Source organism: Saccoglossus kowalevskii, chromosome 6, assembly GCF_978046115.1.
Source record: "Saccoglossus kowalevskii chromosome 6, keSacKowa6.1, whole genome shotgun sequence".
In the NCBI taxonomy this organism is placed as follows: Eukaryota; Metazoa; Hemichordata; class Enteropneusta; family Harrimaniidae; genus Saccoglossus; species Saccoglossus kowalevskii.
In genome coordinates, this window is record NC_140646.1 from 41,560,300 (window position 1) to 41,632,388 (window position 72,089).

The window sequence follows — 72,089 nt, forward strand, 5'->3', positions numbered from 1 at the left end:
AACAAGGCCGCCAGTTAGTTAAATATTATCAAAATGCAAAGGAATGTCTTCAGAATATGCAAACCATTATGCCTTGTACAAAATTTAAAACAAATCAGTGAAAGCCTATCTGAGAAACAAGTAGAACACAAGAAAAAATAATGCTAAAAGCTGGCCAATTTAACATGCGAGAATGACAAGAACTTTGTAATCAGGATTTGAATATACTTGTCATAATTTCTACTGCAGTTTGAACAGTGCCCTCTATCATCATTAGTGAAACGGTTGAACTTGTACTGGCAGTATTCAGACTAGTTGGGGGGGTTGTCTCTTGAGATTTGTTAACATAGGGTGAACTTTCAACTGCTAGAAATATATTATCGTACTTATCCGGGTAAGAGCCCATGCCTGGGCAAACACCCACCCCCCACTTTTGACACAATAAAGGAGTTGAGGTCATATCCGGGCACACGCCCAGGGGGTCTTTTTCTACACACACAAACAAACTATTTTCTATTCGTTGACTGTGATTGTATTAACAGTTGACTTTTTTGAAGACTGTCGTGATACTTATAAAAATTGTTAATTGCGTAAAACAAGGGGTGAACGCAAAATAGCTGTGACAGCTTTCTGCCTTCAGGGCAGCGCGTTCTGAATCATAACAGTCAGCAAGTCTATAAAAATATATATTAAAGCAGAAACGGTAGTTCTCTTTTTGAAATATGTCATGGCCCTAAAAATGGCCGGCCGTTTGGGTTGTGCTTCCTTAGGAACGATTCAGGCAAATCGTATAAGGAGCCGCAAGTGTCGCACTCGTTCGGCTTTAGCGTCGTCGACAATGAAACCAATGTTGCAATATAGTAGCAACCCGTACCTGGGAGAGTGGTTGAAATCACGTTATTTTGGCTTTATAAAATATTTTGTAGCAGCTTGCGAATCCATAACTGGGGTCAGCAATTTTGCAATGTCACGCCGAAGACTGACAACTTTTTTAACATCTTTCATCACCGTCATGAAAATATTCTTCTGTCGTTGGATAAAAAAAAAAAACTTCCTATTTCAAGTCCACCACGATATCCATATAGTGAGACACTCCAACCGCCGGAACTTGCTGAATGATAACTTTCACCGTGATTAATAAGCGTCGAGTCTGATAAAAAAGCAATGTCACGATTTGACCTTTATGATGAAATACTAGTAGTGATGTCATTCTTAGCCAATCAGTAAAGCATATGCATAAAGGTCAAAGATGATTGCTAGACTCACAGTCCCTCTATGATAGAGGGACTGTGCTAGACTGTAAACAAAAGCATCGTGTGCCATCGCAGCAGAGCGACCCCATTTTTCTTGTCTCTTTATTATGATTAGACATGAATGAAAAGTGCCAAGCTGACAGACTGCGAAATCCGTGGATTAAAAGTGCTAAGTCCAAATTGTGTGGGACGATATCGACGAACTTCAGGAATAAGTTGTAGGGATTTTGTTCGACGGCTACAGTGACGCCGACTTGGACTTTGAGGGTTTTGAGTTTGACGAAGATGGCAATGAACGTACAAATAAAGATCTGAGAAGTTTTTTTTTCAAACAGCTATGAATTTTTATAATTTTTACTGTGTAAATTTGTAAATTATTATTGATCTTGTATGACGGTTGATTCGTAATTTGTCGAGACCGGAAATCATTTCACGCAGTTTAACCCCTGACATTTTAATTCGTTATGAGTTCACGCGTATTGGGCGTGTTTGTCGGCGGGAAAATCCTAATTCAAATGATTCCTCACTGTCGATTTTTATTATTTCTGGTTTATTTGTCACATTATAAGCAATACATTATTTTTGTTCTACTTCTAGTGTTGCATATTGTTCATTTATTTCCGTTGCATGTTTTCATTTGCCGTTCTATTCCCTGTCGCAGTTCGATCGAACTGCGTGTTGTCAATTTTCGTGAATTTTCGTTTTTTTGCCGGGGATCTCCTGGCAAACGCCCACCCCTTCTTTTTGGCAATTTTCCATGTTCAAGACCCTGGGCTTATACCCGGATAAATACGGTAGAAATATATTAATATATGCAGCATTTGTACATCTCTACATTAGAAGTGCATTAATTCTAGCTATATATATGTAGCATATCTGAAAAACTAGTAGACACACCTGACATGACTTGCAGAACAAGCTCCCCTAACCATGAAAAATGACATCACCCATGTCAAAATTCACCAAATCGTCAAATATCTTATTAACATCCACTATTTCAACAGCTTAGTCGAGCAACAGATTTTGTCTGTCTTGTTTGATCATGATTGTTCAACAGTCACTAATTCATGACAACCATGGTACAAACCAATGGAGCTTTGTGCTTGTGGTCATATGCTTTAACTATACCATGAACATGGGTTATCTATTATATAGCTTACTGTTTTGATAACAAAGTGGCAATATTGATATCACCTTACCATTACAAACTGTTACATTTGAACTATCAATATTGCTACTGTGTTAGCAAAGCAGTAAGTGATATTGCAATAGTGCTTGTTCCTTCACAGTAATATTAATATTTTCACAGAGACAAGCCAATAGAATCAATTTACATGCAAATGGTAACATTGCCATTTCAAACGTGTGCCGTGTATATATACGTTACTGGTATGTAATGTATTTTGGGAAATGGCCACTAATCAAATGTTAGGATTAATAATATCGTAGTTGTGAACCACCTTTCACCATAATTTTTAAAATAAACAGTCTGATTTAATTAGTATATGCAGAATAAGTAAAGAAAAATAATTGAAAAAAATCATTACCATTTTTTTCATTCATTGGAGTAAATTATTACAGGGAGCCTGAACACAATTTATTTTGATTAATAAAGTACAATAAAAATAAAAAAAATAAAACACATAAGCAACAGGTACAGTAAATATTACAAAATTTAATAAAATAAAGCAGAAAACAAATACTCTAGAAGAGACAAAGACTGCAAAATATGGTAAAATGTTGGAAAATTTAATTTTAAATATTGAATTCTATGCATCAGCAACAAAACAATGCTTGATTCTAGACATGATCTGAAATCACCTTGACCTGTCAGGGTTACACTAAAATAAAAATCGAGTTTCTTGTTTGTCTGTCTGCCTGTGGAAACCTAAAAGTCATAGGGAGTTCAATGTATTTGAGTGTGCTGGAAAATGATGAGATATTGCCCTGTGCATGAACCTGACAAACAGCTTTCACATTATAATTTCCTCAGAGTATGTAAAGTTGAATCAAGACATTTTAATCGAATAACAAATAATTTAATACCTGTGGGTATTTAATAAAATAGAAATATTTCACTTAATGAAGTAAAATAAAAAATAATTTATATTTTAAAAAGTGACTTTGAATTTATTCGATAGCAGTGTGTGGGTAAGCCAGACAGTGTATAAACCGGCCTTTATAAATAACAGTGTATTGTTAGAGCAAGTTGACCAGAATTTGACCCCACATTGACTATCAGCTGATGAGTACTATGTATATTATAATATGATATTACTCTTGCAAAAATAATATATAACATACATTCCTTGATTTATCTTCTAATTTTTTCTAAAGACAGCTACTCAAACATTTTTTTCCTTGTGTGGTGAAATGCAATCAAGATCAAAATGTCTGACAAGTTTATAATATGTTTGAATGCTAGACAGAATATACAACTATCACTAATTTTAAGCTAATTTTATCTGGAAAAAGTCATTACCAATCAGCATGAAAATCAGTGGGGGGAAACCTACATGACAAATAGAAAATCTTATCAATATTTACAAATGCTGCAGAGAGTCTGAGGAAAATCTCCTACAACGTGGATATTACAATCAGCATGAAACTGGGAGGGAATAACAATTTAACACTCCTGTGTTGACACTACTTCACCTCCTTTGACAGGTTTTCTAATAAAAATGTTGAGACCAAAATCTATAAATACTGTCTACTGACCTTCAAGAACTGGTTTCTCAGGATCCTTTCACCACCACACTAGAATTTTGACTTGATGGGGTCAATGACCTTTGAAAGTCATGGGTGACTGCCAAGTTAGTTCTCAGAGAATCAAAGAAAGGAATTGGAATAGCTTGACCAATAATCTGCAGCCTCAAAATCAGCAAAAACGTCTTTCCTGGGTACGTGTGTGTGTGTGTGCGCGCTCTGTGGTCGGACTTCAGTGGAGAGCCAGACAGTATCTATATAGACGAGACAACAACAGCAGACGGATGGGAAAGGTCAAACACTGGTGGCATGATACATTTACATACAGGGGTGGGAAGGTTTAAGCTGAAGGGACTGACAATTTTATAACAAGCATTGTATTTTAAATGTCAAATTTGGATGTTATATAGTACAAACATAAGCAGCTTCAGTCAGCATAAAAGCCAGTTCTCTTTAAAATATATATAAACATAGACTGTCATTATTTTAAGAAATACTATGTTCCATGATATTAAAGCTAAACAGTGTAATTACCCTACTTAAATTGTATATACAGACTACAGTATAATCAAAACAACTAATTGTCTACCACAACATGTCTGACTGCTTGCTAATACAATTGAAACTTCAGTCAGGTACACCATTTATCATAACATCAAAGAAACTATTTTTTCAACTGACACTGCACTTGTATATGTTTCATAAAAAGTTGCATAATAATAATAATACTTATGTAAGATCATTTTGGTGGTTAGACTGAGCAGGGGGAAAAATGTTTTGCGTATAATAATAAGTCTGAAAACAGAATGAAGTTAAAAGAACAACACTGGTGCCATGTTTTACTGTACACTATGTTCTTTTTAAATGTCTGGTTCAAGTAATATTACAGTATTATATACCCATATACAATGTCAATGTTACAGTTTGCTTCTGATCATTGCGTGCATCTGTCAGAAATCTATGCCTCACACATTTTTGCGAGCAGTAAAGTGCGCCACAAACAGTGGAATGGGGAAATGTTTTGCTTTTGTTCCAGAGAAAATTTTATTGCTTAAAATCAACCTTCAATGGATATATTAAAAAGCAATATTTAATAAAAGTTAAAATGTTGAACTATTATCTTGTTGTTGTATCAAATACTCAAATATTCATAACAAATAATAAATTGCGTAAATGCATAATTTTTCAATTTTACCTAGGACGAGAAGAGAAACATTTTTCTTATACCCGATACATAAATACACTGGCTAAACACAAACCATAAGCCCTCACTAGACTTTCTCCTCAGAGATGAAAATGTTGAGAACTATATTCACTGTAAAGTGATTGACACCAATGGGTAGTGATCATACTGGACTTGCATCATACTTGAGACAAATTAATCCTAGTCAAAATGGTGGATTACCTCACAGGATTTACTTGTAGTACAAATTAAACCTGGAGTGAATACATGGAAACACTTCTATTGCAGCTATGGCTTATCAAGTATTGATGAAAATACTTTGTTTGCTAAAGTGTGTGTTCCACCTTAACAAATTCAGCAACATATGCTAACCCAGATGCAAGCACAGTGTAAACTAAAATAATTTAAAGAAAATGATTTAAAAATCAATATTATCATGATTATAATAGAAAAATGTTTTGGAATTCATGCAAAAAATAATAATGATGTAATATTTCTTTACCAGACAGAGTATTTGTCTCTAACTGGCTTAGAAGTCAACTATTTGTTGAGCTGTATTGATTGGCCAACAGTGACTGGCACCAGTGAAGTCAACAAATCTGAAATTGTAAGAAGTTTGAACTTGAGACAGTCTGAGTCAATATTTTGGGATGGTAGGATGTATGTTGATAATATTAGACTGCATTGCGTGTCAAAATGCTGATTTGCATCAATTTCTATCTCGTGTTTGATATCAGTATTTTTGTGCTTGTGGACATGTTTAGAGATGTTGTCATATTGTCTGCACTGATCAAGATTTAGATCTAAAAATGGATGTTGATGGCTGTGGAAACTATTTTTACTGCTAAACCAGCAAATAATATAATAAATGTTGTCCAACATGATTGTTAAGCTAAGGACACATAAAAAGCAACAAATTTGTGGCTGCCAAGAGACACAGATATAGCTGCACTGTTAGAAATTCACATTTCAATTAAAGAAATCATCACAAAATGAGCAAATCTGAGAAAGGTCTAACTGAGATACCTATAGTATAGTATCAAAGCAATCCAGAAAGTCGGAAATATCACTTTTTTACCAAAAATGACAAAAATATTCAACAAAATTAGAGAATTGAAGATATCATCACAAAATGAACAAATCTGAGTGAGGTCTACCCAAGGTACTGGGTACGTATACACCAAGTATCAAAGCATTCAGGCTTGTAGTTTTCAAGAAGTTGAAAAAGTAAAAAGTTGACATGGACGACGGACGCCAACGGATAATCACTCGTATGATAAGCTCCGCTTTGTCGACAGCGGAGCTAAAAATGTATCCCAGTTTAATTAGCTGGTATGTGTATACACAAAATTAATTATTTTGAAGTTTCATTAATATATCAACAATAATTGGCATGATGGTCGATATATGACCACAGTGTGATACAGTGTGTACAATGAATATGTGGCATGGTGCCCTGCTAACATTTTCAACTAACCCAGTCATTGTGTTTTTTCGTGTTTTGTGTTTTTAAGCACAGAAATTTTAAATTTGGGTAACAATTTCAAATGGTTTGGAAAGATTTAAAATTTCATGAAAATTGCTTACTCCCAAGTTGACATATTACATATTTTTCCCAGACTGAAATTCATAGAAATATGTCTTTGGGGAAAATTAAATCGGTATTCTAGCATAACAATAACTGCCATTGTTTTCATTTCAGTACCACCATGCTCGAAATGTATTGTGACCTATGTTTTCAGTTGACATGTACATTACATATTTTGTACACAATATAGTGAAACCTGTCACAACTGAACAATGGGGACTGGGAAAATTCTCATTTTAAGTGTTAGTTTTGTAGTTTACAGACGGCTTAGAAATATAAAAAAAACTCAATAGACCGAACACATATGTAAACCAAACAATTTTCTTAGTCCCTTTTTATTGAGTAGAATCGACAGATTTCACTGTGTTAATAATGTGATGTATCCAGCTCACATTAGATTAGATTTTAATCAAATATTAAAAAGACATTTGTCTGTCTAATCCTGGCTTAATTTCAATGGGATCTTCAATGAATATAGCCTCAAGTTAGATTTATTTTTTTTAGCAAATTCACCTTTGTATGAACTCATTAATTTGTCGTCAGTAGTTCTATACACTGTCTGGTTTCTGAATATGGGCGATCAAGCTTACTTTAGCACCAAGCCTATTCTGACTAATGACACCTGTAGGAGTAGTCTAGTCTCTCACAACCTCCAATTTGTCACCACTATACAAAATAATATATCATTATCACCAAAGTTACATCAATAGAGACAAATTCACCATTTTTATATTCATGTTTCTGCTTAAAAATGTGGACATCATACCTTCTATAGAGTTTTTTTTTCTCCAAATATGAGGGGCAAATGAACAAACAAAAATATTAAATTAAAGCACACAATGTAAAAACATTCATTGCATTTTGCTGTTGCTTCAGTCTCAAAACATGAGAAACTGTTATGTTTGCAATAATGAGATGCAACCAAATGACATCATTTTCAAGACTGTCTACACGTATAATCCACATTATGATAAATGTGGGACATTAGATCATAGCTTTGGTGAGTCATATTTTAACACAGGACTCCTAGTCTCCAGCGGTTCACAAGTACATACACATGTAGCAGAATTATAAATGTAGTTAATTAAACTGATTTTTGGCAAGGCAAACAAGGATGGTAAAACAAGTCATTGAAAATGACAGTTTCCGGTTTAAGACATAGTGAAAAAAAAATAGATCACATATGAAAGCATGTCCAAGTTATCACATTTTAAACAAACAAGATGGCCGCCAGTCGGCCATATTTGATCAAATTGCAAATGGAATTGACATGTACATGTATCCATTTATGACATGCTAAATATCAATGAAAATGATACATAGGTGACATCTTTGATGTGATTATGAAACAAACTGACATGTATGTGCCAAATATAAATGAAAATCAAAGAAAGCTTAAAGAACTCCTGTGTGCTGAGAGTATTGAAGACACATTAAAAATTAATTCAAAATTACTTGTACATGAGATATTGATGGAAAAGCTGAAAACTAATTATGTAACTAATATGAATAGAGCGTAACAAAAAAATTATGAATTATTATGCTAATTAGAGAATTAATATTAATCAAAATTAATCAGGCCTGTCTATTGTCCTAGAGCATTTATGTACCAAATTTTATTCAAATGTGATGATCAGTAATTGAGATATCAGTGTTAATTAATTATGTTAATTAGGTGATTAATAAGCATAAATATTTACCAAAAACTAATTGGGTTTCTGCATAGTTCTCTTTAAAAGTTTCATTAAAATCCAATTTGTGGTTTTTAATATATCAGTGGAACATTATGCAAATTAGGTAATTAATATCCAATTAAAATTAATATATACTGATATTACCCTAAAAACTATCAGGTCTGTGCAGTGTCCTATGACATCTATGTACCAAATTTCATTGAAATGTGATGATTACTACTTGAAATATTAAAAGCTGAAAATTAATTAATTATGCAAATTAGCTAATTAGTATGCACTCATATTACCCTAACAACTATCAGGTCTGTGCAGTGTCCTATGACATCTATGTACCAAATTTCATTGAAATGTGATTACTACTTGAAATATCAAAAGCTGAAAATTTATTAATTATGCAAATTAGCTAATTAGTATGCACTCATATTACCCTAACAACTATCAGGTCTGTGAAGTGTCCTATCACATCTATGTACCAAGTTTTATTGAAATGTGATGATTACTACTTGAAATATCAAAAGCTGAAAATTAATTAATTATACAAATTAGCTAATTAATATATACTGATATTACCCTAAAAACTACCAGGTCTGTGCAGTGTCCTATGAATTTTTCCCTGGGATCAAAACATGTCAATTTCAACATGAAACAATGTCTCAAGTTAGGGGTGCGGCTTCTATTAAAGATGCGGCCTCAAAAAGGAATTTTACGGTATGTACCAAGTTTTATTGAAATGTGATGATTAGTACTTGAGATATCAGTGGAAAAGCCGAAAATTGATTAATCATTATGCAAATTAGGTAATTAATATTGCGCAGATTTTTACCCAAAACTAATCAAATCTGCGCATTAGTTTTGGGACTAAAAACAAACAAGATGCCTGCCAGTCGGCCATCTTTGATCCAATTGCAAAAGAAATTGCCATGGTCATGTATCCCAACATGTTAATTTATGTACCAAATTTGAAAAAGCATGACCAAAATACGACAAGTAAAAAAAAAACAAGATGGCTGCCAGTCGGCCATTTTGAAACAAAACGCTAAACCACTGCATGTGCATATGTCCCACATAAAGTACTAAGCACATGCAAAGAATGAACGAAATCGGTCCAAAGGATTATAAGTCCCCGTTTTCGGGCTTCGTCCGAATGGGGACTAATAAAAGACACTATCAAAGCTACAAGTTGACAATTTTTGGTCTAAGTTAAACCATTTCAGTTAAAATGTTGAGATTAAAACAGTTTGTTGGAAAATACATATACGTCAATATGCTACAAGGAAATTTAGCCATTAGTTGAAATATAATTTTGTTGAAACACCTGTCTGTCTGAATAACAAGAAACTGAACTACTGGTGAATAATCTCGATATTCTAAAGTTTCTAAAATTTTTGTAAAAATGAATAAAAGATGTTAATTTTTAAACTATTAGATTAATTTGAATGCTGCTTAATCAAAATATTATCACCATGCTTGTTTTAATAGTTTTTTGTCTATAATATAAAAATTTGTCATTTTTTTGTTACCTTGTAAAGGTGATAAAGATCATTGTATATACGGCAGATGTAGCACCGTGCTTGTACTTTGATTATCACATTTACTCTATTAGTACATGCAACTTTAGCATTTATTGTGTACAGAATTATTGAAACCTATCACTTATTATCACTTAAGACATACCTCATTTATGAAAGTGCATATGTTACTAATAGAGCAAATAATTTTCCTGAAGTGTTCGCTGAACATTGTACCATGTGTATGTCCTGTGCATGAACCCGTGCGATAATTCACTTTTCAGTGTTTTCAAGAGTACAATCAAATATTGTGTTTGGCAATTGTTTTTAGTCCAGTGATTCACAATGCTGTTGGTCTCAGTTCAGCTGGGGGTTAGTATTGCATTAATGAACGCAAAGCTCAGGAAGTAGTGAAACATACCAGTACCTAATATTTAGGAATATTTACTGAACTATATGAACAATATCAACAAATTTATAACACACTCTACCCACTTGTACATTTTGCAATACCACCTGATTTTACAAGCTACTGTACAAACCATGTGCAGCTTGTAGACTATTACAGGTTGTGTTAACTCACAGAGATCAAGATGACAAGTTTACCGACTTTAATAATCTTGAATAATCTAATCATGTCATGTTTTCTAGTTTACAGTACACCTGAAGGTTGAACTTACCAATGAAACCCAATTTCATTGCCTCTATTCCATGGTATACAATTCATTTTTCCTTGTGTTTAAGAATTCATGTGAACATAACAGTAACGTATCATTCCAATTGATATAAAATGCAGGGTTAACTACTGGGGAAGTTTGGTAATTTTTAACTGCATTGTGAAGAACCCAGGTAACAAGATTGTGTAAGGCTGGTAACGTCTGTAATAAGAAGTACGTATTATTTGTATCTATATTGTACAAGAACTTTGTCATTCTGATACTGTTAAGGTAGAAACAGTACATAAATGTAAAAAAAAAAAATCAAGAAAATACAAAAAAAATAGCTTTGTCTGTTTTAGGGCATTTTACCATTGTTTCCGATGGGCAAAGTACTTTCTGATGCCTAATTTTTTTAGTGGGCTTTTACCAAGAAATGTGTTTTCATTGTGGTTTAAACTACTGCTAAATGACATTTTATATCAGTCACCAACCACCAATAGTTACAAGAAATATGAAATTGCGATAAATATAAATTATATTATATTATATTAAATTATATTATATTAAAGAAGTGTGTGTTATCGAGCAGATTTAAATTTACCTCAAATCAGATAAAATATTATTTTTTAGCATCTGAAAAGAGACTATACAGATTAGTATCAAGCATGAAAAACAATGTAGCATTAGCCATAATGGTTAATACTATTTTACACTGAGCTGAAGCCAGACACATGATTAATAATTACATGTAGGTACAAGCAATAATAACAGTCATTCATAGATTTGCAAAATATTCCATTATGCACGTAGTATATTATTATAATAATGGATACATTTGATCATAATGATTAATTATTGCAGTTCTAATCAATGTAAGAGCTTACACAAAATGCTTCTCAAAAGAGGAACAATTTAACATGAACCAATTTCATTCATGGGAGAACAAAAGACAACATTGGATTGTCAAGTAATTATAGTATGTAATAATGTATGTGATTAATCTGAGTGTTGGGGACCAGTATTATCAATACCATCCCAGAAGACATCTAATTAACAGCTGCAATTCAGAGAAATTTTCAGTTGCCCAAAAGCACAATTAATCAATATTTCTAGATTGACCAATCAAATCAAATACACAATTTACCTTCAGGAAGATGTCAATACTATGCCACATGGAGAGAAAGATTCTAATACATCTAGCACACAACACAATATTAAAAGTGTTGAAAGAGTACATGCATTTAGGGAGGCATAACATAGAAAGTACAAGTTAAATAATGGTACATGCAGCTCAAATGACATTGCAGGTTGGAAAGAAATATTGATGCAGAAAAAAGAAGGCGGGAGTAGTATAAGCAGTATATTCAGATACGATAACAACAAAGCATTCAGAAATAGCACTTCACTGACTATTTTTGTAGAAATCTACTTGTTTTGCTGACCTAAACAAATGGTACAATAATGCCCAGGAATGGTGGAACATAACGTTTCAATGCAATTGCAGACCTAAACAAATGGTACAATAATGCCCAGGAATGGTGGAACATAACGTTTCAATGCAATTGCAGACCTAAACAAATGGTACAATAATGCCCAGGAATGGTGGAACATAACGTTTCAATGCAATTGCAGACCTAAACAAATGGTACAATAATGCCCAGAAATGGTGGAACATAACGTTTCAATGCAATTGCAGACCTAAACAAATGGTACAATAATGCCCAGGAATGGTGGAACATAACGTTTCAATGCAATTGCAGACCTAAACAAATGGTACAATAATGCCCAGAAATGGTGGAACATAACGTTTCAATGCAATTGCAGACCTAAACAAATGGTACAATAATGCCCAGGAATGGTGGAACATAACGTTTCAATGCAATTGCAGACCTAAACAAATGGTACAATAATGCCCAGAAATGGTGGAACATAACGTTTCAATGCAATTGCAGACCTAAACAAATGGTACAATAATGCCCAGGAATGGTGGAACATAACGTTTCAATGCAATTGCAGACCTAAACAAATGGTACAATAATGCCCAGGAATGGTGGAACATAACGTTTCAATGCAATTGCAAAACATCAATTTCTCACTGAAGAGCATTTTCAAGCAAGACAGATTTTGAGGTAGAATCCTTGAATGATCCCAGGTTTTTTAATCTTGGTACTACTGGTATTAAGAATTCATTACCATCAATTTGTTTCAGAAAATATACACATGTAGAGACCAGTTTCCTACATACTTTATGCATTCCATCAGCCATATCTCATGCAGGGCAGACAAATTGCTTCTGAATGATCGTTAATTGGTTTTTCTTTCCTTGATTTCAAAAATCAATTTTTTCTTCTTCAAACAGTTGAAAGGTGGCAACTGCTTTGATTTTAAAGCAACAGGGAGGAAAGTATCTGAATTACTTCTCATGTATTTATTCCAATACTTGATACCTATATAGTTTTCAATTTTTTGATTTGGTAATTCTTATATTCCTTGAATTGTCCCAACCATGTTTGTGAATAAAAGTGACCCAGTAAAATGTCATCTATTGACAGCAAAATTCAAACAAGCTGGAAATTAGGTAATGTTTTTTTCCATCTGTCATTGTGGTATTGTTTTCAAAGTAGATCAAAATCAAGAACCCAAATGCAGCAATTCAAATAAGCCTATTTAACCAGTTATGATTGAGTGACAGGTATTAGAGGTTGACCATTACAACCTTCAAGAGGGTAGATGGTACAAAAAACTGTAAGTAATTGTTTTCCTTCACTTAGTTTTGGAACTACAGGTAGATATTTTCCAAGATGATATTGACATATATTTTGATATCCTCTATAAAATGCATAGTTTATTTTTCTGTGTAAGATTTTTTTTTTTTCACAACTGTCTATTCTTCATAAATGTTAAAATTTAAGAAGAAATTTTCTGTAGCAATTACAATGAATGCCTTTACATGATATTTAAAGGTTCTATCAGTTGTTGATGTGATGAAACATTATTCAAATCGCTAATCATCCATTCCTTTGATCTTACCACCAGGACAACCTTAACAAAAGTTGGCCATTAGCTTTAATATGTGGTAATAACATCTTATGCAATTGCAATTGCAATTTGAAACAAGCACTGTAGTAGTGCAATTGAATGACATAATTTCACTCAATATTTTATTGCAATTACTTAGTGAAATCATCTCAGTGCATTCAAGTGCAACCTAATTTTTGTCAAAGAGGAGTGTTTCATCCACAGTCGCACATTTAAAGGAAAGCAAAATTAAATCCACTTTTAGCCTTACTGATTACACAATGTGAGTGTTAAAAACAAAACTTCAAAGCTATGTACACATACTTGTGTGGGGACCACAAAACTTTCTCACCGGGCAAATTTACATGTTCATATTGCAATACATAGCTTTTTCAATAATAAATTATTGTTTGGAATGTGTTTCCAATTGAAAAGTATTGTTATAAATGACAGCATCATCTGCACATCATATTATTTTAACATAACAATGTTTGATTGCAATCAGCGCAGAACCAAATGGACAGATTTTAAAGATTCAACGATTTTATTCCTAAATGGCCACCAGTCACCATAGCTCTTCTTGTGTCGGTCTTTAGTGCTACTGATGGTATTTTAGTCATTTCTGACATATTTGTGGTCATTAAATCTGTTATTTTCAGATATTAGGATTTTTATCAACACAGAAGAGCTATAGTTTCTACCATAGAAAAAATAATTCTAATTAAAATAAAATATTTTACAGTATGTAATAGGGACTGCATGCCATTGACAAAACATGCATCCACAATCTAGGCATGCATGGTTTCACATCACACAATACTTGAAATTCAAAATATTAAGGTTCACCAGTCACAACTGACACAGTCCCTGTCAGGCAATAGTTAAATACTAACACATGTTTGTGAGGGTAATATCACGATTTGTTGCCTGCCCGAAGGGATGGTGGTCTTGACCAACAGCCTGAGGGCAGACAACAAATTGTGATATTGCTCGAATCACCATGTGTTATTTATTTTATCACATCGAACATATATCCATCATGCAAAATTACACTTATGACCAATCACAGAATTATGCTTTCTTTTGATTCTCCAAAATCCCCAAAACTTATTTAGACTTATTTTTCATGTACTAAATTAGAACAAAGAATGTTGAGGGATAGAATTAATGATGAAGGAAGCAAAATATCACTTGTTGAAAAAAAGAATTCAACAGCAGTGTCAGCCTTTTATTGGGTTTTATTATGGAGGCTTTCTTTTTCCACCACCCCCCCCCCACCATGAATTTATCAACCTATAATTTCAGTATGTATAGTTTGACAAGGAAGTATTTGAACATTGACCAATGTGTTGCCTACTGAGTGATGCTGTATGCCAATTTTGTTGGAGCTTACATCAAAGCACTGAACTGGGCTTCACATTATTTGGTTTTAGGCATACAGTATATCAATCTCATTACTTTTAACACCACACTCTATATTATATTTAGACTATATAACTCAACAAGCAAAACCATAATTCACTGATTAATGCTATTTAGAGATGAATGGACTTGTTTGGGGTTCAATGTTAGAGAAAAACATGCACACGAAAGGGGAGGGGATGAACATGGGATTCACTTCCAGCCAGCAGGAATATAGTTTTATGCAGTTATTTTACTATACTAGCTGCAGTTTTGTACTGCACACATTGATTGTGTATTGTAGACATCCAACGTAACTTTTCATAAAATATAGAAAACATGCTTTACATTCATATACTCAAAATGAGTAAGGACAAAATATCACTTATATCCCTATAGTATTGGTATGTGCCTTTATTTCTGAGAGGCAACATACAAAGCATGTGTATGCAACTTATGAAAAACTGATGCAAACATGGAACATGCCCAGGAAGTTGAAATTCATTTATTGGGGAAGCACTTAATGAAACACATGATGAGTTCAGCTTAAAATGAAGAGAAATCACTACAAAATTATATTTTTCTGTCTAATAAGATGATCTAATAGAAAAAGAAAGCATGGCAAACTAGTATCATGCATGTAGGTATATGTTAACGATTTATTAACAGAAATAGATTAGCAAGATGCAGGATACACTATAAAGTCCACAACTTTCTGAAACAGGATTTTTTTCTTGTGATGTTTTTTACATTGCTGATTGCAACTTGAACAAAATTTTAAAACCAGAGTCTAAACACATGACAAATGGAGATTTTCAATGCAGTAAAACAGCTTTAATTATATCGTGAAATTATATTTCATTATAGATGGTCAAGGAAACAAAACATTGCATTCTTGCTAATATATTGGTATATTTAAAGACCCTAATAATTTTACATTGTAAATTCTGATGGTATGTGAACCAAATTGAAACAAGTCATTGAAAATGACACAGTCCCCATTAAATTTTTGAAAGTTCTCTTTGTGCTCGTCATATTAAAGTGGAGGGGTTGTCGCGAGCGTGTCCTTGAAACTTGAGTTCCAAGTGGCGAATACAACAGATTGTTTATTTACATCAAAACATGTGTTCCGTGTAGTAGTAATATGGCCAAAAATAAAAACAGCCGTTATTCGGCCATCTTTGATCTGATTATGAAACACACTGATATGTATGATGTATGTGCCAAATACAAATGAAAATGGTACATAAATTGTGGAAATATAGTAGTAAGGCCAAAAAGTCAGATGGCTGTCAAGCGGCCATCCTTGACCGGATTTTGAAACAAATTGTCATAGACATGCATCCTAACATGTATAAAATACATGTATGTGCCAAATTTGAATGAAAACTGACAGAGCACATCCAAGATACCGCAAAAAAACAAAAAACAAGATGCCTGCCAGTAGACCATCTTTGATCCAATTGCGAAATAAATCGTCATGGACATGTATCCTAACATGTATAATCTATGTACCAAGTTTGAATGACAACTGACAAAGCATGTCCAAAATACAACATTTTCAGTCGGCCATTTTGGATCGATTCACTAAACCACTGCATGTGCATGTGTCCCACATAAGGTACTAGGCACATGCAAAAAATGAACGGAATCGGTCCACAGGATTCTGAAATATGACTCTGTACAGACTGACACACGGACGGATGGACGGACAGACAGACTCAGGAACTCACGGACGGTCGGGGACATGTATCCTAACATGTATAATCTAAGTACCAAGTTTGAATGAAAACTGACAAAGCATATCCAAAATACAACATTTTCAAAAAACAAGATGGCTGCCAGTAGGCTATTTTGAATCAAATCGCTAAACCATTGCATGTGCATATGTCCCACATAAAGTACTAGGCACATGCAAAGAATGAATGGAATCGGTCCAAGGGATTCTGAGATACGACTCCGGACGGATGCACGGACGCACGGACGCACAGGCTGACTGAGACCAAATTACAAGTCCCCGTTTTCGGACTTTGTCCGAACGGGGACTAATAAAACGTGTATTTTTTGGGATAATTTCTGTTTCGTCATTGTAATAGAGTTGTAGAAATCAATACATCACAGTTTAACCTGTCAACTGCATCTTCTGACAGCCTTTTTTTAAAGCATTGTAATATTCTAATAAATTGTATTCAACCAAAGACAAGCAATGGAAAAACAAGCAAATCAGCATTGAACTATACATTTGCCAAAAAATTCTGAGAGAATAAAAATTCATGTTCAGCACATTAGAGGAATATACGAAAACTTGTTGTTTTACAATTATTTTCTATCAAATGCAAAGCAGTTCAAAAATGCATGTATTATATGTCCAAAAATTATTATTTGGTATTGTTGACATTATAGGGAAACTATAATACCAGGATGTGTGACCTGTAAGGATTGTGCACAAGACAAATACATCACTATAAAAAATGCAATATATACGAGAATAAAAGTGAAAAGGCCAACTTTGATGTCAGACAGAGATAAAAAGCTCAGTTTCATTCTTGATCACAGACAAGCGCAGGAGTCATGAACTCCTCATTAAGATGCTAACAGAGTCTCTGTTGCTGTGAACTGCTGAAGCATCTAATAGTTTCATCAATGATCTCACTGAATACTGGCAACATTCTACAATTTACTAACATATGCATAAATTACAGTGAACCCAACTACACTATCAACTAATAAATATTTAATTTGGTCATTTTTTAATTTATATATTACAAATTTGAATAATGTAGACCACAAAGTAACAAGACATGACATGTCATGTCATAGCCCTACTCAGAAAAAATTTAAAACTGATATTGAACTGAGTGAATTTATCCATTATGAGCTGTACTAAAGTTTCGTTATTAATTGTTCAGAATTGATGTGGAACAATTTTAGGGAGGAAGGGGGTAAAAGATTATAAATTGTCTCGGAAAGGCCAAATAAATAACTTGATCAACATATAAAAAGTAAAAATTTATTCATTCAAAAAATAACTTCTTTTTTTTGATTTTGAAAGAATTTTAGCTTTCAATCTAAAGACTGTGTCTATCACAGAAAGTATCACTTATGAACAAAGAGGTGCTAATTTCACAAAATTGACTAGCCACTACGCATCGTGCGACTAGGTCTATTGTTTACAAATTATGATCCACGACTGGCAGGATGCGTGTCGGCAGGTACATGTACATGTACATAATTATAATAACAATCGGACAATAGTCCTGGTCGGAAGCATTTCTGTGGTGGTCGCTAATTTTGAGTGTTGGTCGGGCCGACCACTGCCGACCAGCGTGGCGAGATCCCTGGATGACATATGTCTGAGAAAAAGCTGGAAACGACTAGAAAAAGCTTTTTTGATAGATTTTTGAAGACAAAAATGGCCGCCAAGCACTCAAAATTTATTCAATCAAAAAATAGCTTGATGTGCACCTGTACACCATCAATTCCTGTCTCTGTATCAACTCTGAACTCAATCTGTGAGAAAAAGCTGGTAACACATATATGCACACATGGACACAGAGACGCATGGACACGACTCAATTTATAAGCCCCTCCGGATCACAGATACGCAGGGCTAAAAAGAAACTGTAGCAGTGAAATATTGATGAACAGTTTTTCCAAAAAAATTAGCCAGGTGTAATTACTGCTTTCAACAAGTTCAATTAGTAGGCAAAACTGAAAAGAGTCATGCAGACATTTTGAATCAGAACATGTGCCCATGTGCATGCAACATAACATCATGCATGATGCACATATAAAGTTTGAACAAGATTCATCAAGACAGTGCAGTGCCAGTTGGTAGACTTAGTATTCAATATAAACCAGACGTTTGGTTTTTTTTCTGAATAGGTAGTGAAAATATAGCCAACGTGATGCTACTGATAATGTATAAAACATAGTTGAACTCTGGTGACCTTGCCCTTTGTTATATAATATAATTCCCTTTATCATAGTTTGTTTCAATATAAATATGCATTGTCATAATTAATTTTGAATACAAACAAGTTTTGGGGTTGAACCAACAGTGGGGAATCAGTCTACCGAATGTCCTTAAAAGATGTAAATATCTTACAAAAACATTGGCGCCTTATTTGTTTAATTATTTTAAGGGACATAATTTCCAGCTTTATTCAAAGTAATTCAGATATTTTAGTATAAAAACAAATGCCTCATCGCAAAAAAAAAAGTGCTGCATTTAGACGTGAATAGATTCATAAAACATGCAAGATAACAAAAAATCTTAGCTGGCTTTTGTCCAAGTATTTTGTACAGGTGTCTGTCAAAAATTAATGATTCACTGAGACAAATATGAACTGCCTCATTGTGTGACTACTGTATTATATGAAAAGTAAAAAAAAACACTCTTTATGAATAGCTATCATGTTGCAAGCTCTGCTTTGTATGCAAATCAACTTAAATAGTTAGTTGGTGTCAAGTGGAGGGAGAAGTCAACAGTACTGTTGCCTCCTGAGAATCTACATCTTCAAACACTGCAATCTTTGAAGTGCGTTTTTAAACCAGTATTATAAAAACTATATCATTCTGTTCTAATAGCTGAAACATATTCCTGTGAGTTTTCATTTGTCGAATGAACTGTTTGTCAAATACAGAATACATATATTTTAGAACAATTTTCTTTTTAAAATGTGGATGAAATGTTTTGCTTTTTATGTATTTTTTATGTATTGTTTTTGATTTGATAACTTTGAACTAAACAGATTTTCTATTACCTTCAGATCTTCATCAAAGTTTGGCACCCAGTTCATACATGTAGGAGTGCTTATATTGATTTTCTGACATCTTGTTTTCTGTAAAGAATTTATTGGTAGGTTTGCAAATGTGTATCAGACTGCAATCTCTCCATGAGTTGGTTTTGAAACCCAGTATGGGATTCTGAGATACATTAACCAAGGATATTATTACAAGATAAATCATTTGCTTCATTGAACACATACAACAATGCATATTTCCACTGAGATAAGTGACCTTTGATGTGTATCACCAGTGATCAGTCAAGTAGAAACAGTCAAAATATTTTATCAGATTTTCTCAATTTTTGCATGATATTTTCATACAGGACATCTGTTGTTCAAACTCAGGGAAGACTTTATACTGATGAATAAGGTGACCATTTTTGATGAAGTTTGGAATAGAATTAGTAAAGTTATTATGCACACAATAACAATTATTAACGACGACAACGACGACGACAACAACAACAACGCCGGACAAAGTTTTTCCCTTAATATACCTTTCCCTTCCATCTTTGATGGTACGGGCAAGGTAAACAATAGAACATGCATTTGCATTAAAGGGAAGGTCCATGTTGCAAATTGTTATAGTTGCCTAATATTATGTGCATGTGTTGTTAATTAAAATGTATTTGTTGTTGTTGAAAATTGTGTGTCGAATTCTAAGGGTTTAAATACATGCCTTTCAAGGCTACGTACATTGCCATTGTTCTCAATAAAAACCGTGACCGTGATTATTTGCTACTAAGCAAAGCATTTGTGTCAAACACACTTCTCAATCAAACCTTAGATATTCAGACGATAACACGTCAGAGTGTCGTTAAAAGTATCCGGATGTTACGTATATGTGTGCATTGTTTAATAATTACTTCCATGCCCGTTGATAATGCCTCTGCCATAGACGCATATATAAGAAATGATAAATTAAAACACTCATAATTTACATCTGCATGTTTATTAGTTAGTAAAAAAACGCAAATAAATAGCGCCATGATGACTTACACTTTAAATAGTTGACACCCATTACCATGGAGAAATCATTCCATGAGGTTCTGTTGTTACAAGTCAAAATATAATCCCCTCTACGCACATACATTGATCTCATTGCTACCAACAACACAAACTCCAGAAATGGACATACCTGAAATGCTATATCCCTTGAACTAAACTAACAAAACTGAATAAAGATGGTTACAATTGTCCAGTAACACGATTCGCCAGTACTCTACTACATTTTTGCTACCTACTCAGATTCTACTGGACATTTCCCCAAACATCTGTCAACAAATTTTAAGAAACTAACCCTATCCGAGTTCAACCCAGAGGATTTAGTGGAGCCGAACTTGGCTAGCCGACTCAAGTCGAATGCGTATACACAGCCATTTTTGCTGGCTCGAGCTGTAGGGCTTTGATAAAATGCTAGCTGTCGTGGTGAATGTAGCAAATGCCTCAGAGTAAACAGAGTTACAAACATAAAAACAGTTGACAATTGTTTCTTCTATGGGGACAGACTAAGTAACGTCTATGCAACTTAGCATTTGCGACAAATAAGAGCCATCAGATATTTAAATAAAATACACATACTTTTACCTATGGGGCAGGAAAGTTGCTTCTCTTAAGTAACGGGTATATTAATACAATAGCAAATTATAACAATAAAACATTTTTGAATGGGTTAAACATACCTAATTAAGTTCAAATGAGTTACCACTATATACATGTTACTTTATTTCATTCTTGTAAAGATTCTGTATTTTTAAAATATATTGAATAGAAAAATTCATGAACAGAATAATAATTTGCATAAATACATGAATTATGTAATATAATACATGTATTTACTATATTTGCTATATTAGCACATGTGCTTACGTAAATGAAGTAGGGGCCAAAATGAGCCACAGCTAAATGATTCAGTATACAATGAATGCAATATTTTGTTATGTGTACATCTATTAGAGATACGCAAACGATACGCAGGAGGTGAAAGCAATCATTCATAATGTGTCACAGATTAAAGAATCAGCTGGCAAATTTTAACAAAATCCATCCTAAAATCCAGTCTATAATGGCGTGACCTTAGTGCATTTTTTCTATGAGCCATCTTTAAGCACAACTTGAAATTTATACACTGGACATAGTCCTATGATGTGGTAGTGGCCTACACACTATTCGATTTTAGGAATTTACCAACTCATTGTTTCTGACAATATACTTAAATTTGTTATATGAAAGCAAAAATTCTTTCAAAATCACATTTTAATATTTCATGGATTGGTCAAAGCAGATGTCACGTTCTGTTTACACTACTCAAGAAAAAACACTGTTTATCGCGCAAGTGAGCAAATAAAATTGTTATCATTGTTATCGTCTTTCGAAACTTTTTCAGCTTTTACGGTAATCTTAGAAACATCCCCTGTGGTGAGTATTTGAGTACAAATAAGGAATACCGTATTTACTATATTAGAAGCACATCTCCATACTATTGAAATATGTCTTATTTTGACCATAGAAATGCCTCTTTACTTTTTAAGCACACATTAATGCTTCAATAAATGACACAAGACACAAGGTTTTGGCAAAAGTGGAAGGGGGAGCCAATTGCGGACGCAGGCGTCACAGCGAACAGCTCCATGATGCGACTCGCCTGTGAATTGCATCATGACGCTGAGCGCGTGGTACCTGGTTGCAACCTTCCACCAGCAGAGACTGTACAGGCGGGCGTCATGGCTGGCGTCCTCCTGGCGGGAGCCTGCAGATAGACTCACAACCCCAGGGAGATGGACAGCGTGGGTACCCGTGTAAAGTCTGCTTGGTCTGTGGTGGAAACCCCCTTACCTGTTTATTGCTAAGGTTGTTCATGAGCAGATAAACATGAGTTACACTTGAGTGAGATCGGTAATGGTATAGAAATTGGTTATATAGAGACCTTTGCATGAATGGGTGGGTGGGAGGTCTGCTGAGACGATGTGTATCGTACGGTGCGGCAAAACGAACTGATGCTTGAAGAGGATGCGAGCACAGATAAGCGAATGAACAGTCTGGCGTTAATTAATGAAAATCTGACTGAAGGACGAAATGTGAGCAAATATTGCATGAAGTACAATGTGGCATGGGAGGTGTCAAATATGAAAGGCGGATGCCAGCTTGGTCAATGCATGTCATAATTGAGCATTAACACAGATTATAAATTATATTCATAATCATACTATACTATAATCATACTATAAGAGCTAATAAAATACTGGTACAGACTAAACACACTTCCAGAAATTCATGCATTACAAAGTGCAATACAAAAATATTGAAAAATCATGGGGACATTTGAATTTAAATAACTTAAGTGAAACAATATATAACAAATATCAATCAATTTAAAAAAATTATGAACCATAAATTAACAAACGAGTCTAAACAGTCCCAGAAGGAACAATTAAATATTTGTTTAAATAATCAATATGAGGGAAACAAATTAGAAAAAATAGCTTAAATTAAATAGTTGTGACAAGGTTGGAATCAGTGACCATAATTTGGAAATAGAATTAGACAGAAGAAAATCACTAAGAAGAAAAGAATAGACTTTGTAAAACATGCAATGAAAAAGTAGTCAAGGATGAAATTCACTTCATTCTGCATAATGAATTATATAAAGAAAAAAGCATATTCTTATTTAAAGAACAACAACAAACCAGAAAGAGAAAAAACTAAGTAACTTGTAATAATTGTACTATTGCAATGGTCAAACAATACAATATACAAAATTGAATAAGAACAAAAGGGTTTATTTAATAGATATTTTTTAATAGTTTCTCATCATGTATTGTATGTTTTCGTCTGGGAAATGTGTTTTATGTTTTGTCTTTCCACACAATACCCTCAGATGGTACTTGTTGAGTAATAACAATTATTATTGTTATGTACCATGTTTCAAGTGTTCAGTAGAAAAGCTGAAAATTGACTAAAAACTTAATCAGATCTGTGCATTGTCCAAGGGCATCTGGGTCTCTTCAATGTAGCAAGTTTCATTGAAAACTTATGAGTGGTTCTTGACCAAGCAGTTTATTATAAGATTTATTATAGGATGTTCTTAGATAACATTTCTAGGTTATCAGATTATATGTCATAAAAATATAGAACGTACAGTATTTTTTTTATCTGTGGCTGTATTATAACAGAGATGAAATGACTTTTGCTATTGATACGCATTCTATTTCATTGTGAATTACAGTAATATCTATAGTGATACTTTATCACTTGTAAGCCAGACTACAAAAGTTCACAGACCCTCCCTAACTGACCGACCTACCGACCACTGACCTACATGTACATATACACATTACAACAGTATAAAATGTTTGAAAGGATTATTAGCGTTGACTGAAATGATGAAAAGGATGTTACAGATGTGATTTTTTTTTACTTTCTTACTTCAGTTATTTCACATCACAAGTGGAGAAAACAGCCACCAATCAATCATATTGAATCCAAGAATGAAAAAATGCATGATATTTTAATTCATCTCTATGCAGACTATTGTTCAAATCTACTTATACAAGGTGAAGAAATCAAGAGTAACAGACCTGACTGACTGATGGATGGATGGATGAAGACCAATCTACAATTATTATCTACAAGCAAGTTGAGGAATACCTATTTTATTTTTTTCATGAACAAGTTCTGTAAAGCAATGAACAAATTCTTCTGTGTATTATACACGGATGAGCCAATCAATAAAACTACTAAGTACATATTTCTATGTTTACATGCAAAGACACACAATAGTATACTCATTTGGGTTTGTAGACATCAATTAAAAATATAAACACTACCGACAAAAAATGGATATCAGCAATAGAGAAAGAAAGGAGAAATACTGTTGTGTATTCACAAAAGAACCAGACTTTCAGCAGACAGTCACATGCATAAATGCCTATTTTTTCCCACTGATCCATTCAAACTGATTAAATCAATAGAAACGCATGAAAAATGCATAAGATATTCAACCACGGTACTCAGAGGAAAGATCATGCCAGACTCTTGGCAGACATAACAGTTACGTCATTGGAGACAAAGGAATTATCAACATCCCAGCCCCAGCCCCAGGCTATTGCGTATGCTGTATAGTGAGCGGAATTTGGATTATTTTCTCAACCAGTTCTAACAATTTAATCAAAGAAACCTTTAAAAGAACTGCTGTGTGCTGAGGTTATTGGAGGTATATAAAGAATCAGGCCCACTTCAGGTTGAAAAAGTATTATGGCCAAACTGGTCATCAAGTCACTGTTTTGTCATGAATTTCAGTCCTACCATATACAGTACGAGAAATACTGTAAAGCATTCAGCAAAATTTATTTTTGTTTAGCAAATTATCAGTAAATAAATAGGCCATTAATGAATAGGTAGTGGGAGCCCTGAAAATCTAGTGTTTCATACTGACTATCTCCGCACCCCTTCACTACTCCACCGGATGTACAGCAGTAAAAATACATGTCTCAGTTTGAAGACATCATCTGAACAAGCATGGTTTTTGTCAGAGGATTATAAAGTTAGATAAACAATAGAACTCAATTATTACTTCAATAAAACAATGGAGGCAATTACATACTGTTATGTGAATTAGTTGATCCATGTACCTATGTTATTTTCCTGAAGGAACACTGCTAAACAGGAACTAATAAGCACATGTTACCCTGACCCCATGCAGTAATATTAGACGATTTTGTTGGTTTCTGTAGCAAATATTACATTATGTCAATTACATGTAGGCTTATTATAATAGTTCACGATACAAATAACATATTTGCATGAAGCAGCAACAACTTACTCCACAGTAAAATTCTGTAGTAATTTGAGTAATTCATTCATCATTACAACACAACTAGCTACAGACTGAAATAAAACTAGGAAATAATGAAGAATCCAGACAAAATTCTTATTGTTTAAGGTATTTCCATCACCCAGACAGTCTTCACACATATGCAGACCAGCTGTTCAGGGTATAATTTCCAAACATGGGCATCAGAAGCAAAATACTCACAGGAAATTAGTAAAATGATGACTAACTATTACTATTATTTAATAAGTTTATTGCTATATATAGGCCACAAAAATTACACAACTATAAATAAATAAATAAAAAAAAAATATATGAAAATGTGACCATCAACAGTTTAGTGCAATGCCTCTTTCTTAGACATAAGCTTTGATATGTTATTTTTTTTTATTTGGGATCATGTAGGTCAAAAGAGTCACTAAATTGTAGTACCAGTAATTAAGCGTGACAGAGGGGTATTCAAAAAGAAAGTGAAACAATACAGCAAGATTCGCACAATATACATGTCTTTAAAGCCATCCAAATTATGTCTGTCCAGTTTCAATAGCCAGAGTGTGACTGGAGCAACATGACCATGCCAATGCCTTTTGATGCTTATAAAGCCCTTTTAGAATATATTTAAATATTTGTGGAAAATACATTCATGCTGATAAAATCACTTATCAGGCAGTTGAAAATATGACCTTGGCATGAACTATTTAAGGGTGATATTTCACATTTACCAGAACATAATCAGTAGTGGTTGGTAATATTATTGAAGAACTCAACATAAACAAATATCAAAATGATGTCTTGTGATATTGTTTTTATGCAACAGATGAGAACAATTTTAATGAGATTTTAAGGGCCAGGTAGACTTTCTTATGACTAGACTATTGACATTGAGCAGATAGTAATTTATAGCTTTTATTTTAACAATTCACAAAAAGTAAATTAAAGTAAACTTTAAAGTAAATTTGTAGCACCCGAATGTAGGAATTCATGTTGGTTGGATTGCTAGAGGAAAAAAAAATTAGATAGGTCCAACCATGGAGCTAAAATGGTCCAACCAACAGACCAATCATACATGATATGTAGATAGAATAGTGTCAAAACATAAACTATTTTATTCAAACACAACAGAATCATAAAGAAATTATACACGTCTAATTTTAACATGTTGCCTATACATTGAATATGCACTGCAACGACCCCTATACCCCATTATTTGTTTTACGTACAAAATACCAATCATCTGGTTGCCATTGTTTTAAGGTAAATTTATCTGATAAATAACATTAACTTTTTTTGCTTTTCTATAATATTATAACTGTCTACTAACTGGAAAAGTATGCAAAAAACCCTTAAAAACGTCAGACAAGGTATAACATGTAAATCTTCTACACCAGTAAATTCTTGCTCAAACATGCAATTAGTATCAATAAATCAACTCCATGAGCAGTCTGTTAATGTTCAACTCAGACAGCCACTATGTGAGGGCACCTGATCAGTATTTTACAGTAAGAATTCTTAGAATAAAAGTCAACTATCGATAGGATAAACAGTAAAAGCATAAAAATTTGGCATTACTATTTACATGTTATCCATTCACTACTTAGGGTCAGAATATCATCACTTTGTACTTAATTTAAAACCGGACTATGCATGCTGCAGAAAAATACTGTTGCCAGACATAAAACCCTTGCAGTCAAGCTAAAATACCTACAAATCCCTGTCAATATTTATGATCAAACTGACTGGTTTTTAATTTAAGGTGGATCAAATGTTTTCAGTATTTTGAACACAATGATTTAATGATTTCATAAATATAAATTGAGGTATTTGTCCTCACATTTTTTATCAGACATGTTTTTTAAATAATTTAAAGCAAGATTTAATTTCTTTGTTTGATGAAGGCTTTCAGTGTTCTGGATTTTTCCAATTCAGACTACTTAAGCAATTCAAAGATTAATTGCTTGATCCATAGACTTAATAGAATTAGATTTAATTTTATAACAGTTTTTTTACATACTGTATAACAGTCAACAATACATTTTCCTCAGTCTGTAATCTATCCAGTCTACTTTTCTATTTCATTGTTTCAAAAAATGTTTGAAGTGCAACAGAGCCACACACACACTGTTTACCACTAGTTGTCTGGTGAAACTCTGGTTGGAAGCAATACTTTTGGAAATAAAAAATGAGTAAATGTTCAACTATTTTTCTACATTCAAAGAATTAGTAGGTGAATAGGACTTAACATGAAGGTTCTTTACAAAACCCGATATATTTAATTTAATTTAGCTGTTTATATGTCTGTTCGACTACCTGTGTACGTGTGGGAGTGTCTGTCTAGACGTCTGGGCAGAAATCTGAATAACGTCTGGTAAACTTGTGTCCCATGACGCAACAGAAGGATAATGCACCCGATATAAATATCAAGAACCTGACAGTATTGTTATATGTTATCATGAAAATCAATAAATGCCAGACTCAGTAAAATGAAGCCAAATGAACACAAAAAGCTGCAACCCCCACTAAGAAAATCGTGAGGTCTTTTATGTTGACTGTCTGGGTCGCGTCTGGGGCACACGTGTGCGTCAACATTTGAGGAAATTCTGCAAAAAGATAAGAATTTTATCCCATGACAAGTGTCAGTCGACAATCTAAGTAATTATTACAAAATACGTAGACACCAATTGTTAAGCGAACAATTCTACCATTAAAACACTAGCTACCTTTCTGGTTATGACGATCGAGTGAGTGGACTCTCGAGTACAGTCATAGTTGTGCAGTTACTATGTACGTATCGACGCGACACCGACCGTGCAATTCGCGCATTATGTATGTGTATTTTACAAAACATAGACACAATGACACGTAGAATGTCTTACCTTTAGAACTTGCCACATGTGACAGTGAAATGACTGAAACAGAAAAAAAAGTGTTAATCGTTTAAGATGCAATCCGGAAGTTGAGTACGAGAAACCGGAAATACAATAAAAGTAGAGAAAACACTTGCACTTACCGAATAAGCTAATGCATACTAAAGAATCAGCATAAAGTTCCATCTCTTGATACAAGGCCACTGTAAATTTGGCAAAGAAATACTGCTTGAGCCGTTTACACAGGTGACATCCTCAAAATTTAGAAGTTGTACCGCCGCGCCATGTTGTACGTCAGACGAAAATTTTGTTTGCGCATGGTCGCCTGGTTAGCCGAAGATTTCCGGAGATTTCCGATTGGCAATTACGTGATGCAGTAGCGTTGGAAAAGTAGTTTTATGATAAGTCCAGGACAAACAAACTAAGAACGATATCGAATACAATTCTAAGACAAGGGAACAATGCACATTTGATGACAATCAAACATTATTTATAATACGAAATTAAATAATGCAAACCACTGGTACTGAGGTATGGTCAAAGTACAAGGACAAGTATTGCTAATTGTGGCGGCCGGGAGGTAGTGGTCCCTCATCACTTCGATTGCTGTTGATATTTACCAATCGACTGTTTGCGCTATTTAATTCTGTTCGTATGGAATTTGAACAACCATTTTAATTAATTACACTGTAATTACACTGTCTGTATATATATATATATATATATATATATATATATATATATATATATATATATATATATATATATATATATATATATATATATATATATATAGAATATATATATATATATATATATATATATATATATATATATATATATTCTTGTATCCAGTTCTACTTAGCATGTAGAGTGTATGGATTTGTGATGGAAAACAACATGTTGTCCAGTTGGTTTGCATTTACCTATACTATAATGGGACCGCCCCATTATAACGAGTCTGTGTTGTTGTGCACGGTATGTCTGAGCTGAATGGGCGTCTTGTTGCTATAGCGACCCTGCCTTATAGCCGCGGTATCCTGTACACGCTATCCGTGTGTGACGGGATTTTCGCTTTAATTCTTTTGCCAAACAGTAACGGAAATAGGTCGATTTTGTGCATTTAAAGTCGAATATGGCAGACAAAGCCGGTGGTAAAGCTTTAGCAGGGTTCAATTTCGTCGCTCAGGACCAGATTTGGTAAGGAAATCATACTGTGAATCATGATCACTTTGTTTATCGTCAATTGTGTTTGTTTTGTTTTTTAAAGTTACTGAAGTTTATGTTATATTTGTTGCAGGAAAGACCACGTAAAATACGAAGAAGACTCTAGGAAAAGTTGGCCACAACATTGGGGCTTTTTGAAAACAACATATAGAGACGTGAGTACATACTGTGGGGTTAAGCGTGACGTAGGAGATGCCCTTTGGGGATTTCAGCTGCAACGTATCGACGAATTGTTTGCGTAGGCAGCCAAAAGGATGCGACCTCTGCTCTTGTTGCGTCTAGAAACAGCTATCATAGTCTGTAGTCGTTAACACAACGTTGCTGTGATGAATACTGTGTAGATTTCAAAAGTCTAGAGTTGCAATCGGCACATGCGACGAAATGAGATAAATTTGTTTTGGCACATAGATTGTTTCCCGACAAACCGATGGCCGAATGTAGGTTATAAAACGTATCCGCAACTTTAATAAGCTTCAACAATTTGACATGTTTTTAATTCACTCAATGTAATGGCATTGGTTCGTCTATTTTAATTAACTTGTTGCAGAGTTCATCTCAGACAGCAACACGCACCTTAGTCAGATTTGTCTTTTCCTAGCAGTTTTTTCTTTTCTTCTTCTTCTTGTCTTTATTTGTTTTTGTTGTTAGTTTTTCCATTATTTTTCAATTGTAACCCTTTTCATCTCTTCCGAGGAATGTTGTGTGTTAATAAAATAAAAATACATGCAACCATAGCCAGTTTGACCCATATCGCACCGGACTTGTTTGTCCACATGATCGGCATAATCATTAGTTGATAAGGGGACAGTTTATTCATAGTGGAAATAAACAAGTTTCATGTTTCGCCTTTACAAATATAATTGTAAACAACATTTTTGCTAATCAAATTTTGTGTTCTTTTCTACATCTGTATTGCATTTATAATAATCATACGGACGCAATAAAGATTATTATTATTACGCAAAGCATTGCCGACAGACTACCGATGTCTGACGCAAAGATTTTGAGAAAAGATTGCGGGGAAACGCATGCGCACGTGTTTTTCTTTAAATGAGTGTACTTTGAACGAGACTGGATGTATTAATTCCTAAGCAAACTCCCTTCCATGAATTTTATGAAATAAGCAAGAAAGAACCATGTGAAGTTTTTCACTTTCTTAGGGACTTGAGCATACAGTTCACCTACCGGTGACCACCTCCCTAGGTTGTACAGCAGATCATAATGTATGGACCGACATGCACTTATCAGGTCATGACTTATTGTTGCCATCACCAATCTAACTGATTCTCCATCAAGATTACAATGTTGACTTTGTCTTCTTATAGTTGTTTCCCCCAATAGCTCCATCAATACCCCTCTCATTAATAGCCCCTTCCATATTGTTTATATGGACCAGTTGGACTGTCCAGTAATTCCCAGTGAATTTGTTCAGATGGTTTAAACTGTCTATAACCTATTCATTGTTATAGTACATGTAAGACTATCCCATGTATCCAGTAACCCCTACTACTGTGGTTTGGGCTACTAGTATATCAATATGTAATACCAGTAATAGCCCACAACTCCATTGTTATTTTTTTGTACTGTCCAACATAAGCCCCCCCTCGAGCAGTTTTAGGTGATTGTGGGTGTCCTAGCCCCCTTCAGCCTTGGATGGGTTTCCCCTCCCAAAAATATTCTTATTTGAAGTAGGCAGTCAATGTTATTAGCCCATTATGTTTACACAAAGACATGTCAGATCCAGCTTTATGGTCATTAAAGCAGTGAGATTTGTAGTTTTCAAGAAAAAGTCGAAAAAGTAAAAAGTCAATGCAGACGCCAACGGATAATCACTCATATGATAAGCTCCACTCGACAAACAACAGTGGACCTAAAAAGCAAAAGTTTTATTTACAGTTTTGGAATATCACTTTTAGGTTAGCAGATGTTGGCGAAATGTCAACCTTTCTGATTTCTATCATAATTACACTATTAACCTGACTATGATTCTGTGGCATTAAAAACCAGTTACATTTCTGTATCTCTGAACTGATAGTAACCTCAGATTACATCAATCTTTACTATGTGTTGTCATAACAACACTGGTATACATGTACTAGTCATGTTGTGCACCAGCGCAATTGTGTGCATACATACCAATGCACAGTTTGCACAAGTGCCACATTTCTAAAAACTAAAAACCAGTAATTGCATTTGTTGTACACTGAATTATGCTGCTAATAGAGCTAATGCAGGATTGTTCTGAGTTTGTGAATCCACCACAACCTATATCAATTTATTATTTATACCATATAACGCCTGTCATTCCCCAATTGATAAAACATTACAATACAAATGATTTTTCATTTCAAGTGAGCTAATAACCCCAGCATGAAACCCAGCATATGATAATTACATATTGTTTTACACACTGGCAAAAACACTGATAACAAAATATGGACAACAATTGTAAAGCAGTGGAAGCTGGGATTAATGTTAATCCATTGAATCAGTGATTGATACCTTCTGACAGTAATCTACCTCCCTTCTGTAGATTTAACCTGTCTGTCACTAATAGTGATATAATGGCAGTCCATACTACTGTCACTAATAGTGATATGATGGCAATCCATACTACTGGCACTAATAGTGATATAATGGCACTCCATACTACTGGCACTAATAGTGATATGTTGGCAATCCATACTACTGGCACTAATAGTGATATAATGGCAGTCCATACTACTGTCACTAATAGTGATATGATGGCAATCCATACTACTGGCACTAATAGTGATATGATGGCATCCATACTACTGGCACTAATAGTGATATGATGGCATCCATACTACTGGCACTAATAGTGATATGATGGCAATCCATACTACTGGCACTAATAGTGATATGATGGCAATCCATACTACTGGCGCTAATAGTGATATAATGGCAGTCCATATTACTGGCACTAATAGTGATATAATGGCAGTCCATACTACTGGCACTAATAGTGATGTGATGGCAATCCATACTAGAGGCACTAATAGTGATATAATGGCAGTCCATACTACTGGCACTAATAGTGATATAATGGCAGTCCATACTACTGGCACTAATAGTGATATAATGGCAGTCCATACTACTGGCACTAATAGTGATATAATGGCAGTCCATACTACTGGCACTAATAGTGATATAATGGCAGTCCATACTACTGGCACTAATAGTGATATGATGGCAATCCATACTACTGTCACTAATAGTGATGTGATGGCAATCCATACTACTGGCACTAATAGTGATATAATGGCAGTCCATACTACTGGCACTAATAGTGATATGATGGCAATCCATACTACTGGCACTAATAGTGATATGATGGCAATCCATACTACTGGCACTAATAGTGATATGATGGCAATCCATACTACTGGCACTAATAGTGATATGATGGCAGTCCATACTACTGGCACTAATATTGATATGATGGCAATCCATACTACTGGCACTAATAGTGATATGATGACAATCCATACTACTGTCACTAATAGTGATGTGATGGCAATCCATACTACTGGCACTAATAGTGATATAATGGCAGTCCATACTACTGGCACTAATAGTGATATGATGGCAATCCATACTACTGGCACTAATAGTGATATGATGGCAATCCATACTACTGGCACTAATAGTGATATAATGGAAGTCCATACTACTGGCACTAATAGTGATATGATGGCAATCCATACTACTGGCACTAATAGTGATATGATGGCAATCCATACGACTGGCACTAATAGTGATATGATGGCAATCCATACTACTGGCACTAATAGTGATATGATGGCAATCCATACTACTGGCACTAATAGTGATATAATGGCAGTCCATACTACTGGCACTAATAGTGATATAATGGCAGTCCATACTACTGGCACTAATAGTGATGTGATGGCAATCCATACTACTGGCACTAATAGTGATATAATGGCAGTCCATACTACTGGCACTAATAGTGATATGATGGCAATCCATACTACTGGCACTAATAGTGATATAATGGAAGTCCATACTACTGGCACTAATAGTGATATGATGGCAATCCATACTACTGGCACTAATAGTGATATGATGGCAATCCATACGACTGGCACTAATAGTGATATGATGGCAATCCATACTACTGGCACTAATAGTGATATGATGGCAATCCATACTACTGGCACTAATAGTGATATAATGGCAGTCCATACTACTGGCACTAATAGTGATATAATGGCAGTCCATACTACTGGCACTAATAGTGATGTGATGGCAATCCATACTACTGGCACTAATAGTGATATAATGGCAGTCCATACTACTGGCACTAATAGTGATATGATGGCAATCCATACTACTGGCACTAATAGTGATATGATGGCAATCCATACTACTGGCACTAATAGTGATATGATGACAATCCATACTACTGGCACTAATAGTGATATGATGGCAATCCATACTACTGGCACTAATAGTGATATAATGGCAGTCCATACTACTGGCACTAATAGTGATATAATGGCAGTCCATACTACTGGCACTAATAGTGATGTGATGGCAATCCATACTACTGGCACTAATAGTGATATAATGGCAGTCCATACTACTGGCACTAATAGTGATATGATGGCAATCCATACTACTGGCACTAATAGTGATATGATGGCAATCCATACTACTGGCACTAATAGTGATATGATGGCATTCCATACTACTGGCACTAATAGTGATATGATGGCAGTCCATACTACTGGCACTAATAGTGATATAATGGAAGTCCGTACTACTGGCACTAATAGTGATATGATGGCACTCCATACTACTGGCACTAATAGTGATATGATGGCAGTCCATACTACTGGCACTAATAGTGATATGATGGCAGTCCATACTACTGGCACTAATAGTGATATAATGGAAGTCCATACTACTGGCACTAATAGTGATATGATGGCAATCCATACTACTGGCACTAATAGTGATATGATGACAATCCATACTACTGGCACTAATAGTGATATGATGGCAATCCATACTACTGGCACTAATAGTGATATGATGGCAGTCCATACTACTGGCACTAATAGTGATATGATGACAATCCATACTACTGGCACTAATAGTGATATGATGGCAATCCATACTACTGGCACTAATAGTGATATAATGGCACTCCATACTACTGGCACTAATAGTGATATAATGGCACTCCATACTACTGGCACTAATAGTGATATAATGGCAATCCATACTACTGGCACTAATAGTGATATGATGGCAATCCATACTACTGGCACTAATAGTGATATAATGGCACTCCATACTACTGGCACTAATAGTGATATAATGGCAGTCCATACTACTGGTACGAATAGTGATATGATGGCAATCCATACTACTGGCACTAATAGTGATATGATGGCAATCCATACGACTGGCACTAATAGTGATATGATGGCAATCCATACTACTGGCACTAATAGTGATATAATGGCAGTCCATACTACTGGCACTAATAGTGATATGATGGCAATCCATACTACTGGCACTAATAGTGATATGATGGCAATCCACACTACTGGCACTAATAGTGATATAATGGCAGTCCATACTACTGGCACGAATAGTCATATGATGGCAATCCATACTACTGCCACTAATAGTGATATAATGGCAATCCATACTACTGGAACTAATAGTGATATAATGGCAGTCCATACTACTGGCACTAATAGTGATATGATGGCAATCCATACGACTGGCACTAATAGTGATATGATGGCAACCCATACTACTGGCACTAATAGTGATATAATGGCAGTCCATACTACTGGCACTAATAGTGATATGATGGCAATCCATACTACTGGCACTAATAGTGATATGATGGCAATCCACACTACTGGCACTAATAGTGATGTGATGGCAATCCATATTACTGGCACTAATAGTGATGTGATGGCAATCCATACGACTGGCACTAATAGTGATGTGATGGCAATCCATACTACTGGCACTAATAGTGATATGATGGCAATCCATACTACTGGCACTAATAGTGATGTGGTGGCAATCCATACTACTGGCACTAATAGTGATATGACGGCAATCCATACTACTGGCACTAATAGTGATGTGATGGCAATCCATACTACTGGCACTAATAGTGGTGTGATGGCAATCCATACTACTGGCACTAATAGTGATATGATGGCAAACCATACTACTGGCACTAATAGTGATATGATGGCAATCCATACTACTGGCACTAATAGTGATGTGATGGCAATCCATACGACTGGCACTAATAGTGATGTGATGGCAATCCATACTACTGGCACTAATAGTGATATGATGGCAATCCATACTACTGGCACTAATAGTGATATGATGGCAATCCATACTACCGGCACAAATAGTGATATGATGGCAATCCATACTACTGGCACTAATAGTGGTGTGATGGCAGTCCATACTACTGGCACTAATAGTGATGTGATGGCAATCCATACGACTGGCACTAATAGTGATATGATGGCAATCCATACTACTGGCACTAATAGTGATATGATGGCAATCCATACCACTGACACTAATAGTGATGTGATGGCAATCCATACGAATGCCACTAATAGTGATATGATGGTAATCCATACTACTGGCACTAATAGTGGTGTAATGGCAATCCATACTACTGGCACTAATAGTGATATGATGGCAATCCATACTACTGGCACTAATAGTGATATGATGGCAATCCATACTACTGGCACTAATAGTGGTGTAATGGCAATCCATACTACTGGCACTAATAGTGATATGATGGCAATCCATACTACTGGCACTAATAGTGATGTGATGGCAATCCATACGACTGGCACTAATAGTGATATGATGGCAATCCATACTACTGGCACTAATAGTGATATGATGGCAATCCATACTACTGGCACTAATAGTGGTGTAATGGCAATCCATACTACTGGCACTAATAGTGATATGATGGCAATCCATACTACTGGCACTAATAGTGGTGTAATGGCAATCCATACTACTGGCACTAATAGTGATATGATGGCAATCCATACTCCTGGCACTAATAGTGATATGATGGCAATCCATACTACTGGCACTAATAGTGGTGTAATGGCAATCCATACTACTGGCACTAATAGTGATATGATGGCAATCCATACTACTGGCACTAATAGTGATGTGATGGCAATCCATACGACTGGCACTAATAGTGATATGATGGCAATCCATACTACTGGCACTAATAGTGATATGATGGCAATCCATACTACTGGCACTAATAGTGATATGATGGCAGTCCATACTACTGGCACTAATAGTGATATGATGGCAATCCATACTACTGTCACTAATAGTGATATGATGGCAATCCATACTACTGGCACTAATAGTGATATGATGGCAATCCATACTACTGGCACTAATAGTGATGTGATGGCAATCCATACTACTGGCACTAATAGTGATGTGATGGCAATCCAAACAGTGCAGTCCATACTACATGTACTGACACCAATGGTGAAACAGTCATAGTCCATACTATATGTACTTATACCAAGTTGATTCTTGTTTATGATTAAAATGACTGACATTCAGTGACAGTCCATACTACATGTACTTACACCAGTGTTGAAACAGTGACAGTCCATACTACATATACTTACACCAATGTTGAAACAGTGACAGTCCATACTACATGTACTTACACCAATGTTGAAAAAGTGACAGTCCATACTACATGTACTGACACCAATGGTGAAACAGTGACAGTCCATACTACATGTACTTACACCAATGTTGAAAAAGTGACAGTCCATACTACATGTACTTACACCAATGTTGAAACAGTGACAGTCCATACTACATGTACTTACACCAATGTTGAAACAGTGACAGTCCATACTACATGTACTTACAACAATGGTGAAACTGTGACAGTCCATACTACATGTACTGACACCAATGGTGAAACAGTGACAGTCCATACTACATGTACTTACAACAATGGCGAAACAGTGACAGTCCATACTACATGTACTTACACCAATGTTGAAACAGTGACAGTCCATACTACATGTACTTACACCAATGTTGAAACAGTGACAGTCCATACTACATGTACTTACACCAATGTTGAAACAGTGACAGTCCATACTACATGTACTTACACCAATGGTGAAACAGTGACAGTCCATACTACATGTACTTACACCAATGTTGAAACAGTGACAGTCCATACTACATGTACTTACACCAATGTTGAAACAGTGACAGTCCATACTACATGTACTTACAGCAATGTTGAAACAGTGACAGTCCATAATACATGTACTTATACCAATGGTGAAACAGTGACAGTCCATACTACATGTACTTACACCAATGGTGAAAAAGTGACAGTCCATACTACATGTACTTATACCAATGGTGAAACAGTGACAGTCCATACTACATGTACTGACACCAATAGTGAAACAGTGACAGTCCATATTACATGTACTGACACCAATGGTGAAACAGTGACAGTCCATACTACATGTACTTACACCAATGGTGAAACAGTCATAGTCCATACTACATATACATGTACTTATACCAAGTTGATTCTTGATTATGATTAAAATGACTGACACTCAGTGACAGTCCATACTACATGTACTTACACCAATGTTGAAACAGTGACAGTCCATACTACATGTACTGACACCAATGGTGAAACAGTGACAGTCCATACTACATGTACTTACAACAATGGTGAAACAGTGACAGTCCATACTACATGTACTGACACCAATGGTGAAACAGTGACAGTCCATACTACATGTACTTACAACAATGGCGAAACAGTGGCAGTCCATACTACATGTACTGACACCAATGGTGAAACAGTGACAGTCCATACTACATGTACTGACACGAATGGTGAAACAGTGAAAGTTCTTACTACTTACACCAATGGTGAAGCAGTGAAGGTTCTTACTACTTACACCAATGGTGAAGCAGTGAAGGTTCTTACTACTTACACCAATGGTGAAACAGTGAAGGTTCTTACTACTTACACCAATGGTGAAGCAGTGAAGGTTCTTACTACTTACACCAATGGTGAAGCAGTGAAGGTTCTTACTACTTACACCAATGGTGAAACAAATGGTGACAGTCCATACTACATGTACTGACACAAATGGTGAAACAGTGAAAGTTCTTACTACTTACACCAATGGTGAAGCAGTGAAGGTTCTTACTACTTACACCAATGGTGAAACAAATGGTGACAGTCCATACTACATGTACTGACATCAATGGTGAAACAGTGAAAGTTCTTACTACTTGCACCAATGGTGAAGCAGTGAAGGTTCTTACTACTTACACCAATGGTGAAACAGAGACAGTTCATACTACATGTACTGACACAAATGGTGAAACAGTGAAGGTTCTTACTACTTACACCAATGGTGAAGCAGTGAAGGTTCTTACTACTTACACCAACAGTGAAACAGTGACAGTCCATACTACGTGTACTGACACAAATGGTGAAACAGTGAAAGTTCTTACTACTTACACCAATGGTGAAGCAGTGAAGGTTCTTACTACTTACACCAATGGTGAAGCAGTGAAGTGAAAGTTCTTACTACTTACACCAATGGTGAAGCAGTGAAGGTTCTTACTACTTACACCAATGTTGAAACAGTGACAGTCCATACTACGTGTACTGACACAAATGGTGAAACAGTGAAAGTTCTTACTACTTACACCAATGGTGAAGCAGTGAAGGTTCTTACTACTTACACCAATGGTGAAGCAGTGAAGGTTCTTACTACTTACACCAATGGTGAAACAGTGACATGCCATACTACGTGTACTGACACAAATGGTGAAACAGTGAAAGTTCTTACTACTTACACCAATGGTGAAGCAGTGAAGGTTCTTACTACTTACACCAATGGTGAAGCAGTGAAGGTTCTTACTACTTACACCCATGGTGAAACAAATGGTGACAGTCCATACTACATGTACTGACACAAATGGTGAAACAGTGAAAGTTCTTACTACTTACACCAATGGTGAAGCAGTGAAGGTTCTTACTACTTACACCAATGGTGAAACAAATGGTGACAGTCCATACTACATGTACTGACATCAATGGTGAAACAGTGAAGGTTCTTACTACTTACACCAATGGTGAAGCAGTGAAAGTTCTTACTACTTACACCAATGGTGAAGCAGTGAAGGTTCTTACTACTTACACCAATGGTGAAACAGAGACATTTCATACTACATGTACTGACACAAATGGTGAAACAGTGAAGGTTCTTACTACTTACACCAATGGTGAAGCAGTGAAGGTTCTTACTACTTACACCAATGGTGAAACAGTGACAGTCCATACTACGTGTACTGACACAAATGGTGAAACAGTGAAAGTGCTTACTACTTACACCAATGGTGAAGCAGTGAAGGTTCTTACTACTTACACCAATGTTGAAACAGTGACAGTCCATACTACGTGTACTGACACAAATGGTGAAACAGTGAAAGTTCTTACTACTTACACCAATGGTGAAGCAGTGAAGGTTCTTACTACTTACACCAATGGTGAAGCAGTGAAGGTTCTTACTACTTACACCAATGGTGAAACAGTGACAGTCCATACTACGTGTACTGACACAAATGGTGAAACAGTGAAAGTTCTTACTACTTACACCAATGGTGAAGCAGTGAAGGTTCTTACTACTTACACCAATGGTGAAGCAGTGAAGGTTCTTACTACTTACACCAATGGTGAAACAGTGACAGTCCATACTACGTGTACTGACACAAATGGTGAAACAGTGAAAGTTCTTACTACTTACACCAATGGTGAAGCAGTGAAGGTTCTTATTACTTACACCAATGGTGAAGCAGTGAAGGTTCTTACTACTTACACCAATGGTGAAACAGTGACAGTCCATACTACGTGTACTGACACAAATGGTGAAACAGTGAAAGTTCTTACTACTTACACCAATGGTGAAGCAGTGAAGGTTCTTACTACTTACACCAATGGTGAAGCAGTGAAGGTTCTTATTACTTACACCAATGGTGAAACAGTGACAGTCCATACTACGTGTACTGACACAAATGGTGAAACAGTGAAAGTTCTTACTACTTACACCAATGGTGAAGCAGTGAAGGTTCTTACTACTTACACCAATGGTGAAGCAGTGAAGGTTCTTATTACTTACACCAATGGTGAAACAGTGACAGTCCATACTACGTGTACTGACACAAATGGTGAAACAGTGAAAGTTCTTACTACTTACACCAATGGTGAAGCAGTGAAGGTTCTTACTACTTACACCAATGGTGAAGCAGTGAAGGTTCTTACTACTTACACCAATGGTGAAACAGTGACAGTCCATACTACGTGTACTGACACAAATGGTGAAACAGTGAAAGTTCTTACTACTTACACCAATGGTGAAGCAGGGAAGGTTCTTACTACTTACACCAATGGTGAAGCAGTGAAGGTTCTTACTACTTACACAAATGGTGAAACAAATGGTGACAGTCCATACTACATGTACTTACACCAATGTTGAAACAGTCATAGTCCATACTACATGTACATGTACTTATACCAAGTTGATTTTTGATTATGATTAAAATGACTGGCATTCAGTCATCTTGTATCTGATCTGTAAATGAGTATTTGTCCATATTAAAATATATTGCTCTGGAACAGCATTAATTAAAACAAAATGGCCACCAGTCAGCCATTTTGAAACGCATAGTCAAACCAATACATCTGTATATCTATGACATGATGTATAATGAATACATGCATATAAAATTGGATCATGATAATCAATCAAAGCATATCAGAGATATGGCACGAGAACCGCATTCATTAAAACAAAATGACCGTCTTTTTGGCCATTTTGAATCCCATCTGAAAAACAAAATGATGTGCGTCAAGGCTCCATAATGTTCAATGTATGTACATGTACCAAGTTTCAAAAAAATCCATCTGTAAAGATTCAAGATCCAGTTCCGGAATGCCAGAAATGCTTGATTTTGATGAGTTTTCAGCATGAAATGGTCGCCATTCGCCATTTTGTGGAACAAATTGATGTACATATGTATAATATTATGTAGGATATATGTGTGAATTAAGTTTGAATGTAATCAGTCATGTCTAAGATACAGGTTCGGACGCACATACAAACGTATTGATGCACGCACAGGGGTTCATCCACAAGTCCTCATTTTAGGCTGCATTTAATAAAGGGACTATTAAGGTTCTTCACAGTAATCCATATTTGTGCATATAGCTAATCATCGTTACACATTTTTTGTTTCTTATCTACAGTTAGTAAAAGATGATTTCCCCAAGACAGAACGTGAGAAAATCATTCTTCCCCCACCCTTGGCACTTCCTCCAATAACACCAATATCAAGATACATCAAAATTGGCAGATCACCAGCGGTTCCAGAAACCACAGCTCAATTTGTTGGTTGGCGCTCTACTAAGTATGACTGCAGACTAGAGAAATATGGACGATATGCCAAACCCAAAGGTGGTCTTGTAAGACAACTAAATTGGCCACAAGAGGGGATTGACTAACATACAAAACAGTATATGTTTTTGGTAGGGTCAGCCATTTTATTTTATTGTACAGTGGACTGGGTTAAATCTATGCATATTATGTGATCCATTGCATTTCTGTGTCACAGTAAGTTCACAGTGAAAACTATAAATGACCTCCGAAACCATCTTTCCTTCCTGCATAGCAAAATCTGTGAAACCATCTATGTACAGATTTATTTGCGATCTTTTTAAAGTCATTTGAATATCACAAAAATAACTCGTAAAAAGCAAATATGTGTTAGGTCTGAATATTTGTGATTTTTGTGAAATTTGCACATCTATGGAGATCAGTCTGAGAATTTGATGATCCCCATCAATCTGTGATAGGGCTTCCCATTGTGGTTGAATTCAAGGAGAGCAATGGTCCTCTCCGCTGAGGTTAATTGGATGATCTTTGACCTCTTGTGGTAATAAACAAGATACCCTATTAGGGAGATGTCATTGTGATGTTAAAGGGGCATATATTATATATTCTCTTTTCTATGCAGTCAATTTGACATCAAGGAGGTATGACATCAGGGGTGAAAGAATAATTTCACAATTCATAATAAAAATGACTCATGGGTATTTGTATGACAGTGTAATTTATACACCTAGTATTTTTTTTTGGGGGGGGGGGCTGATTGCATACTTTACAGCACCAACCTGAACACCATTCCTAGGGGACCATCGCTCTTCTTGTTACCTTTTACCAATATTTTTGTGTCTGCCATTCTAGATTTCAGTGTCAACGTAATTGAATGACATATTTGCTCTTTCAATTCCACATGTACTGTATTTGCTTTATTAGAAGCACATCTCCAATAGAAGTGTATGTCAGCTGAATGAATATGCATGTTGGAGTTGGAGCAAATATGGTAATCTGACTTGCATGATGAACCCAGTTCACTATCATACTATAGCAATTTATAGCACAGTGACCAAGCCATGTTATCACTTGATTTATTCTTTTTATCACATTGCGTTTTTTAACTGTATTTTTTTATTAGTAAATCCAAAATGACCAACTTGTGCTAAAAACCTAATGACTGGCAGATGTATCATATTTCATAGCCAAATGTAATGTCAAATCTGATTGGTCAGTTTGCATGCCAGGTGGCATGATAATTATAGTTTGAAGTTGATATTCAATGCCACAGCACATGAAAATATATTACAAGTGACTTTAGATGCATCGTCATTCCGTCCATGTAAATTTTAAAAAGCTAAAGATTACATGTTTTTTTGAATATCCCTTTCTCAACCTGAAATTTCTCTCACAAATGTCAGCACTTTTCATGAAAAAGTGAACAAATAAATTTGCAGCAACTTCTTTTCATATTTAAACCAGTATGGCATTCAATAGATTTTGCTTCGCTTGTGACAACCTCTTGCCTCATTGCCATACTAGCTGTTTATATTATTGGTTGCTAGTCTCATACATGTAGTACTAGGCATTCATTATTTTTTAGCTAAATGGTGAATCATGATTGCAATTTAAATGAAATCAATATCTTTTGTTGTCTTCCAAATTGTATACATGAAGAGTACCAGTTGCCATGGTATACTTGTTCCTGGTTCTGAAACTGACAATGTCATTGTTGTTTTTCAGGCCACTAATATGTTTCTACCTGCAACTTTAATTTGATGAAAACAATGTTTCCTAATATGGACTTAAATTGCAATCAAAGCAGAGCATTCAGGCAAAATTGCATAATTGACTATAGTCAGTAGTACAACTGTCAACTGGCGGTTAGTCAGCAGGAATGAAACATGAATTTTAATACTACAGTCATGTAATTTCACCTTCAGTAATCAGTCAATTTGTTGCAAACAAATATATTGCATTTAATCCAAAAACATTGAAAAATGATGTTTTTGAGTTTTGTTTTATTACCAAACAACTGACATCAAGCTACTGGCTCCATTTCATATCATTTATTTACTATTTTTCTTTCGTAAATTTAAATATTTAATAGTATTACGTACGTGGGAGTGGAACAATACTTATTTTTATAGTAGAGTGTATTTTTTATGATTGGTTGTTAAAACAGGCTGTACCAGTAAATGTAACTCAGAATAATGGGTCCACTAGAGCAAATACACCGACTGTCTGGAGTAGATGGAGGAGCCACCTGTGCAGTCATTAAAAAGAAAAGTCACTTTATTTTCACATAAATCAATAATCATGTGCATATACAGTTTTATTTTCATGGAACAAAATTTTGAGACTTGGAAAACACTAAATCAGTGAATATTTCACTAGATCTTTAACCATTTGAATGTCATGAGTTGTTAGTGCAATACTATGCACAAAATTTTATTCCAACGAATGTCATCAAATTATCATGTGATAAAGATTGTACCTTGTACAGTAGATTATGTAGTGTACATTGAAAGAGTTCTCCAATGGTAGTCAATGAATGAGGTCTTATTCCCAATGGTTTGTCACTACATGTACACGTCTGTGCCGGGCTGTGGTCGTCATGCAGTGTGTCAACAAACATTAATGTATTTTATACAGTGTTATGGGACCCATAGCAAACTTGACATGACTGCTGCCACTTTTTTAGACAATCCATGACTGTCTGTGGAAACGTTCAGTTGTGGAAGTGTTAATGTACAGAAATTGAATGATGTATATGTAAATGTTTTTAAAATTTTCTACATGTTTTGCAAATTTTAAATTAAATTTGAAAAGAAATTTTTACTTAAAAATAATAAAATTTTTTGTAATCATCCTCCAGATTACATAGTCCTGTCATAAGACTCTCATATAATATTCTTGAAAAAAACACATTTGTAAATGAATATTAAAATATTATATGATTTGCAGTTGTAAACTTTCTCTGTTGTTCTTGGTGCTGTTTTTTTTCCACAAATCTGGAACACTGTATTTTAAGGGTAACTATGAACTTGTGTTTGATGAAATGCTTTTTTGTTAATAAAAAGAAAAGAGAAAAAATGTCTGTTTGTCAATACAATTATGCTTTCTGCCATAATTAATTGTTTTTAACTGAACCAGTATAATTAATCTGCAATTTTCAGTTCTATAGTTTTATAGTTTGTTGACTAGTTTCCATCAAATAAATGAAAAAAGCAAATAAAAATTGGATTATAGTGTTGAACCCTATTTTGGTTGCCACTATCAAATTAAACTATTAAATGACCTAACAAAATACTTCATTTAGCCATCACTTGTTGCTATCAATTCATATTGAGGAGAAATAATACTTTCTTCCCATGTTTCAAACTTTGTTGATATCATGTTACCACTGGATAAAACTGATTTTAATGAGCCCAATATCTAAAAAATATTTGTTTTTCATGGTCCAATTAATGGAATAATTACAGTAGGGGCTGGAATCTTGTTCTCATATACTGTAAAGTACTTTATTTTCACCTGGAATTTATTTTCGCGAAAACCTATTTTAAATTGAACTCATCAAAAATTGATGATTTACAGAACCGACAAATGCTATGCCATTCATAGAATAAGGTTTATGTAGTTTAGATTGAAAAAAATTATTTCACATCCACTATATACTAATGAATGAAAATGAAATGTAAACATCTTAATTGTTCACACTGTTTAGTGAGAATCAGCCCATGGTAAGAGGGATGTCATCGACCCCATGGTGACAGGAATGTCATCAGCCCATGTAGAAGAATTGCCATCTGAGCCCCTTGGTCTAAGTCAGAATCAGCTCATGGTAGGAGGGATGTCATCGACCCCATGGTGGCAGGAATGTCATCAGCCCATGTAGAAGAAATGCCATCAGAGCCCCTTGGTCTAAGTCGGAATCAGCTCATGGTAGGAGGGATGTCATCGACCCCATGGTGGCAGGAATGTCATCAGCCCATGTAGAAGAAATGCCATCAGAGCCCCTTGGTCTAAGTGGGAATCAGCCCATGGTAGGAGGGATGTCATCGACCCCATGGTGACAGGAATGTCATCAGCCCATATAGAAGGAATGCCATCTGAGCAGCATGGTTAGTGGGTATCAGTCCATGGTAGGAGGGATGTCATCAGACCATGTAGAAGCAATGCCATTTGAGCCCCATGGTTAGTGGGAATCAGCCCATGGTATGAGGGATGTCATCGTCCTCATGGTGACAGGAATGTCATCAGCCCATATAGAAGGAATGCCATCTGAGCAGCATGGTTAGTGGGTATCAGTCCATGGTAGGAGGGATGACATCAGCCCATGTAGAAGAAATGCCATCTGAGCCCCTTGGTCTAAGTGGGAATCAGCCCATGGTAGGAGGGATGTCATCGACCCCATGGTGGCAGGAATGTCATCAGCCCATATAGAAGGAATGCCATCTGAGCCCCATGGTTAGTGGGAATCAGCCTAGGTTAGGGATGTCGTCAGCTGCATTGTTATAGACTCAATGGTTTATGTCACTGTTATTTTTTATAGGCATGAAATGACCCATTACACAAGAAAGGCAAAAAATGCCAGCCATTGACCATTATGGATGGTGGCAGTCTTGCTTCGTATTTCATATAAATCTCATGTGAATTAATGCATGTTAAATGCATTGTTTGATTATGCTGCATAACAACCACCAACCCTTTAAATAATACATATCTTTTGTACCATACAATACTAAAACAGGGAAAAGTATTTTGTTATGAGTCTAGCTATTTTAAGAATTATTATTTAACTTTTGTTTACTCCTGAAAAGGCCATAAAACTTGTCTAGACTTTCTACTCAAAACCCAACATATTAGGGTGAGCTATTACAATACTACACCTCGCATGAATAGATTAATACAGTGATAGAATATGTCATTCAACAGAATAGATGTCAGTACATGCAAGTACATTGAATCTGGACTTTTCCCCAGAAATTCTCTATAATTCAAAATGGCCCACCCCCAGTTATGTAATTCTGCATGCCCATGTGTGATGTGATTAGCCACATTGGAATCAGTGTTTTTATGTGACAAGTCACCTTATGTGATTAACCCTGATAATATACAGGACAAATTCTCTCCATCTAATAAAAAATAAAATAATCATTGAAAATACTAGCATTTGAATATTTGCATAATGATGTGATAAATTTAAATAATTCTTAAAAGAACTTTTGAAACATGTAAATTCAGAAGAGATTAGAAATGTACTTTGTTAATAGTCATTCAATAACTGCAATTTAAACTGTACGATGTCAATATGAAACATTACAGTGTTTGAGGCATTTTGAGCTTTTATCAATATATATATATATAATGAATCATGCATACACATGACTATGAAATAATGAACCACCTTGTAGCATGTCTGCTGACGTGACTTGACAAAATTGAACAAATAAAATTTACGTTGTCATAAAATTCCTGTTTGTCCCTTCCTGTAGTTAAAATTACAGACATAATGTTGAATTATACATGCAGCAGTCATTTAGTGATCTTGGCTTATTCAGAACAACAAATATAATAAAATTATTACTTACAATTAATAATTCAATTATTTTTTTCCAAAACAAATCCTACCTATCAAATGAAAACAAAAATCATGATTTATTACAGAGTGACTGGCATCCTATGCTGAATTCATGGTGAGTGACATTCTATTCCAAATTTCCCATGACAGATATCGTATGCTGAGTCTGTGTTGAATCCCATCATATCCTGAGTTTTATGGAGACTGCCAACCTATTCCAATGAATCTACGCACACTTCTGTTTACAGGCTTTTAGGTAATATGAAAAAAAAACACAGAGTAAAGAATGCTGACAAACATTCTAGTATGGATTCTTGGTGACTGCCATTCTATTACGGATTCTTGGTGACTGGCATCCTATTATGGATTCTTGGTGACTGATCCCATTACGAATTCTTGGTGGCTGGCATCCTATTATGGATTCTTGGTGACTGGCATCCTATTATGGATTCTTGATGACTGGCATCCTATTATGGATTTTTGGTTACTGCCATCCTATTACGGATTCTTGGTGACTGGCATTCTATTATGGATTCTTGGTGACTGGCATCCTATTAAGGATTATTGGTGACTGGCATCCTCATATGGATTATTGGTGACTGGCATCCTATTATGAATTCTTGGTGACTGGCATCCTATTATGGATTATTGGTGACTGGCATCCTATTATGGATTATTGGTGACTGGCATCTTATTATGGATTCTTGGTGACTGGCATCTTGTTATGGAATCTTGGTGACTGGCATCCTATTATGTATTCTTGGTGACTGGCATCCTATTATGGATTATTGGTGACTGGCATCCTATTATGGATTATTGGTGACTGGCATCCTATTATGTATTCTCGGTGACTGGCATCCTATTATGGATTATTGGTGACTGGCATCCTATTATGGATTATTGTTGACTGGCATCTTATTATGGATTCTTGGTGACTGGCATCTTGTTATGGATTCTTGGTGACTGGCATCCTATTATGTATTCTTGGTGACTGGCATCCTATTATGGATTATTGGTGACTGGCATCCTATTATGTATTATTGGTGACTGGCATCCTATTATGGATTATTGGTGACTGGCATCCTATTATGGATTATTGGTGACTGGCATCCTATTATGGATTATTGGTGACTGGCATCCTATTATGTATTCTTGGTGACTGGCATCCTATTATGGATTATTGGTGACTGGCATCCTATTATGAATTATTGGTGACTGGCATCTTATTATGGATTCTTGGTGACTGGCATCTTGTTATGGATTCTTGGTGACTGGCATCGTATTATGTATTCTTGGTGACTGGCACCCTATTATGGATTCTTGGTGACTGGCATCCTATTATGGATTATTGGTGACTGGCATCTTATTATGGATTCTTGGTGACTGGCATCTTGTTATGGATTCTTGGTGACTGGCATCCTATTACGGATTCTTGGTGACTGGCATCTTATTATGGATTCTTGGTGACTGGCATCCTATTATGGATTATTGGTAACTGGCATCCTAGTATCGATTATTGGTGACTTGCATCATATTATGGATTATTAGTGACTGGCATCCTATTATGGATTCTTGGTGACTTGCATCATATCACGGTTTATTGGTGACTGGCATCCTATTATGGATTATTGGTGACTGGCATCCTATTATGGATTATTGGTGACTGGCATCCTATCATGGATTATTGGTGACTTGCATCCTATTATGGATTATTGGTGACTGGCATCCTATTATGGATTATTGGTGACTGGCATCTTATTATGGATTCTTGGTGACTGGCATCTTGTTATGGATTCTTGGTGACTGGCATCCTATTATGTATTCTTGGTGACTGGCATCCTATTATGGATTATTGGTGACTGGCATCCTATTATGGATTATTGGTGACTGGCATCCTATTATGTATTATTGGTGACTGGCATCCTATTATGGATTATTGGTGACTGGCATCCTATTATGGATTATTGGTGACTGGCATCCTATTATGTATTCTCGGTGACTGGCATCCTATTATGGATTATTGGTGACTGGCATCCTATTATGGATTATTGGTGACTGGCATCCTATTATGTATTATTGGTGACTGGCATCCTATTATGGATTATTGGTGACTGGCATCCTATTATGGATTATTGGTGACTGGCATCCTATTATGTATTCTCGGTGACTGGCATCCTATTATGGATTATTGGTGACTGGCATCCTATTATGGATTATTGGTGACTGGCATCTTATTATGGATTCTTGGTGACTGGCATCTTGTTATGGATTCTTGGTGACTGCCATCCTATTATGTATTCTTGGTGACTGGCATCCTATTATGGATTATTGGTGACTGGCATCCTATTATGTATTATTGGTGACTGGCATCCTATTATGGATTCTTGGTGACTGGCATTCTATTATGGATTATTGGTGACTGGCATCCTATTATGGATTATTGGTGACTGGCATCCTATTATGTATTCTTGATGACTGGCATCCTATTATGGATTATTGGTGACTGGCATCCTATTATGAATTATTGGTGACTGGCATCTTATTATGGATTCTTGGTGACTGGCATCTTGTTATGGATTCTTGGTGACTGGCATCCTATTATGTATTCTTGGTGACTGGCATCCTATTATGGATTATTGGAGACTGGCATCCTATTATGGATTCTTGGTGACTGGCATCCTATTATGGATTCTTGGTGACTGGCATCTTGTTATGGATTCTTGGTGACTGGCATCCTATTATGGATTCTTGGTGACTGGCATCTTATTATGGATTCTTGGTGACTGGCATCCTATTATGGATTATTGGTAACTGGCATCCTAGTATCGATTATTGGTGACTTGCATCCTATTATGGATTATTGTTGACTGGCATCTTATTATGGATTCTTGGTGACTGGCATCTTGTTATGGATTCTTGGTGACTGGCATCCTATTATGTATTCTTGGTGACTGGCATCCTATTATGGATTATTGGTGACTGGCATCCTATTATGTATTATTGGTGACTGGCATCCTATTATGGATTCTTGGTGACTGGCATCCTATTATGGATTATTGGTGACTGGCATCCTATTATGGATTATTGGTGACTGGCATCCTATTATGTATTCTTGGTGACTGGCATCCTATTATGGATTATTGGTGACTGGCATCCTATTATGAATTATTGGTGACTGGCATCTTATTATGGATTCTTGGTGACTGGCATCTTGTTATGGACTCTTGGTGACTGGCATCCTATTATGTATTCTTGGTGACTGGCATCCTATTATGGATTATTGGTGACTGGCATCTTACTATGGATTCTTGGTGACTGGCATCTTGTTATGGATTCTTGGTGACTGGCATCCTATTACGGATTCTTGGTGACTGGCATCTTATTATGGATTCTTGGTGACTGGCATCCTATTATGGATTATTGGTAACTGGCATCCTAGTATCGATTATTGGTGACTTGCATCATATTATGGATTATTAGTGACTGGCATCCTATTATGGATTCTTGGTGACTTGCATCATATCACGGTTTATTGGTGACTGGCATCCTATTATGGATTATTGGTGACTGGCATCCTATTATGGATTATTGGTGACTGGCATCTTATCATGGATTATTGGTGACTTGCATCCTATTATGGATTATTGGTGACTGGCATCCTATTATGGATTATTGGTGACTGGCATCTTATTATGGATTCTTGGTGACTGGCATCTTGTTATGGATTCTTGGTGACTGGCATCCTATTATGTATTCTTGGTGACTGGCATCCTATTATGGATTATTGGTGACTGGCATCCTATTATGTATTATTGGTGACTGGCATCCTATTATGAATTATTGGTGACTGGCATCCTATTATGGATTATTGGTGACTGGCATCCTATTATGTATTCTCGGTGACTGGCATCCTATTATGGATTATTGGTGACTGGCATCCTATTATGGATTATTGGTGACTGGCATCTTATTATGGATTCTTGGTGACTGGCATCTTGTTATGGATTCTTGGTGACTGGCATCCTATTATGTATTCTTGGTGACTGGCATCCTATTATGGATTATTGGTGACTGGCATCCTATTATGTATTATTGGTGACTGGCATCCTATTATGGATTCTTGGTGACTGGCATTCTATTATGGATTATTGGTGACTGGCATCCTATTATGGATTATTGGTGACTGGCATCCTATTATGTATTCTTGATGACTGGCATCCTATTATGGATTATTGGTAACTGGCATCCTAGTATCGATTATTGGTGACTTGCATCATATTATGGATTATTAGTGACTGGCATCCTATTATGGATTCTTGGTGACTTGCATCATATCACGGTTTATTGGTGACTGGCATCTTATTATGGATTATTGGTGACTGGCATCCTATTATGGATTATTGGTGACTGGCATCCTATCATGGATTATTGGTGACTTGCATCCTATTATGGATTCTTGGTGAATGTCATCATATTATGGCTTCTTTGGTAAAAGGCATCCTATTATGAATTTTTGGTGAATGGCATCCTATTATGTATTCTTGGTGACTGGCATCCTATTATGGATTATTGGTGACTGGCATCTTATTATGGATTCTTGGTGACTGGCATCTTATTATGGATTCTTGGTGACTGGCATCCTATTATGGATTCTTGGTGACTGGCATCTTATTATGGATTCTTGGTGACTGGCATCCTATTATGGATTATTGGTGACTGGCATCCTAGTATTGATTATTGGTGACTTGCATCATATTATGGATTATTAGTGACTGGCATCCTATTACGGATTTTTGGTGACTGGCATGTTATTATGGATTCTTTGTGACTGGCATCTATTATGGATTATTGGTGACTGGCATCCTAGTATCGATTACTGGTGACTTGCATCATATTATGGATTATTAGTGACTGGCATCCTATTATGGATTATTGGTGACTTGCATCATATCACGGTTTAATGGTGACTGGCATCCTATTATGGATTCTTGGTGACTTGCATCTTATTATGGATTCTTGGTGACTGGCATCCTATTATGGATTATTGGCGATTTGCATCCTATTATGGATTCTTGGTGATTGGCATCTTATTATGGATTATTGGTGACTGGCATCCTAGTATGGATTGTTGGTGACTGGCATCATATTATGGATTATTAGTGACTGGCATCCTATTATGGATTCTTGGTGACTTGCATCATATCACGGTTTATTGGTGACTGGCATCCTATTATGGATTCTTGGTGACTTGCATCTTATTATGGATTCTTGGTGACTGGCATCCTATTATGGATTATTGGCGATTTGCATCCTATTATGGATTCTTGATGACTGGCATCCTATTATGGATTTTTGGTTACTGCCATCCTATTACGGATTCTTGGTGACTGGCATTCTATTATGGATTCTTGGTGACTGGCATCCTATTATGGATTCTTGGTGACTGGCATTCTATTATGGATTCTTGATGACTGGCATTCTATCATGGATTCGTGGTGAATGGCATCCTATTATAGATTCTTGGTGACTGGCATCCTATTATAGATTCTTGGTGACTAGCATCCTATGATATATTCTTGGTGACTGGCATCCTATTATGGATTCTTAGTGAATGGCATCCTAGTATGGATTATTGGTGACTTGCATCATATTATGGATTATTGGTGACAGGCATCCTATTATGGATTCTTGGTGACTTGCATCATATCATGGATTATTGGTTACTGGCATCCTATTATGGATTATTGGTGACTTACATCCTATTATGAATTATTGGTGACTTGCATCCTTTTATAGATTATTGGTGACTGGCATTCTATTATGGATTCTTGGTGACTGGCATTCTATTATGGATTCTTGGTGAATTGCATTCTATTATTGATTCTTGGTGACTGGCATTCTATTATGGATTCTTGGTGAATTGCATTCTATTATTGATTCTTGGTGACTGGCATCCTATTATGGATTCTCGCTGACTCGAATTTATTTATGGATTCTTGGTGACTGGCATCCTATTATGGATTCTTGGTGACTGCCATCCTAGTATGGTTTATTGCTGACTGGCATCCTATTATGGATTATTGGTGACTGGCATCTTATTATGGATTCTTGGTGACTGGCATCTTGTTATGGATTCTTGGTGACTGGCATCCTATTACGGATTCTTGGTGACTGCCATCTTATTATGGATTCTTGGTGACTGGCATCCTATTATGGATTATTGGTAACTGGCATCCTAGTATCGATTATTGGTGACTTGCATCATATTATGGATTATTAGTGACTGGCATCCTATTATGGATTCTTGGTGACTTGCATCATATCACGGTTTATTGGTGACTGGCATCCTATTATGGATTATTGGTGACTGGCATCCTATTATGGATTATTGGTGACTGGCATCCTATCATGGATTATTGGTGACTTGCATCCTATTATGGATTATTGGTGACTGGCATCCTATTATGGATTATTGGTGACTGGCATCTTATTATGGATTCTTGGTGACTGGCATCTTGTTATGGATTCTTGGTGACTGGCATCCTATTATGTATTCTTGGTGACTGGCATCATATTATGGATTATTGGTGACTGGCATCCTATTATGGATTATTGGTGACTGGCATCCTATTATGTATTATTGGTGACTGGCATCCTATTATGGATTATTGGTGACTGGCATCCTATTATGGATTATTGGTGACTGGCATCCTATTATGTATTCTCGGTGACTGGCATCCTATTATGGATTATTGGTGACTGGCATCCTATTATGGATTATTGGTGACTGGCATCCTATTATGTATTATTGGTGACTGGCATCCTATTATGGATTATTGGTGACTGGCATCCTATTATGGATTATTGGTGACTGGCATCCTATTATGTATTCTCGGTGACTGGCATCCTATTATGGATTATTGGTGACTGGCATCCTATTATGGATTATTGGTGACTGGCATCTTATTATGGATTCTTGGTGACTGGCATCTTGTTATGGATTCTTGGTGACTGCCATCCTATTATGTATTCTTGGTGACTGGCATCCTATTATGGATTATTGGTGACTGGCATCCTATTATGTATTATTGGTGACTGGCATCCTATTATGGATTCTTGGTGACTGGCATTCTATTATGGATTATTGGTGACTGGCATCCTATTATGGATTATTGGTGACTGGCATCCTATTATGTATTCTTGATGACTGGCATCCTATTATGGATTATTGGTGACTGGCATCCTATTATGAATTATTGGTGACTGGCATCTTATTATGGATTCTTGGTGACTGGCATCTTGTTATGGATTCTTGGTGACTGGCATCCTATTATGTATTCTTGGTGACTGGCATCCTATTATGGATTATTGGAGACTGGCATCCTATTATGGATTCTTGGTGACTGGCATCCTATTATGGATTCTTGGTGACTGGCATCTTGTTATGGATTCTTGGTGACTGGCATCCTATTATGGATTCTTGGTGACTGGCATCTTATTATGGATTCTTGGTGACTGGCATCCTATTATGGATTATTGGTAACTGGCATCCTAGTATCGATTATTGGTGACTTGCATCCTATTATGGATTATTGTTGACTGGCATCTTATTATGGATTCTTGGTGACTGGCACCTTGTTATGGATTCTTGGTGACTGGCATCCTATTATGTATTCTTGGTGACTGGCATCCTATTATGGATTATTGGTGACTGGCATCCTATTATGTATTATTGGTGACTGGCATCCTATTATGGATTCTTGGTGACTGGCATCCTATTATGGATTATTGGTGACTGGCATCCTATTATGGATTATTGGTGACTGGCATCCTATTATGTATTCTTGGTGACTGGCATCCTATTATGGATTATTGGTGACTGGCATCCTATTATGAATTATTGGTGACTGGCATCTTATTATGGATTCTTGGTGACTGGCATCTTGTTATGGACTCTTGGTGACTGGCATCCTATTATGTATTCTTGGTGACTGGCATCCTATTATGGATTCTTGGTGACTGGCATCCTATTATGGATTATTGGTGACTGGCATCTTACTATGGATTCTTGGTGACTGGCATCTTGTTATGGATTCTTGGTGACTGGCATCCTATTACGGATTCTTGGTGACTGGCATCTTATTATGGATTCTTGGTGACTGGCATCCTATTACGGATTCTTGGTGACTGGCATCTTATTATGGATTCTTGGTGACTGGCATCCTATTATGGATTATTGGTAACTGGCATCCTAGTATCGATTATTGGTGACTTGCATCATATTATGGATTATTAGTGACTGGCATCCTATTATGGATTCTTGGTGACTTGCATCATATCACGGTTTATTGGTGACTGGCATCCTATTATGGATTATTGGTGACTGGCATCTTATCATGGATTATTGGTGACTTGCATCCTATTATGGATTATTGGTGACTGGCATCCTATTATGGATTATTGGTGACTGGCATCTTATTATGGATTCTTGGTGACTGGCATCTTGTTATGGATTCTTGGTGACTGGCATCCTATTATGTATTCTTGGTGACTGGCATCCTATTATGGATTATTGGTGACTGGCATCCTATTATGTATTATTGGTGACTGGCATCCTATTATGAATTATTGGTGACTGGCATCCTATTATGGATTATTGGTGACTGGCATCCTATTATGTATTCTCGGTGACTGGCATCCTATTATGGATTATTGGTGACTGGCATCCTATTATGGATTCTTGGTGACTGGCATCTTGTTATGGATTCTTGGTGACTGGCATCCTATTATGTATTCTTGGTGACTGGCATCCTATTATGGATTATTGGTGACTGGCATCCTATTATGTATTATTGGTGACTGGCATCCTATTATGGATTCTTGGTGACTGGCATTCTATTATGGATTATTGGTGACTGGCATCCTATTATGGATTATTGGTGACTGGCATCCTATTATGTATTCTTGATGACTGGCATCCTATTATGGATTATTGGTAACTGGCATCCTAGTATCGATTATTGGTGACTTGCATCATATTATGGATTATTAGTGACTGGCATCCTATTATGGATTCTTGGTGACTTGCATCATATCACGGTTTATTGGTGACTGGCATCTTATTATGGATTATTGGTGACTGGCATCCTATTATGGATTATTGGTGACTGGCATCCTATCATGGATTATTGGTGACTTGCATCCTATTATGGATTCTTGGTGAATGTCATCATATTATGGCTTCTTTGGTAAAAGGCATCCTATTATGAATTTTTGGTGAATGGCATCCTATTATGTATTCTTGGTGACTGGCATCCTATTATGGATTATTGGTGACTGGCATCTTATTATGGATTCTTGGTGACTGGCATCTTATTATGGATTCTTGGTGACTGGCATCCTATTATGGATTCTTGGTGACTGGCATCTTATTATGGATTCTTGGTGACTGGCATCCTATTATGGATTATTGGTGACTGGCATCCTAGTATTGATTATTGGTGACTTGCATCATATTATGGATTATTAGTGACTGGCATCCTATTACGGATTTTTGGTGACTGGCATGTTATTATGGATTCTTTGTGACTGGCATCTATTATGGATTATTGGTGACTGGCATCCTAGTATCGATTACTGGTGACTTGCATCATATTATGGATTATTAGTGACTGGCATCCTATTATGGATTATTGGTGACTTGCATCATATCACGGTTTAATGGTGACTGGCATCCTATTATGGATTCTTGGTGACTTGCATCTTATTATGGATTCTTGGTGACTGGCATCCTATTATGGATTATTGGCGATTTGCATCCTATTATGGATTCTTGGTGATTGGCATCTTATTATGGATTATTGGTGACTGGCATCCTAGTATGGATTGTTGGTGACTGGCATCATATTATGGATTATTAGTGACTGGCATCCTATTATGGATTCTTGGTGACTTGCATCATATCACGGTTTATTGGTGACTGGCATCCTATTATGGATTCTTGGTGACTTGCATCTTATTATGGATTCTTGGTGACTGGCATCCTATTATGGATTATTGGCGATTTGCATCCTATTATGGATTCTTGATGACTGGCATCCTATTATGGATTTTTGGTTACTGCCATCCTATTACGGATTCTTGGTGACTGGCATTCTATTATGGATTCTTGGTGACTGGCATCCTATTATGGATTCTTGGTGACTGGCATTCTATTATGGATTCTTGATGACTGGCATTCTATCATGGATTCGTGGTGAATGGCATCCTATTATAGATTCTTGGTGACTGGCATCCTATTATAGATTCTTGGTGACTAGCATCCTATGATATATTCTTGGTGACTGGCATCCTATTATGGATTCTTAGTGAATGGCATCCTAGTATGGATTATTGGTGACTTGCATCATATTATGGATTATTGGTGACAGGCATCCTATTATGGATTCTTGGTGACTTGCATCATATCATGGATTATTGGTTACTGGCATCCTATTATGGATTATTGGTGACTTACATCCTATTATGAATTATTGGTGACTTGCATCCGATTATGGATTATTGCTGACTTGCATCCTTTTATAGATTATTGGTGACTGGCATTCTATTATGGATTCTTGGTGACTGGCATTCTATTATGGATTCTTGGTGAATTGCATTCTATTATTGATTCTTGGTGACTGGCATTCTATTATGGATTCTTGGTGAATTGCATTCTATTATTGATTCTTGGTGACTGGCATCCTATTATGGATTCTCGCTGACTCGAATTTATTTATGGATTCTTGGTGACTGGCATCCTATTATGGATTCTTGGTGACTGCCATCCTAGTATGGTTTATTGCTGACTGGCATCCTATTATGGATTATTGGTGACTGGCATCTTATTATGGATTCTTGGTGACTGGCATCTTGTTATGGATTCTTGGTGACTGGCATCCTATTACGGATTCTTGGTGACTGCCATCTTATTATGGATTCTTGGTGACTGGCATCCTATTATGGATTATTGGTAACTGGCATCCTAGTATCGATTATTGGTGACTTGCATCATATTATGGATTATTAGTGACTGGCATCCTATTATGGATTCTTGGTGACTTGCATCATATCACGGTTTATTGGTGACTGGCATCCTATTATGGATTATTGGTGACTGGCATCCTATTATGGATTATTGGTGACTGGCATCCTATCATGGATTATTGGTGACTTGCATCCTATTATGGATTATTGGTGACTGGCATCCTATTATGGATTATTGGTGACTGGCATCTTATTATGGATTCTTGGTGACTGGCATCTTGTTATGGATTCTTGGTGACTGGCATCCTATTATGTATTCTTGGTGACTGGCATCCTATTATGGATTATTGGTGACTGGCATCCTATTATGGATTATTGGTGACTGGCATCCTATTATGTATTATTGGTGACTGGCATCCTATTATGGATTATTGGTGACTGGCATCCTATTATGGATTATTGGTGACTGGCATCCTATTATGTATTCTCGGTGACTGGCATCCTATTATGGATTATTGGTGACTGGCATCCTATTATGGATTATTGGTGACTGGCATCCTATTATGTATTATTGGTGACTGGCATCCTATTATGGATTATTGGTGACTGGCATCCTATTATGGATTATTGGTGACTGGCATCCTATTATGTATTCTCGGTGACTGGCATCCTATTATGGATTATTGGTGACTGGCATCCTATTATGGATTATTGGTGACTGGCATCTTATTATGGATTCTTGGTGACTGGCATCTTGTTATGGATTCTTGGTGACTGCCATCCTATTATGTATTCTTGGTGACTGGCATCCTATTATGGATTATTGGTGACTGGCATCCTATTATGTATTATTGGTGACTGGCATCCTATTATGGATTCTTGGTGACTGGCATTCTATTATGGATTATTGGTGACTGGCATCCTATTATGGATTATTGGTGACTGGCATCCTATTATGTATTCTTGATGACTGGCATCCTATTATGGATTATTGGTGACTGGCATCCTATTATGAATTATTGGTGACTGGCATCTTATTATGGATTCTTGGTGACTGGCATCTTGTTATGGATTCTTGGTGACTGGCATCCTATTATGTATTCTTGGTGACTGGCATCCTATTATGGATTATTGGAGACTGGCATCCTATTATGGATTCTTGGTGACTGGCATCCTATTATGGATTCTTGGTGACTGGCATCTTGTTATGGATTCTTGGTGACTGGCATCCTATTATGGATTCTTGGTGACTGGCATCTTATTATGGATTCTTGGTGACTGGCATCCTATTATGGATTATTGGTAACTGGCATCCTAGTATCGATTATTGGTGACTTGCATCCTATTATGGATTATTGTTGACTGGCATCTTATTATGGATTCTTGGTGACTGGCACCTTGTTATGGATTCTTGGTGACTGGCATCCTATTATGTATTCTTGGTGACTGGCATCCTATTATGGATTATTGGTGACTGGCATCCTATTATGTATTATTGGTGACTGGCATCCTATTATGGATTCTTGGTGACTGGCATCCTATTATGGATTATTGGTGACTGGCATCCTATTATGGATTATTGGTGACTGGCATCCTATTATGTATTCTTGGTGACTGGCATCCTATTATGGATTATTGGTGACTGGCATCCTATTATGAATTATTGGTGACTGGCATCTTATTATGGATTCTTGGTGACTGGCATCTTGTTATGGACTCTTGGTGACTGGCATCCTATTATGTATTCTTGGTGACTGGCATCCTATTATGGATTCTTGGTGACTGGCATCCTATTATGGATTATTGGTGACTGGCATCTTACTATGGATTCTTGGTGACTGGCATCTTGTTATGGATTCTTGGTGACTGGCATCCTATTACGGATTCTTGGTGACTGGCATCTTATTATGGATTCTTGGTGACTGGCATCCTATTACGGATTCTTGGTGACTGGCATCTTATTATGGATTCTTGGTGACTGGCATCCTATTATGGATTATTGGTAACTGGCATCCTAGTATCGATTATTGGTGACTTGCATCATATTATGGATTATTAGTGACTGGCATCCTATTATGGATTCTTGGTGACTTGCATCATATCACGGTTTATTGGTGACTGGCATCCTATTATGGATTATTGGTGACTGGCATCCTATTATGGATTATTGGTGACTGGCATCTTATCATGGATTATTGGTGACTTGCATCCTATTATGGATTATTGGTGACTGGCATCCTATTATGGATTATTGGTGACTGGCATCTTATTATGGATTCTTGGTGACTGGCATCTTGTTATGGATTCTTGGTGACTGGCATCCTATTATGTATTCTTGGTGACTGGCATCCTATTATGGATTATTGGTGACTGGCATCCTATTATGTATTATTGGTGACTGGCATCCTATTATGAATTATTGGTGACTGGCATCCTATTATGGATTATTGGTGACTGGCATCCTATTATGTATTCTCGGTGACTGGCATCCTATTATGGATTATTGGTGACTGGCATCCTATTATGGATTATTGGTGACTGGCATCTTATTATGGATTCTTGGTGACTGGCATCTTGTTATGGATTCTTGGTGACTGGCATCCTATTATGTATTCTTGGTGACTGGCATCCTATTATGGATTATTGGTGACTGGCATCCTATTATGTATTATTGGTGACTGGCATCCTATTATGGATTCTTGGTGACTGGCATTCTATTATGGATTATTGGTGACTGGCATCCTATTATGGATTATTGGTGACTGGCATCCTATTATGTATTCTTGATGACTGGCATCCTATTATGGATTATTGGTAACTGGCATCCTAGTATCGATTATTGGTGACTTGCATCATATTATGGATTATTAGTGACTGGCATCCTATTATGGATTCTTGGTGACTTGCATCATATCACGGTTTATTGGTGACTGGCATCTTATTATGGATTATTGGTGACTGGCATCCTATTATGGATTATTGGTGACTGGCATCCTATCATGGATTATTGGTGACTTGCATCCTATTATGGATTCTTGGTGAATGTCATCATATTATGGCTTCTTTGGTAAAAGGCATCCTATTATGAATTTTTGGTGAATGGCATCCTATTATGTATTCTTGGTGACTGGCATCCTATTATGGATTATTGGTGACTGGCATCTTATTATGGATTCTTGGTGACTGGCATCTTATTATGGATTCTTGGTGACTGGCATCCTATTATGGATTCTTGGTGACTGGCATCTTATTATGGATTCTTGGTGACTGGCATCCTATTATGGATTATTGGTGACTGGCATCCTAGTATTGATTATTGGTGACTTGCATCATATTATGGATTATTAGTGACTGGCATCCTATTACGGATTTTTGGTGACTGGCATGTTATTATGGATTCTTTGTGACTGGCATCTATTATGGATTATTGGTGACTGGCATCCTAGTATCGATTACTGGTGACTTGCATCATATTATGGATTATTAGTGACTGGCATCCTATTATGGATTATTGGTGACTTGCATCATATCACGGTTTAATGGTGACTGGCATCCTATTATGGATTCTTGGTGACTTGCATCTTATTATGGATTCTTGGTGACTGGCATCCTATTATGGATTATTGGCGATTTGCATCCTATTATGGATTCTTGGTGATTGGCATCTTATTATGGATTATTGGTGACTGGCATCCTAGTATGGATTGTTGGTGACTGGCATCATATTATGGATTATTAGTGACTGGCATCCTATTATGGATTCTTGGTGACTTGCATCATATCACGGTTTATTGGTGACTGGCATCCTATTATGGATTCTTGGTGACTTGCATCTTATTATGGATTCTTGGTGACTGGCATCCTATTATGGATTATTGGCGATTTGCATCCTATTATGGATTCTTGATGACTGGCATCCTATTATGGATTTTTGGTTACTGCCATCCTATTACGGATTCTTGGTGACTGGCATTCTATTATGGATTCTTGGTGACTGGCATCCTATTATGGATTCTTGGTGACTGGCATTCTATTATGGATTCTTGATGACTGGCATTCTATCATGGATTCGTGGTGAATGGCATCCTATTATAGATTCTTGGTGACTGGCATCCTATTATAGATTCTTGGTGACTAGCATCCTATGATATATTCTTGGTGACTGGCATCCTATTATGGATTCTTAGTGAATGGCATCCTAGTATGGATTATTGGTGACTTGCATCATATTATGGATTATTGGTGACAGGCATCCTATTATGGATTCTTGGTGACTTGCATCATATCATGGATTATTGGTTACTGGCATCCTATTATGGATTATTGGTGACTTACATCCTATTATGAATTATTGGTGACTTGCATCCGATTATGGATTATTGCTGACTTGCATCCTTTTATAGATTATTGGTGACTGGCATTCTATTATGGATTCTTGGTGACTGGCATTCTATTATGGATTCTTGGTGAATTGCATTCTATTATTGATTCTTGGTGACTGGCATTCTATTATGGATTCTTGGTGAATTGCATTCTATTATTGATTCTTGGTGACTGGCATCCTATTATGGATTCTCGCTGACTCGAATTTATTTATGGATTCTTGGTGACTGGCATCCTATTATGGATTCTTGGTGACTGCCATCCTAGTATGGTTTATTGCTGACTGGCATCCTATTATGGATTATTGGTGACTGGCATCTTATTATGGATTCTTGGTGACTGGCATCTTGTTATGGATTCTTGGTGACTGGCATCCTATTACGGATTCTTGGTGACTGCCATCTTATTATGGATTCTTGGTGACTGGCATCCTATTATGGATTATTGGTAACTGGCATCCTAGTATCGATTATTGGTGACTTGCATCATATTATGGATTATTAGTGACTGGCATCCTATTATGGATTCTTGGTGACTTGCATCATATCACGGTTTATTGGTGACTGGCATCCTATTATGGATTATTGGTGACTGGCATCCTATTATGGATTATTGGTGACTGGCATCCTATCATGGATTATTGGTGACTTGCATCCTATTATGGATTATTGGTGACTGGCATCCTATTATGGATTATTGGTGACTGGCATCTTATTATGGATTCTTGGTGACTGGCATCTTGTTATGGATTCTTGGTGACTGGCATCCTATTATGTATTCTTGGTGACTGGCATCCTATTATGGATTATTGGTGACTGGCATCCTATTATGGATTATTGGTGACTGGCATCCTATTATGTATTATTGGTGACTGGCATCCTATTATGGATTATTGGTGACTGGCATCCTATTATGGATTATTGGTGACTGGCATCCTATTATGTATTCTCGGTGACTGGCATCCTATTATGGATTATTGGTGACTGGCATCCTATTATGGATTATTGGTGACTGGCATCCTATTATGTATTATTGGTGACTGGCATCCTATTATGGATTATTGGTGACTGGCATCCTATTATGGATTATTGGTGACTGGCATCCTATTATGTATTCTCGGTGACTGGCATCCTATTATGGATTATTGGTGACTGGCATCCTATTATGGATTATTGGTGACTGGCATCTTATTATGGATTCTTGGTGACTGGCATCTTGTTATGGATTCTTGGTGACTGCCATCCTATTATGTATTCTTGGTGACTGGCATCCTATTATGGATTATTGGTGACTGGCATCCTATTATGTATTATTGGTGACTGGCATCCTATTATGGATTCTTGGTGACTGGCATTCTATTATGGATTATTGGTGACTGGCATCCTATTATGGATTATTGGTGACTGGCATCCTATTATGTATTCTTGATGACTGGCATCCTATTATGGATTATTGGTGACTGGCATCCTATTATGAATTATTGGTGACTGGCATCTTATTATGGATTCTTGGTGACTGGCATCTTGTTATGGATTCTTGGTGACTGGCATCCTATTATGTATTCTTGGTGACTGGCATCCTATTATGGATTATTGGAGACTGGCATCCTATTATGGATTCTTGGTGACTGGCATCCTATTATGGATTCTTGGTGACTGGCATCTTGTTATGGATTCTTGGTGACTGGCATCCTATTATGGATTCTTGGTGACTGGCATCTTATTATGGATTCTTGGTGACTGGCATCCTATTATGGATTATTGGTAACTGGCATCCTAGTATCGATTATTGGTGACTTGCATCCTATTATGGATTATTGTTGACTGGCATCTTATTATGGATTCTTGGTGACTGGCACCTTGTTATGGATTCTTGGTGACTGGCATCCTATTATGTATTCTAGGTGACTGGCATCCTATTATGGATTATTGGTGACTGGCATCCTATTATGTATTATTGGTGACTGGCATCCTATTATGGATTCTTGGTGACTGGCATCCTATTATGGATTATTGGTGACTGGCATCCTATTATGGATTATTGGTGACTGGCATCCTATTATGTATTCTTGGTGACTGGCATCCTATTATGGATTATTGGTGACTGGCATCCTATTATGAATTATTGGTGACTGGCATCTTATTATGGATTCTTGGTGACTGGCATCTTGTTATGGACTCTTGGTGACTGGCATCCTATTATGTATTCTTGGTGACTGGCATCCTATTATGGATTCTTGGTGACTGGCATCCTATTATGGATTATTGGTGACTGGCATCTTACTATGGATTCTTGGTGACTGGCATCTTGTTATGGATTCTTGGTGACTGGCATCCTATTACGGATTCTTGGTGACTGGCATCTTATTATGGATTCTTGGTGACTGGCATCCTATTATGTATTATTGGTGACTGGCATCCTAGTATCGATTATTGGTGACTTGCATCATATTATGGATTATTAGTGACTGGCATCCTATTATGGATTCTTGGTGACTTGCATCATATCACGGTTTATTGGTGACTGGCATCCTATTATGGATTATTGGTGACTGGCATCCTATTATGGATTATTGGTGACTGGCATCTTATCATGGATTATTGGTGACTTGCATCCTATTATGGATTATTGGTGACTGGCATCCTATTATGGATTATTGGTGACTGGCATCTTATTATGGATTCTTGGTGACTGGCATCTTGTTATGGATTCTTGGTGACTGGCATCCTATTATGTATTCTTGGTGACTGGCATCCTATTATGGATTATTGGTGACTGGCATCCTATTATGTATTATTGGTGACTGGCATCCTATTATGAATTATTGGTGACTGGCATCTTATTATGGATTCTTGGTGACTGGCATCTTGTTATGGACTCTTGGTGACTGGCATCCTATTATGTATTCTTGGTGACTGGCATCCTATTATGGATTCTTGGTGACTGGCATCCTATTATGGATTATTGGTGACTGGCATCTTACTATGGATTCTTGGTGACTGGCATCTTGTTATGGATTCTTGGTGACTGGCATCCTATTACGGATTCTTGGTGACTGGCATCTTATTATGGATTCTTGGTGACTGGCATCCTATTATGTATTATTGGTAACTGGCATCCTAGTATCGATTATTGGTGACTTGCATCATATTATGGATTATTAGTGACTGGCATCCTATTATGGATTCTTGGTGACTTGCATCATATCACGGTTTATTGGTGACTGGCATCCTATTAAGGATTATTGGTGACTGGCATCCTATTATGGATTATTGGTGACTGGCATCTTATCATGGATTATTGGTGACTTGCATCCTATTATGGATTATTGGTGACTGGCATCCTATTATGGATTATTGGTGACTGGCATCTTATTATGGATTCTTGGTGACTGGCATCTTGTTATGGATTCTTGGTGACTGGCATCCAATTATGTATTCTTGGTGACTGGCATCCTATTATGGATTATTGGTGACTGGCATCCTATTATGTATTATTGGTGACTGGCATCCTATTATGAATTATTGGTGACTGGCATCCTATTATGGATTATTGGTGACTGGCATCCTATTATGTATTCTCGGTGACTGGCATCCTATTATGGATTATTGGTGACTGGCATCCTATTATGGATTATTGGTGACTGGCATCTTATTATGGATTCTTGGTGACTGGCATCTTGTTATGGATTCTTGGTGACTGGCATCCTATTATGTATTCTTGGTGACTGGCATCCTATTATGGATTATTGGTGACTGGCATCCTATTATGTATTATTGGTGACTGGCATCCTATTATGGATTCTTGGTGACTGGCATTCTATTATGGATTATTGGTGACTGGCATCCTATTATGGATTATTGGTGACTGGCATCCTATTATGTATTCTTGATGACTGGCATCCTATTATGGATTATTGGTAACTGGCATCCTAGTATCGATTATTGGTGACTTGCATCATATTATGGATTATTAGTGACTGGCATCCTATTATGGATTCTTGGTGACTTGCATCATATCACGGTTTATTGGTGACTGGCATCTTATTATGGATTATTGGTGACTGGCATCCTATTATGGATTATTGGTGACTGGCATCCTATCATGGATTATTGGTGACTTGCATCCTATTATGGATTCTTGGTGAATGTCATCATATTATGGCTTCTTTGGTAAAAGGCATCCTATTATGAATTTTTGGTGAATGGCATCCTATTATGTATTCTTGGTGACTGGCATCCTATTATGGATTATTGGTGACTGGCATCTTATTATGGATTCTTGGTGACTGGCATCTTATTATGGATTCTTGGTGACTGGCATCCTATTATGGATTCTTGGTGACTGGCATCTTATTATGGATTCTTGGTGACTGGCATCCTATTATGGATTATTGGTGACTGGCATCCTAGTATTGATTATTGGTGACTTGCATCATATTATGGATTATTAGTGACTGGCATCCTATTACGGATTTTTGGTGACTGGCATGTTATTATGGATTCTTTGTGACTGGCATCTATTATGGATTATTGGTGACTGGCATCCTAGTATCGATTACTGGTGACTTGCATCATATTATGGATTATTAGTGACTGGCATCCTATTATGGATTATTGGTAACTTGCATCATATCACGGTTTAATGGTGACTGGCATCCTATTATGGATTCTTGGTGACTTGCATCTTATTATGGATTCTTGGTGACTGGCATCCTATTATGGATTATTGGCGATTTGCATCCTATTATGGATTCTTGGTGATTGGCATCTTATTATGGATTATTGGTGACTGGCATCCTAGTATGGATTGTTGGTGACTGGCATCATATTATGGATTATTAGTGACTGGCATCCTATTATGGATTCTTGGTGACTTGCATCATTTCACGGTTTATTGGTGACTGGCATCCTATTATGGATTCTTGGTGACTTGCATCTTATTATGGATTCTTGGTGACTGGCATCCTATTATGGATTATTGGCGATTTGCATCCTATTATGGATTCTTGATGACTGGCATCCTATTATGGATTTTTGGTTACTGCCATCCTATTACGGATTCTTGGTGACTGGCATTCTATTATGGATTCTTGGTGACTGGCATCCTATTATGGATTCTTGGTGACTGGCATTCTATTATGGATTCTTGATGACTGGCATTCTATCATGGATTCGTGGTGAATGGCATCCTATTATAGATTCTTGGTGACTGGCATCCTATTATAGATTCTTGGTGACTAGCATCCTATGATATATTCTTGGTGACTGGCATCCTATTATGGATTCTTTGTGAATGGCATCCTAGTATGGATTATTGGTGACTTGCATCATATTATGGATTATTGGTGACAGGCATCCTATTATGGATTCTTGGTGACTTGCATCATATCATGGATTATTGGTTACTGGCATCCTATTATGGATTATTGGTGACTTACATCCTATTATGAATTATTGGTGACTTGCATCCGATTATGGATTATTGCTGACTTGCATCCTTTTATAGATTATTGGTGACTGGCATTCTATTATGGATTCTTGGTGACTGGCATTCTATTATGGATTCTTGGTGAATTGCATTCTATTATTGATTCTTGGTGACTGGCATTCTATTATGGATTCTTGGTGAATTGCATTCTATTATTGATTCTTGGTGACTGGCATCCTATTATGGATTCTCGCTGACTCGAATTTATTTATGGATTCTTGGTGACTGGCATCCTATTATGGATTCTTGGTGACTGCCATCCTAGTATGGTTTATTGCTGACTGGCATCCTATTATAGATTCTTAGTAACTGGCATCCTATTATGGATTCTTGGTGACTGGCATCCTATTATGGATTCTTGGTGACTGGCATCCTATTATGTATTCTTGGTGACTTGCATCCGATTATGGATTATTGCTGACTTGCATCCTTTTATTAATTATTGGCGACTGGCATTCTATTATGGATTCTTGGTGAATTGCATTCTATTATTGATTCTTGGTGACTGGCATTCTATTATGGATTCTTGGTGAATTGCATTATATTATTGATTCTTGGTGACTGGCATATTATTATGGATTCTCGGTGACTCGAATTTATTGATGGATTCTTGGTGACTGGCATCCTATTATGGATTATTGGTGACTGGCATCCTATTATGGATTCTTGGTGACTGGCATCTTATTATGGATTCTTGGTGACTGGCATCTTGTTATGGATTCTTGGTGACTGGCATCCTATTATGTATTCTTGGTGATTGGCATCCTATTATGGATTATTGGTGACTGGCATTTTATAATGGATTCTTGGTGACTGGCATCTTGTTATGGATTCTTGGTGACTGGCATCCTATTATGGATTCTTGGTGACTGGCATCCTATCATGGATTATTGGTGACTTGCTTCCTATTATGGATTCTTGTTGAATGGCATCCTATTATGGCTTCTTTGGTAAAAGGCATCCTATTATGAATTCTTGGTGAATGGCATCCTATTATGTATTCTTGGTGACTGGCATCCTATAATGGATTATTGGCGACTGGCATCTTATTATGTATTCTTTGTGACTGGCATCTTATTATGGATTCTTGGTGACTGGCATCCTATTATGGATTCTTGGTGACTGGCATCTTATTACGGATTCTTGGTGACTGGCATCCTATTATGGATTATTGGTGACTGGCATCCTAGTATTGATTATTGGTGACTTGCATCATATTATGGATTATTAGTGACTGGCATCCTATTATGGATTCTTGGTGACTGGCATGTTATTATGGATTCTTGGTGAATGGCATCCTATTATGTATTCTTGGTGACTGGCATCCTATAATGGATTATTGGCGACTGGCATCTTATTATGTATTCTTTGTGACTGGCATCTTATTATGGATTCTTGGTGACTGGCATCCTATTATGGATTCTTGGTGACTGGCATCTTATTACGGATTCTTGGTGACTGGCATCCTATTATGGATTATTGGTGACTGGCATCCTAGTATTGATTATTGGTGACTTGCATCATATTATGGATTATTAGTGACTGGCATCCTATTATGGATTCTTGGTGACTGGCATGTTATTATGTATTCTTGGAGACTGGCATCCCATTATGGATTATTGGTGACTGGCATCTTATTATGGATTCTTAGTGACGGGCATCTTATTATGGATTCTTAGTGACTTGCATCATATCACGGTTTATTGGTGACTGGCATCCTATTATGGATTCTTTGTGACTTGCATCTTATTATGGATTCTTGGTGACAGCATCCTATTATGGATTATTGGCGATTAGCATCCTATTGTGGATTCTTGGTGACTGGCATCTTATTATGGATTATTGGTGACTGGCATCCTAGTATGGATTGTTGGTGACTGGCATCATATTATGGATTATTGGTGACTTGCATCCTATTATGGATTCTTGGTGACTGGCATCCTATTATGGATTATTGGTGACTGGCAGCCTATTATGGATTATTGGTGACTGGCATCCTATTATGGATTATTGGTGACTGGCATCCTATCATGGATTATTGGTGACTTACATCCTACTATGTATTCTTGGAGACTGGCATCCCATTATGGATTATTGGTGACTGGCATCTTATTATGGATTCTTAGTGACGGGCATCTTATTATGGATTCTTGGTGACTGACATCCTATTATGGATTCTTGGTGACTGGCATCCTATTATTGATTTTTGGTGACTTCCATCCTATTACGGATTCTTGGTGACTGGCATTCTATTATGAATTCTTGGTGACTGGCATCCTATTATGGATTATTGGTGACTGGCATCCTATTATGTATTCTTGGTGACTGGCATCCTATTATGGATTATTGGTGACTGGCATCCTATTATGGATTATTGGTGACTGGCATCTTATTATGGATTCTTGGTGACTGGCATCTTGTTATGGATTCTTGGTGACTGGCATCCTAGTATGGATTGTTGGTGACTGGCATCCTATTATGGATTCTTGGTGACTTGCATCATATCACGGTTTATTGGTGACTGGCATCCTATTATGGATTCTTTGTGACTTGCATCTTATTATGGATTCTTGGTGACTGGCATCCTATTATGGATTCTTGGTGACTGGCATCTTATTATGGATTATTGGTGACTGGCATCCTAGTATGGATTGTTGGTGACTGGCATCATATTATGGATTCTTGGTGACTGGCATCCTATTATGGATTCTTGTTGACTGGCATCTTATTATGGATTATTGGTGACTGGCATCCTAGTATGGATTCTTGGTGACTGGCATCCTATTATGGATTATTGGCGATTAGCATCCTATTATGGATTCTTGGTGACTGGCATCCTATTATGGATTCTTTGTGACTTGCATCTTATTATGGATTCTTGGTGACTGGCATCCTATTATGGATTTTTGGTGACTTCCATCCTATTACGGAATCTTGGTGACTGGCATTCTATTATGAATTCTTGGTGACTGGCATCCTATTATGGATTATTGGTGACTGGCATCCTATTATGTATTCTTGGTGACTGGCATCCTATTATGGATTATTGGTGACTGGCATCCTATTATGGATTATTGGTGACTGGCATCTTATTATGGATTCTTGGTGACTGGCATCTTGTTATGGATTCTTGGTGACTGGCATCCTAGTATGGATTGTTGGTGACTGGCATCCTATTATGGATTCTTGGTGACTTGCATCATATCACGGTTTATTGGTGACTGGCATCCTATTATGGATTCTTTGTGACTTGCATCTTATTATGGATTCTTGGTGACTGGCATCCTATTATGGATTCTTGGTGACTGGCATCTTATTATGGATTATTGGTGACTGGCATCCTAGTATGGATTGTTGGTGACTGGCATCAT

The 72,089-nt window shown here is 36.4% G+C and overlaps 1 protein-coding gene across 1 annotated transcript; it reads left to right on the forward strand.

Annotated features, from left to right (window-relative positions):
* Positions 1–29,475: 29,475 nt before the first annotated feature.
* Positions 29,476–42,605, forward strand: LOC100369246 (ciliary microtubule inner protein 1-like). The gene is made up of 3 exons (XM_002739738.4): positions 29,476–29,673; positions 29,774–29,855; positions 42,110–42,605. Exons 1-3 carry the CDS (start codon positions 29,609–29,611, stop codon positions 42,362–42,364), a joined length of 402 nt encoding a protein of 133 aa, XP_002739784.1. The 5' UTR covers positions 29,476–29,608; the 3' UTR covers positions 42,365–42,605.
* Positions 42,606–72,089: the final 29,484 nt, after the last annotated feature.

Bases quoted from the DNA above. Each gene is read 5' to 3' on its own strand.
- LOC100369246 (XM_002739738.4), top strand. From the start codon at position 29,609: ATGGCAGACAAAGCCGGTGGTAAAGCTTTAGCAGGGTTCAATTTCGTC. The intron at 29,674-29,773 runs GTAAGGAAATCA...TATTTGTTGCAG, and splicing joins GTCGCTCAGGACCAGATTTG to GAAAGACCACGTAAAATACG. The intron at 29,856-42,109 runs GTGAGTACATAC...TCTTATCTACAG, and splicing joins TGAAAACAACATATAGAGAC to TTAGTAAAAGATGATTTCCC.